We start from the raw sequence: 56,022 nt of genomic DNA, 5'->3' as shown, positions 1-56,022 counted from the left end.
ATATTTGCAAATGACAGTCAAGAAATTAGACATTAAACCTTTAAATTTACAACAATAATGACGCACTTACCTTTATGTTGCGCTTTAACTTCAAACAGAACTACTACGTCTTTCTTGAAGTTTATGGAGCTAAAGGCACACTGGGATAAAAGGCCAATTTGACTATTGTCTTTTAAATCACTAGATCTAATCAAATCACGTTATATAAAAAAAACAATAACGGAAATAATGAAATCTAATCAAATCACGTTATATAAAAAAATAACTTCAATTAATATATCAAAAGTGTCACTGGCAAAACCTTGTTATCTTCAATTATTAGTCTTAATTCCTCTAGACTTTACCAATGGAGGAAGTACTATCTTTCACTAAAGTAAAAGTAATAATATCATAATGAAGACATGTTAAATTGCGTATACTTTTACTTATTTACTTATAGGTAGTATTTTAAATAAGCCAGCAAAATGTAGGCTACTAAACGTGAAACTACTCATTATGTAAAATGGCTTTATATAAAGTGTTATAATTACATAAATTATTGGAATATTTCTTTATGTTGTAACGTCAGGCAGAACGAGCTTTAACACTACGCGGGCGTTGTTGCTTGCGTCGCGACAGCTATTTACCCTGGACATCAGTTTACTGTATCTCAAAGATTTGCTTTTTATCTTAATTTTCTGTGAACATGTTTAGCTAAAAAGATTGCCACTCCAGTTTAGCGTTTATTGTTGTTTCTGCAGTTAAAAACACAAAGTAAACAATTCTGGCTATACTTTCGTTATTTTATTTCTTTTTTATTTATTGATCACTACTACACATTGTAGAACATAAAGCAGAACTTAGCACAGTCAAAATATATTCAATATTCAAACCTCTTTCAGCAGCTGCTGTCAGGGCCAAGAGGAGTGCAGTCCAGCGGTGTAAATTATTTTACAGATGTCGTCAGGCCGATGGACAGGTCGACCCATTTTCGATGTCAATTAATGTTAAATCATTCAACTGTGCTCTCGTATTTCGGCCTGGAGTCATCCCACTGGTGTAATTCACATTTTGGGAGTAGGATCACTCTTCCACTCTTTACTGTAGATTCAATTTATGATACTCACTTGAATAAAAGTTTCGCGCTAAAAGCAGTTAGTCAGTCAGTAGGTCTGCCTGCTGATCGCTGATTTAGCTAAAAGTACTTGCTCGTCAACGATGTCAACATACGTAATGCTGAATGATTTTATGAAATACATACAAATTATAAAATTAAAATGCTTTTAGTTGTTTTGTCCACCAGCACAATCAAATTAAAAACCCGCCGCATCTGGCTGGCGAGGCGCCTGACCAGTTGTGACGTATCTCGTAACTATAGTAATGAGTGGAGCACCAATCATAACGTGCGCTTTTTAAATAAATTATCTAAATAGCATTTATGTCATATCTCGTATCTCAAATAAATGTTATATATATCAAGTAGGATATATATATATATATATATATATATATATATATATATATATAATTAAGATTATTTCGATTTGACTACACACTCAAAAAAATATAAATAATATTATCAATGTGTGTGTGTGTGTATGTGTGTGTGTGTGTGTGTGTGTGTGTGTGTGTGTGTGTGTGTGTGTGTGTGTGTGTGTGTGTGTGTGTGTGTGTGTGTGTGTGTGTGTGTGTGTGTGTGTGTGTGTGTGTGTGTGTGTGTGTGTGTGCTTTGCTCATAAAAGAGAAATTTGTGCTTTAAGATTATTTCGATTTGACTCCATGTAAAAAAAATATATATTTTATTGACAAACTTCAAGTAACAACAGATGAGAGCATGAGAAAAAGACAATTACATCAAATATAAGTACAGTAAGATAAAAAACACAGGAAGTAACTTAAATTACATATCGCTCAACAACATATTATCATGCATTTTTTGTATTTTTTGCACATAATTTGACTGTATGAACTTTGGGAGAGATGTGTTTTGCTCATAAATGAGAAATTCTTGCTTTAAGATTATTTCGATTTGACTATACACTATACTATACAAAAAAAATATAAATAAGTATAATATTATCAATATTTATTCTACTCACTCCATAATGTCAAAATGTATTGTTGAATTATTTTTTTTTTGCGCTCAACTCCAGTCCAGTGGGAGGCGGAAATGCGCATTTACATTGGTCTTCCCAGCAGCCACCATTAAACACCAGCAGAAGAAGAAACATCCTGCAGAGTCAGACTGGTGTACGATTAAAAAGCTGGATGTTTATCGCATTATCTTCAATAAATGACATTGAAATATTGTTTCAATATTTTCACATGTCAACAGCATCATTGTACTTAAACTATTCATCGACTGAGCGGTAAGAGAGACACCTGAATTATTGAGTTGCGGAAACACCTGTCGCCAGCTCATAATAACATCGGCAATAATAATAATAGCAAGCAACAATAATAATATGCATTTTATTGAATATATCTTTGATGTTACAGTATTACAGATGATTTACACCGCGGGTTTTATCAACACTGTTGTATTTCAGTTGGAGAGTTCAGCGTCTGAATGAATGAAGAGAGTTTGATTATCAGCTCTTCATTGAACACTAACTATCACAGCTGATAATGTTCACAGACATGGACTATGAGCTGGAAGAGGACAAACTGTGAGTATTCATTAAAAACCTGGAGCACATTAATATTGTTATATGATGTCACATCCTGTGAGGTTTCTATAAGAGTGTCATTGCATTGCATGTCATTAAATAGTGCAATTGCAGTTGAAAGAAAGAAGAGGAAAAACTCTTACAAGCAGAGCATTTGACAATAAGATTATTCAACAGATCGAGTGTACACAATGTAGATGGAGTATTTAACACACGTGTGTGTTGTTGTGTTGTGTCCAGTGGGATTCCTACAGTTCCTGGAACAGTGACTCTGAAGAAAGACTCACAGAACCTGATTGGGATCAGTATTGGGGGCGGCGCTCAGTTCTGCCCGTGTCTCTACATCGTACAGGTCAGACACATTAATAACAGGTCACACGTTCGCTCTCACTCGTCCTCTGACTGTGTTCGATGAGTATATGCATGTGTTTTTGGAGATACTCGATCAATCGCACGAGGTCCTCATCTAAATAATGTCCTTTACATCTGTTTTCTTGTCAAAGTGCAACGGAAAGCTTTATTTCAGGGCTGGGTATCGTCACAAATTATATGATTCAATTGATTCAAGTGGATAACAGGTATACAGGAAAATAATGTGTCGCAACCTAATCCTGTAAACTTCACAGACAACTCTATACATTACTATAATATAAAACTGATATATACAAACATTTAAATTGCTAATAATAACTTAAATATAATCATAATCAAATACTTAATGGTGGCTGTCATGAACACTATGATGGATTTGTTCAAATACATACAGCTAAAGAAAATATAATGAATATGCAATACATCAAAATGCTGCTCTTGTCTATAACTGTTGAATTTATGTCTTTCCTGAGGTAAATGTGTGACTAATTGTTCAGTTTTACTGATGTCTTTCCACGGCTAAAACTGTTTGCGCGAGTACATGAGACCGGATTCACTTCAGCTATTGTTCTGTATCCTTCGGCATCTCTTCCGTGCTGTAACTAGTAAAGTAGAAGAGATGATCGGACCGGTTCACGTGCCGCTTGAGCTGAGGGATCGATTCACGCCATGTTAAAGAGACATTTTGTGATGAAACTGACATAATGCGATCAAAAGTATCAAACCTTATTGTGATTATTGAATGGCAGGAGGTGCAAATATAGTTTTATTGACGAATCAGCTGAAAACACCACAGACTAAAAGATCGATTTTTTTTAGTTTAGATTAAAGAATATATCGGTTCATCAAAATGAGAATCAAGAAATCAATATTTTCTACTTAACTTTTATATTAAAATCTCTATTTCTGGGGAGGATTGCCACACTCGTTTATGCCTTTAATGAATTTGCAGGTGTGGTTTATGAGTTATGATATGTGTGTGTAGGTGTTTGATAACACCCCGGCCGCTCTGGACGGGACTCTGGCCGCGGGAGACGAGATCACCGGAGTCAACGGCAAGCCTGTGAAAGGGAAGACTAAAGTGGAGGTGGCCAAGATGATCCAGACAGTGCAGGTGCGTTTACAAACAACTCTATTCACAATATCAAAGGAGATTTATGGATTATCATAATGTTTCAAAGTCACATTGAGCCGTTTAGAGCTGGACGATAGCATAGTTAACGTTTGGAGACGATATAAACCATCAATCATCAGTCATTATTAGGGTTGGGTATCGTTTGAATTTGAACGATTCTGATTCCGATTCCTTGTTTCGATTCCGGTTCCTAACGATTCTCGATTCCGATTCTTTTAAGAGGCAGGGTCAAAAAAGTTTAGCTAAACTTGCTAACCAACGGTCTTTCTGAAGGAAATACTCCTTCTGTCACAAATACTCCTTTTGTCACAAATTTTGCATTTTGCCGAGATTTCGTTATTTTTAGAAAAGTGAAGCCACACTTTGGACCGCCGACGTAAGCTACTCATGTTCGACTCGTGCGGTTATGCCAACACTTCCGGTAGACGCTTCTTCGTTGGTGTTGTTCAGCGGTTTCTTCTTCCGCTCGGCGGACTGTGAATATCGAAACTAGGAATCGAAATTTTAACTTTTGAACGATTCCGGGAAAAACGAAAAGTTAGTCCCGATTCCAATCGATACTCGATTCTCGATACCCAACCCTAGTCTTTATCATCTACAGCCCTCACACCAGAACGGCTCTTATTTGATGATTTGAAATGATTATTGATATCTTGAGTTATTCATACATGATCAGTTCACTCATTCAGTCTTTGGAAATCTCTTCGGGTTTTGCCGTAATACCGTTAAAATTTCACTGAAACGTCATTTCCAAAGTGTAATGTTTAACACATGTTCAGTATTAGATTTCCTGCTCATTTGTTGTTAATTGAGCACATTTATATTTTATGTGTGAAAATCTGTCATGTTTTACAGTTTTAATAGTGGATTTTTTTTTTATATGAATTGTTGTTTTATGAAATCCTGTCATTTGACTTGAAATTAAACTGCAGAGCATTACAAGAACCACGAGTGTTATTATCCATAGCCTGACATAACATTGACCCGAATATCATCAAACGAAATCCTCGGATGTGCTGATCGTCTGTGTGTGTTTTGTCCTTGTGAATGTGTTTGTTCTGCAGGGTGAAGTCGTGATCCAGTATAATAAACTGCAGGCCGACCCCAAGCAGGGCAAATCTCTGGACATCGGTAAACACTCACAGCAATACATATACATCGTGTTTGAATGGAGGGAGACGTACGGTTGTTTCTCTCATAGAGTCTGTGAAATCCCTTTGATCTTTCCCAGAATTCCATTCTATTTTTTCCCAGAATTATGTGTTCCGTTTAGATTTTTCGAATTGCATTTTAATATATCACTCATTCAAAGGCATGTCTAATCAATTGAATTCGTAAGACATTAACAATGTTTTAATAGTGTTGAAAAAATAATATATATTTCTCTCATCGTTTCTTCGGGTTAAAATGAACTTTCAGGCAGTTTGTAGTGAAGATATTTGAGTTTCTGTGTGTGTTTTGACTCTCTCTCTCTCTCTCTCTTTCTCTCTCTCTGTGTGTGTGTCAGTGCTGAAGAAGGTGAAGCATCGTCTGGTGGAAAACATGAGTTCAGGAACCGCAGACGCTCTGGGACTCAGCAGAGCCATTCTGTGCAACGGTCAGACACACACACTCTCTCTCTCTCACACACACACACACACTCTCTCTCACACACACACACACACACTCTTTTCACATTATTTATTAGTTATTTCAGATTATAGTATTTTTTTTTTTTTTTTTTGCTTGGTTTGTTTGGGAACTCCATCATTGAGAGGATGGTCAGGTTTGTGTGTTTAGAAATAATCTGTGAAGTGTGTGTGTGTGTTTCAGACGGTCTGGTGAAGAGGCTGGAGGAGCTGGAGAAAACAGCTGAACTTTACAAAGGTCCCTCATTCACACTCATCCTGCATTAAACCAGTGACTGAGAGAGTTTCCTACAGGATTAACCTGAGTGTGTGTGTGTGTTTAGGGTTGATGGAGCACACGAAGAGACTCCTGAGAGCTTTCTATGAGCTCTCACACACTCACAGAGGTCAGATATCACACACACTCTCACACACACAGCAGTTTACAGTGACAGAGAGACCAGTTTCTATCAAAATCTGTGTTTTTAGTGATCAAAAAGTGACTTTAGTGATATTGCCAAAGGCAAAAACAATGAAACTCGATGCAAATGAACAGTATCACAAGCTGATAAGAGACAGATGATATGAAGATCGTTCTGCTTAACTCTTTCCCCGCCAAACACGGAATTTTCCGTGTTTAATGAAAAAACGCATCTGCGCCAAACACGGAATTTTCCGGGTATCCGTGTTTTAGGTGGTATACGGTAAGGAAGACCTGCGCGCATGTCCTGAATGATTGCGCAACTCTTTGTTTAGAGAAACAGATTGCAATCGTCTCAAACAGTGGAGTAGTGAGAATGTATCAGACAGACAATGCAGATGTATATGGCTGAAGTACTGGAGGTTAATGGACTCGGAGTCCGATCACTCTTTATTTGATAATTCTGAATCTGATCGGGACGAAGTAGTCAGTGAGAGAGATGCACATGTTCATGCTAGCCATGGACGTGCCGCAGATAGATCGTATAATATTATGACACTATATTATGTATGTGTGTGTGCAGGCATTTATGTGTGGCTGTCTAAATATGAAGGTGTAATTGTCAAATTATTTCTCTCTTTTTGCACATTTACCACATTGTAATATGTATTTGTGTGTGTGTGTGTGTGTCTAGGCCTGTTTATTGTAATTCCAATTATTCATAGGTAGAACACAGAGAGGCAGAGGCAGAAGTTTTATTGCAAAAGTTACATTTCCCTTACATCCTGGGAAATTTGATATATTTTACATTTATTTTATGTTTTTAATTTATTTTGGAAAGTTTTATATATGAAGGAAACAACATCTGAATGTATTCTGCTTTTAAATGCACTTGTTTGATAAAAACACCTTTTTCTCAGTTTTTTGTCCAAAATGTTGTGTTTTTGACAAAACCTACCTCTGTTCAAGAGGCAATAAAAAAAGAACAGATGAAGATAAAATAAAAACGTTTTTTTTTGCCTAAAAGCAGAGGCTCAGATCTTTATTTTTATATATATCATCTTCATATATTCATGGAAGAAAATATTCAGCGGGGGCATTCAAATTTAGCGAAAATCGTCAAAAACCCTGGCGGTGGCTGGCAACTTTTTTTTAAAACGCTGGCGGGGAAAGAGTTAAATTAAGAGTTTGCATGATGACCATCAATTGCATGAATTGCAACATTTTCCATTAAACTTGTTTATAATGTGATGTATATACACAGTTGCTGTTTATATACACTTTCCTGCAGAACGTTCATTTTATAGACAAGAAAAGTGGTTTGCTGTTAAATAATGCAACTACCACGTTAATAAACTACGTTAATTTTGTCCATAATGTTGCATTTTAGTTCCACTCTAAGGCCGTTTGTCCACCAAAGCGTTTTTCCACTCGCATTGCGTCTGTTTTCACTTGTTTTCAATGGGAGCGCCACGTTTTTTAAACGCCATGAGCGTAACGAGGCGCTGAGGGTTTTTTTCACGCTCGAGCGCCCGGCGTTTTTCAATGGTCGCCGAGAGTTGAAAAATTTTCAACTTTGGATAAAACGCAGCGCTCATCACTGTCACTTTTTACTCAGCCGTCCAATCACAGTGGGGGAGGGGCGGGACTAAACCACTCTGACCAACTGTCACAACATTCAAACTGTGTTGCAGATATTCTGTATCATAGCAACGAAACGTCTCAACGGAAAAAACGCTGCGCTGCCAAAACGCTCTCAAGCGCCCAAAGCACGGCGTCTTAAGCAGAGCGTCTAACGTTTTCAGCTGGATAAAAACGCTTTGGTGGACACACGGCCTAACACTTTCTCCAGCAGAACGTTCATTTTATAGAAAGGAAAACTGGTTTGCTGTAAAAATAGTCTGGTAATGCATTCAATTTGTGATCAGATATTCAAAAGATGGTCTCTAGAAACACAACGCACCAGTAACTTTAGGTCTGTCTGGCAGTAATATGACCGAAAAACGCCCCACAATCTCCATCCTAATCTCTATTCATGATTCTAATGTTTGGTTTTGTGTCCCTCAGCGTTTGGTGACGTGTTTTCCGTCATCGGCGTCCGTGAGCCTCAGGCCGCCGCCAGCGAAGCCTTCGTGAAGTTCGCCGAAGCTCATCGAAACATGGAGAAGTTCGGCATCCAGCTGCTGAAGACCATCAAACCCGTGAGAGCTCAGACATGAAACGACTTCATATTTAGGGTTGGGAATCGAAAATCGATTCAGAAATCAGATACTTAAATTTCTATTCCTCTTATCGATTCCTTTCTGTGCATTTTAATATGACTTTAAACCATTGAAGCGCGAGTTTTCTGTGCTGAACACACGTGTTGCCGTATATCGTGCAGCTCTTAAAGTGACAGTAGCCTAATATTCCTGCTGCCGTCTCTTTAATAACACTAAACTAATCTAACAAAAGACAGAGAAAATTCACTGGCTGTTTTTGACTGAATAACTTCTGTAACTGTATTTAGTTTGTACTTTACAGTTTCTGTACCTGAAAATCGCAGAACGCCGTTTATTACAATCTTTGTTTAGTTGTTTTTATTTATTGTCTGATGATAATGTTTGAAAATTATATTAGCTTGGGGTTTTTTTTGTGAAGTTCCTTGTCTGACTGTTCTTCGGCCTGTTGATATTCAGTTACTGTGAAATGTTTTGCAATAAGACTTAAAATAAATATGAATTATATTTACATATTTTTTTTACCCATTGGAATCGAAATTAGGAATCGGCAAGTAGAAATAGTCGTTAAAATTCAAACGATAACCAATTCATATTCTTAAAAAGACATTGACTGTAGTACAGATGAATGTAGCGTAACTGTAACTTACATAAATAAAATATATGGTATTTGTTTAATAGAAATGATTAAATCAGATGTATGTCATTAATAATGTCGTCTGTCTATCAGATGCTGCATGATCTGAACACGTATCTCCACAAAGCCATCCCAGACACCAAACTCACCATCCGCAAATACCTGGACGTCAAGTTTGAGTATTTGGTATGAAACCATCCAGAGGATTCATTCCTCATTATTAATGGAGAAATGAGATTTTGTTGGTGTTTTATGGTGATTATTGACGTGTGTTTGTGTTTCAGTCGTACTGTCTGAAGGTGAAGGAGATGGATGATGAAGAGTACAGCTGTATCGTAGGTTCACTCTCTTTATTTACCAAAACTCTCTATACTCTCTCTATACAAAACTCATGGGAAACCATCCTGAGATTGTCTAACGCTTAGTAAATCTTTACTGTTAAAACCCGTTTACTGAATATAACCTGATATGGAGTTCAATTTCATGTTGAACTTTGACACTGACACAGTCACACTGAACAGAAATATATATATATATATATATATATATATATATATATGAAGAGTTCAGATGCAAAATGGTCTAAGTACCATTTGAAATTTTCTTCTAGAATGATCATTTTTATCAAGCTTGTATATTTTAGTTAATTACTTTTACTTAAATGGGGATGAAGATTACCTATGAATTGTCATTTAAGTGAAATTACTACATTTTAAATAATTAATAAATTATTTTTTTTTTCTGTGCTATTGCTAACTGATGCCAAAGTGCATTATTTAAAGAAGATGATGCACACATTTTGTTTTATTACTGATAAATTGTAACAAAAATGTTTTATATAAAAACATTACCATACATACATGCATACACACTTATTTTAAATATTGTTTTTTAGCTTTATGTAATATGGCATTTTTTCTGTATTATTGTTGTTAAATGAAAGCTGGATTTTGCCAGTGTGCCCGATTATATTAAATAATATGATTGATTATACATCATTTTATTTCTGTTAATATATATATATATATATATATATATATATATATATATGTATATTATCTTATTACTATTAAATATTACAAAATTTGAACCAATAACGAGATTGTGACTAAGCTATAAATGTTTGCAAAGTCCCTTATTGAACCCTGTGTGTGTGTGTTTCAGGCATTGGGCGACCCGCTGTACCGCGTCAGCACCGGAAACTACGAGTACCGCTTGGTCCTGCGCTGTCGACAGGAAGCTCGCGCACGCTTCGCTAAGATGCGCAAGGATGTTTTGGAGAAAATCGAACTCCTGGACCAGAAACACGGTGCGTTGAGTAGCTCGATACCAGGGCTGCACCATTAATCGCAATTTACATGTAATCGCACTTAAAGGATTAGTTCACTTTTGAAAAAACTTTTGCTGATAATTTACTCACCCTCATGTCATCCAAGATGTCCATGTCTTTCTTTCCTCAGTCGAAAAGAAATTAAGGTTTTTGATGAAAACATTCCAGGATTTTTCTCCATATAATGGACTTCAATGGGAACCAAACGGTTCAAGGTCCAAAAGACAGTTAATAACAGTTTCAGATGCAGCTTCAAATGTCTTTAAACGACACCAGACGATGAATAAGGGTCTTATCATGTGAAACGATCGGTTATTTCAAAACTTATTCCAAAAATGTAACTTTTCTAAGGACAAATGCTAGCCTTGCTATATTCTCTGAGGCGTGTTTGTAAGGTCACGTAATACGTAATTACGTTCAAAAGGTCACGGGCGACGTAGCCGAAAGTACAGAGTCAGTGTTTACAAGTTGAACGCATAGGTTGAACGTGCAAACTAACTCAAACGCCGTTTACAAAAAAAGGAATTAAAAGGTAAAACAACAATGTCGGACGATTTTGATTCTGTACTTCGTGACCTTTTGAACGTAATTACGTATTACGTGATGTTACAAACGCGCCTCACAGAATAGAGCAAGGCTAGCATTTGTCCTTAGAAAAGTTACATTTTTGGAATAAGTTTTGAAATAACCGATCGTTTCGCATGATAAGACCCTTATTCATCGTCTGGTGTCGTCATTTGAAGCTGCATCTGAAACTGTTATTAACTGTCTTTTCGACCTTGAACCGTCTGGTTCCCATTGAAGTCCATTATATGGAGAAAAATCCTGGAATATTTTCATCAAAAACCTAAATTTCTTTTCGACTGAGGAAAGAAAGACATGGACATCTTGGATGACATGAGGGTGAGTAAATTATCAGCAAAAGTTTTTTCAAAAGTGAACTAATCCTTTAAACCCATTTGGCTTATCACGATTTTGAAATCTCAAAGGCTGCGATTATTTGTCATGCGCAGCTTGTCAGTGATGACCGGCTCCGTCTGAAAGCACTGAGTTTGAGTCGCTTGTAACGTGCATTTGAAAAAGCAACACTTTTCCAAACATGAGAAGCATTCTATGAACCTCTTGTCCGACAAAAGACAACATGCTTTTACTCCAAACTCACTTCATAAGGACAGTTGAACTCATCCTTCTGAGAGATGATGTGCTTCTCACACAGAATAAGGCAGTCGTGTGTTTATTAGTCATGTTTAATCAAAGCGTTTCAATCTTCTGTTCACACGCCCTCTGCCGTTCAGATGTGTGTGTGACAAACTGTGCATCGCTGTGCGATTAATCGTCCGGCCCTACTCGATGCGCATCAGAACACGGCGCAGGATCTGTTTGGCTGCGGTTTAACCCTTATGTCCCCCTTCAGTGCAGGACATCGTGTTCCAGCTGCAGCGTTTCGTCTCGGGTATGTCCCGCTACTACGACGACTGCTACGGCGTGCTGAAAGAGGCCGACGTGTTCCCCATCGAGGTGGATCTGTCCCGGACCACCATCAACTACGGCGGACAGAGCCTCTCCTACGAGGATGAGGACGAGGAAGAGGAGGAGACCAGCAGAGGAGGAGAGGAAGACGAGCGGCAGAAGGAGAACGGGGCTGAGAAACTCGTCGACGACGAATGAATGAAGGATCTCACTGTGAGATGATGTAAGTTCAATGAAAGATGAATAAATAAAACATTATATATTACATATTTATATATGATCTTAATGTTACGTTTCTTTAATGATGAACTACTTTCATTCAAAACACTGTTCGGACAGAAACGGAATCACTGAAGCGCCTGGGTGCCATGTTACTTACTTTTAGAATAGAATGTTACGTTTGGTTACTATGGTGGCGGAATTTAAAATTTCAAACATTCTTTTTTTTTTATCTTTGCACTCTTTTGATTCGAAACATTTCAAATGAACGGGACCTAAAGTTTAGTTGTCCGATGTGTTTTTTTTTTGTTTTTTTTGCACAACTTGTGTGAGTTTCTCTTGCTATTTTTGCCTCTGAAACACTGGATGAATGTCTTAAAGCTTCAATGATCTGAACATTTTTTTTGTTTGTCTTTTTTTGTTTGCTTTGAGTGTTTGGGGTTTATTTAGTTAAATTCAACTCTGTAACTGTGGTTTATGTATGTTCTAGATATATTTAAATCTATTGAAGGTAAGAAAAGCAATTATTTAAACCAGTTTGATGAATAAAATGCTTGTCAAACCTGTTGTGTGCGAGTAAAAACACACATCATACTTCTTGTATGGGCTTTCTCATTAAACGCCTGAGTTTCTGGAATATTCATGGTGCTTTCCATCTCCTTTCCTCTGAATGATTCACATTGTCGTGATGGGCGAAAGCTAACCCTAACTGCACTAAATCTCTTAAAATGTTGTCTGAATCAAAGGTTTTACAATTAAAACTTAAAATATTAGTTATTTAACAGGCCTTCCTAAAACTGTAAGATTAACTTAGTCTTTGATCTGTGATGTAAATGTACTTTAATGCAGTTTAGATTTAAACTGCAATGAAAGAAAGCTGCTAATATTTAAAACACATCTTAGACCTTTTTGAACCAGTTTAATTCCAATGTTTTCCTAGTTGTTTTTTTTTTCTTTGTTTTTTTTTTTCTTTATGCAGTTAAAAGGTTTTAACCAGTGATTTAAATTGATCAGCAGTTCGGCTGATTTGGACTTCTTTCAACAGGTAGTATCTAATCTAACCCTCTATATCTCTGATAACAACCGTTTTACCTCTACTTGTAAACAACCACAACTAAAAGTTAAGTTTAATCATTATAAAAACAAAATGTTTACAGACTGTTAGCGTCATCTCAACTTACCAAAAGTGTAACGTTACATCAAACTGTTTATTTTTTAACATCTCATTGTTAGTTTAATAACATGTAATCTATTATACCGAGAAATGAAGTCCTCTAAACACCATAGTTATGCTTTATTAATTATTAACGATTTTACTAGCGACTTCGCTTCCGCATCGACCGTCAGCACAGGGCACGTGACACCTGGCTGTTGTCCGATTGGACGCCTTTATAAACGTCTCCGCCTTCGTGCATGTATCATCCGCCCCAGTGGCCTAATGGATAAGGCACTGGCCTCCTAAGCCAGGGATTGTGGGTTCGAGTCCCATCTGGGGTGAATCCTATTTTAATTTTTTCGACCTTCAGCGTTGTGTCAGTCGCTTCTTAGTTTAACGTAGTTTTATATTATCTCGTCTGACTATCGCGTTTAGATTTATTAATGTTGTTTTGTCATAGGGAAGCTGTTTACTGACGCAATTCCCACTTTATTTTCAGTTTCTGGGCTGCGACTGACTGAACATGGACACAAACAGCATTTGTGTTTTAATTCTCGCTTGTTTTGCAGCAACAGCGAGAAGCGACAGTAAGTAACTCTCATATTTAACCTTGACTTCCATAAAGATCGTGTTCCACGACATTGTGTTTTATATTATATATGACCATGTGTTTATATATGCGACTAACGTTATGTAAATCTCTTTAAAACACACGTGCTTTTGTTTCGCTCATAAGAGTTCAAGTCAAGTGTGTTTTAAGTGAGTTAAAGAGGAATTGGCTGAAACTGCAGGTTTGTCTGTTACACTGATCATGAACACACTGGAGAATCACATGATCTTATAAAACTCAATCTGAAATCTGAGATATATTTCTCCTGTTACTTTATGGTTACTTAAAACGTACCATTGCATTAACCTGGGCTTGAGAGAATATGAGAAACAAAAGCTTAACTTAGTGGTTAAGTTTGCAAATGTCTGCGTGTATCAAATTAAGCTAACAATATAAGCTTTACAAAGATATCTAACAAAATAAATAAATACATTTCTGTCTTTGAATTTATAACTTTAAAAATGGTTTTCTGGTGTAGAACGTACAATTTATATTTAAGATTGATACCCACCTATCTACAGAATAAAAAATAAATAAAAAATAAAATGTTTTAGGCAAATTATCCCTAATTATTGGAACTTAATAAAGTCAGACTGAAACATTTTTTGAGTGTTTTATTATTTTATATTCACTCATTGAATATAGATTTATATTCTTAGTTAATAGGGTGTCTCATCTAATTGTTCATCTCATATCCTGAAATAAAGTTCCTCCTTATGGTTAAAAACGGCATAAACTGTTTTTAAGGAAGTAGTAGACGCCCACGTGACTGAGAATCATGAAGAATCAGAACCGTATTTTGTTGCTATGTATATAAGTATGTGTATGATGGCATATATACACTCCCATCATGGCCATATTCCAGCATGACAAAGTCACAATTTATCCTTCTCTTGAGAAATAATGGTTGTAAGTAGTTGTGAGAAGAATCACACATGAAGTCCAGAGCTTAAACTCACTGAAAGTCTTTGGGATGTGCTGGAGGAGACTTTACAGAGTGCTGGACTCTTGCATTCACAATACAACATCTTAACCAAAAACTGATGCACCTCTTGATGGAAATAAATGTTGTGTTGTTATTTCACTCATATTAACGTTATACTGTTGTGTGTGTGTGTGTGATGCAGAGCTGCTGAAGGCCACGGCGTACTGGGATTCGACCCATAAGGCTGTTGTGCTGAAGCAAGGCATTCTAGACCCGCAGGGCGACGCTTACGGCTACTATAACGACACGCTGTGGTCGACGGGATGGGGTGTGCTGGAGATCCGGGCCGGATACGGGCAGACGCCGGAGCCCGACACCGTCACCATGTTCACGGCCGGATACCTGGAGGGTTTCCTCACCGCGCCGTACGTGTCTGAAACACTTCAAGCTTCATAATAATAATAATGCATTTTATTTAAGGCGCCTGTCAAAACACTCAAGGTCCCCATTCATCATGGAGCAGCAACAATAACGAACATGACAACTTAGAAATAAAATAAAAAGCTAAAACTAGACTAAACCGCCTAAAACTTCCTGCTTCGTTTAGATGAGTCGAAGCAAATCGCTTCCTAATTTAAAAACAAAAACCGCATTAGTTGCAGCTGTTTCTCTGAAGTGCACTTATGTTTCTTTCACTAAAAAAAGTCATAATTTAAGTTTTTCATAATCATTTTCACCCTCTCTCTGACTACTATTATTAAAACAAACAGTTTCTGCTCCAATAACATTAAGCCAGTATGTGTAAATATGTGACTTTATATGTAAATGAGCTCTTGGGTGAATGGCAAACTGTTTTGAAATGAGTAGAAATGATTGTATTTAAGTAACTGATTGAAACTTTTTAGAGTTAGATTTGGGTTCATGTTTAAGTCAGCACTTACCTATAGTTCGTTAACGGGTTTCTCAGCCATTATCATTAACTAAAAAGGTTTGTTCGTTAAAATACTGCTTATATAAAATCTAAAAATGAAATAGGAAAAACTTTTAAAGGAAAATTAGTTGCCATGCCAAAAGTGTTGTCATGCATAATAACTGAATAAAAGTTAAGAATAAAAAAATAAATAAATTGTATATATATATATATATATATATATATATATATATATATATATATATATATATATATATATATATATTACTAAAATGCATAACAAAATTACTACAAATTAAACTAAAATTAACATTTTCAAATATAATACAGCTAATTCAAAATAATAATAATTATAACAATAAACTCAATCAAACATTTGCAGAAAACTTTAAACAAGTACTTTTTTTTTCTGGAAGCACTAAAATTTCTAAATAAATAAAGTGTAACTTGAAAATAAATTAATTAAAGCTTAATATAATTAAACCCAAAACAAAAAACTGACAAAAAATAAATAAATAAAACAAATACAAACTCTATGGACATTTTAGAAAAATCATGAAAAAATGACCGCACACTAGACTACTAAAATGACTAAATTGACATTTTGACATAAAATAAGTAAATTGACATTTTAATATTATAACTATATACAGTAATATACTAGTGTTCCCAACAAGACTTCTTTCACAGTATGTTTTAATTGAAAATATGAATATTGATTTTTTTTTTTGTGTGTGTGTGTGTGTGTGTGTGTGTTTATTTTAGCTAAAATATAGTACTTGTAGTTTTAGTGAGATTAATGGGAATGACACTGTTGTGTTTTAGGCAGATCTTGGATCATTACACCAACATGTACCCTCAGCTGATCCAGAATCCCAAAACCCTGGTGGCCGTGAAGCGCTTCATGGCGTGAGTGCCGCTCTGCCCTGTGTGTTTCTGCCTGTGTGTTCTCCGTACGGGATGTGTGTTGACTCTGTCTGTTGTGTTGCAGCAAGCAGGACGAGTGGACTCGGCGTCAGGTGACCCGTAACACCACTGATCCTCTGTGGATCCACACAGGCCTGATTCTGGCACAGCTGGACGGGCTGCAGGCCGGAGTGACTGACTGGGCCAAACAACAGGGCAGGAAGGTGAGAGACCAGCTGACCCTCTCACACGGGACTCGGAAGATAACAGCTTTTAGTTTTAGTTTCGTTTCCTCTCTTTTTTCCATCTCTTTAAAATTACTTTTCATCATTGTTTTTGTAAGTAAGAGATGGAAAAAATAATAGTAAGCAAGAATAGTAGTACATTTGAAAAAACACAAAAATAATTAAAGTTAGAAAATGAAGGGAAAAAAACGGGAAAGAGTTTTAATAAAACAACAAACTTTAGATGTTTGTCATTTTTCCAAGTAACAAATTGGAAAAATACATAAACTAGTGCTTAAAACAAATCAGAACTTTTTTGTTTTTAGATGTTTATTTATTTTTTAGATTAGATTAGACTTTTTAGATGTTCATTTCTCACTTAAATGACAAACATCTAAAGTTTTTTTTAATTAAATCTCTTTCATGTTTTTTTTCCTGAACTAACTTTATTTTTGTGTTTTAAGTTCCATTTCCTGTATTTTTTTTTCTATTTTCTTAGTTGCATATAGTTCAAACATCTAAAGTTTTTATTTTTGTGTCTTAGCTCTATTTCCTGTATTTTTCTGATTTCTTACTTCAGAAAATGACAAACATCTAAACAACTTTTATTTTTGTTTTATTAAACCTCTGTTTCCTGTTTTTTTCTATTACTTAAACATGGCAAACATTTCAATTTACATAAAAATAAAACAGATTTATTTAACTGAAGTTTTATTAGTACTAGTCAGTGCTTGAAATGTATTTTTTTCCTATTTCTCACTTAATTGACAAACATTTAAAATATTTTTAATTTTGTGTGCTATTTCCCCAATTTATTACCTGCATGACTTAAATAAACTTTTTAGATGTTTGTCATTTTCTAAAGAAATAAGAAAACTACAGGAAATAGCTTAACTCAAAAATAAAAGCGTTTTACCTGTTTGTGTTTTAAGCTCTATTTTCTGTTTTTTTTTCTTATTTCTTTAGAAAATGACACAAACATCTAAAGTTTTTATTTGTTTTATTTGCTACATTTCCTGTATTTTCCCTTTTCTTACTTTAGAAAATTGCAAACATGTAAAAATAGTTTTACTTTTGTTTTATTAAAGCTTGTTTCTTGTATATTTTTCTATTACTTAAAAATGAAAACAATTTCATTTTAAATATAAATAAAAGAGTTATATTCATCTGAAGGTTTATTACTGCTAGTCATTGCTTGTTTCTAATGTTTTGCTGGTTCTCTCTTCTATCAGAGACATTTACATGTGTGTGTCTCTCTCTGTAGCCTCTGTCCCAGTTCTCCATCCAGTTCCTGAATGCGGTGGGGGATCTGCTGGACCTGATCCCGGCGCTGGTGCCCGGCGAAGCGCCCCTCGTGAGTCAGTATAAAGCTCCTCCGATGGGCCACTGCTCCGCGCTCATAAAGGTGACGTCAGTGGAGGTCAGAAAGGACATCGGAAGCTGGCTGATGTGATGTTTTTTTCACACTCGCCGTGTGTGTGTGTGTGTGTTTCAGATGCTGCCCGGCTACGAGAACCTGTTGTTCGCTCACTCCAGCTGGTACACGTACGCCGCCACCATGCGCATCTACAAACACTGGGACTTCAAGCTGAGCGAACCACACACAGCCACTGGGAAACTGTCCTTCAGCAGCTACCCTGGTATAGACTGCTCATCTGATCATTTGGTCATTGGCTCATCTGATCATCGTCTCATTTGGTCATCGGTTCATTTGATCATTGGCTCATTTGATCATTAACTCGATCATTAGTTTATTGGTCCATTTGGTTCATTGGTCCATTGGTCCGTTGGCGATTTGTCTTAATGTTTAAAAATGTTTTGCACCCTCAGATTCCAGATTTTCAAATAGTTGTATCCTAACAAACCATACATCAATGGAAAGATATTTATTTATTTACCTTTAGCTTTCAGATGATGCATAAATCTCAGTTTCAAAAAATTTACCCTTGTGACTGGTTTTGTGGGTTCAGGGTCACATTTGTCCATTGGTCCATTTGGTCCACTTGTTCATTCGTCCATTGGTCCATTTGGTCCACTTGTTCATTCGTCCATTGGTCTATTTGGTTAACTTGTTCATTGGTCCATTTGGTCCACTTGTTCATTCGTCCATTGGTCCAAGTTGGTCCACTTTTTCATTTGTCCATTTGGTCCACTTGTTTATTTGTCAATTTGGTCCACTTGTTCATTGGTCCATTTGTCCATTGGTCCATTTGGTCCACTTATTCATTTGTCCATTGGTCTATTTGGTCCACTTTTTCATTTATCCACTTGTTCATTTGGTCCACTTGTTCATTTGTTCATTGGTCCATTTGGTCCATTGGTCTATTTGGTCCACTTGTTCATTTGGTCCATTGGTCTATTTGGTCCACTTGTTCATTTGTTCATTGGTCCATTTGGTCCATTTGTTCATTTGGTCCACTTGTTCATTTGTCCTTTGGTCCACTTTTTCATTTGTCCAATTGGTCCACTTGTTCATTTGGTCCATTGGTCTATTTGGTCCACTTGTTCATTTGTTCATTGGTCCATTTGTTCATTTGGTCCACTTGTTCATTTGTCCATTTGGTCCACTTTTTCATTTGGTCCACTTGTTCATTTGTCCATTTGGTCCACTTTTTCATTTGTCCATTTGGTCCACTTGTTCATTTGTCCGTTGGTCCAATTGTTCATTTATTCATTGGTCCATTTGGTCCACTTGTTCATTTTGGTCCACTTTGGTCTATTTTTTTCATTGGTTCAACAATTTATTGACTTTGTTTGTTGGAGAAGGCAAAAAGTAGAGTGGGCAATGTATATAGTTTCCAGTGTTTTATACTTTCCAGTGTTTATATTTTATTTATTATTTATAATGTACCATTTTTACAAAGTAGTAGCAGTGTGTGGTGTTTGTGAACAATGTTCACAAACATTGTCTGTGTGTTCAGGGTTCCTGGTGTCTCTGGATGATTTCTATCTGCTGGGCAGCGGTTTGATGATGACCCAGACCACGAATAACGTCTTCAACACCTCGCTGTACTCCTACATCACTCCTGCCAGTCTGTTCTCCTGGCAGAGGGTTCGACTGGCACACGTACTGGCGCAGACCGGAGAGCAGTGGGCGCAGACCTTCTCCAGATACAACTCCGGTCCGAAACATATAATTATACACACACATATATGTCAAATTGATGTTCTTAGAGTGGTTAACTTTTTTAAACACTGTTCCTGAACATTATAACCGCAGTGTTTATCTGTGCACGTCACGTTTTATGGACAACAGCTCGTTTACTGTAGCTTTTGTAAGATGGTTCACTTCTCTTTAAGATAATTAACCAATTACTGTTTGTATTACCTTAGTTTTCCAACAAATATCACGAGTAAATGGCGGATAACATCGAATCTATAATGTATATGAAAAGTACAAAAAATATTCTACTCTGAAACGTCCTGTGAAATCTGTTCTGCATGTTGCTCTTGTTCGTCAACATTGTCATGGTCTGAATCGGGTTCGTATTGGTTTGAAATTGACGCCATCCTTAATGATTACACTCGAAGAACTCAGTTATTAACGGCCAGGACATTTCCTGGAAGCACTGCCAATCCAGCTAACAAACCACAGCACATTTCATCTTTCGGAACGAGTGGCTTCATCGAAAACGACTTTCAATCAAACTGGAAAGAGAGGAGCTGTAATGTAAAATACGTGAAAAATAATGCATTTTTGAACAGTCAAGCATGAAAACACATTCTAGTACACCCCAAAAACTAAATCTATATATCTATTTGCTACTCCATAAATCATATATATATATATATATTTTTTTTTTTTTTTTATTTTTTTTTTTTTTTACTGCTTTGTTACCTATGCCCATGGTCAGGTTATCATTTTTACTGTTTAACTCTTTAACCCAAGTGTCATGTTGCAGTTCCTAATAAAGCTACTGGTCAGCTGATGTTTTTGGCTTCAGTGAGTGTTCAGTCTGGACTCTGTCACTGGTGTAAAGTGAATCAGCGCTCTGATCCAGTGCTGCATCTCTCCTTCAGGCACGTATAATAACCAGTACATGGTTGTGGACGCCAGTAAAGTGATCCTGGGCAGCCGTCTGGATGACGGGGCGCTGACTGTGGTCGAGCAGATCCCGGGACTGGTGGAGTATTCGGACCAGACGCAGACGCTGCGCAGAGGTCAGACTCACACAGGCTTCAGTTTCATTGCTCTCTGTTTATTAAATTATTTACATGTTGTATTAAACTTGTGTGTGTGTGTGTCCTGCAGGTTACTGGCCGTCCTACAACGTGCCGTTCCACCGTAAGGTCTATGACCTGAGCGGGTACGTGCAGATGTGGAAGGATTATGGCGAGGACTTTTCCTATGACCTTTGCCCTCGTGCCAAGATTTTCCGCCGCGACCAGTCTTCAGTGAGCGACCTTATGACCCTCAAACACATCATGAGATACAACGGTAACTATAGCAACCACCAAACAACCAATCGGTTACACCACATGAAGTCCAAGTGCTGACTTTGAGTCCTGATGTCACTTATATATATATATATATATATATATATATATATATATATACACTGCTAAAAAAAATAAAGGAAACACTAAAATAACACATCATAGATCTGAATGAATGAAATAAACTTATTAAATACTTTTTTACTTTTTAAGTGTTGTTTAAGTGTTCCCTATATATATATATATATATATATATATATGAAGAGTTCAGATGCAAAAGCCTCTAAATGCCATTTGAAATTTTCTTCTTTAATGATGATTTTTATCAAACTTGTATATTTAAGTTCAGTGATTTCACTTAAATTGCAATGATAATTACCTATTAATTGTTATTTAAGTGAAATTATTGAACTTAAATATACAAGTTTGATAAAAATCATCATTAAAGAAGAAAATTTCAAATGGCATTTAGAGGCTTTTGCATCTGAACTCTTCATATATTTATATGTTTTAGCAACTAGCTCAAATAAAATAATTTTTTTAAATACGTTTAGTTTCTTTTTTGTATTCTCTATTTTCATGGTAGTTTTTGTTAATTTTGCTAAGATTGTGAGTGGTCATTTTAGTAGTTTTACATATATGTTTATATAGTTTTATTAATTTTTATTTTAGTTTTAGTTATTTTGCTACAAGTTAAAAACTAAATGAAAATTACAAATAATGCCTTGGCAACAAGTGAAATAAAATGCATTGATCTTGTAAGTTATATATATATATATATATATATATATATATATGAAGAGTTCAGATGCAAAAGCCTCTAAATACCATTTGAAATTTTCTTCTTTAATGATGATTTTTATCAAGCTTGTATATTTAAGTTCAGTAATTTCACTTAAATAACAATTAATAGGTAATCTTCATTGCCATTTAAGTGAAATCACTGAACTTAAATATACAAGTTTGATAAAAATCATCATTAAAGAAGAAAATTTCAAATGGCACTTAGAGGCTTTTGCATCTGAACTCTTCATATATATATATATATATATATATATATATATATATATATATATATATATATATATATATATATATTCATTGTTAATTTTTATTTTTTATTTATTTTATTTCAAGTATTTCAAAATTTGTAATGTTTTTGTGTTTGTATTAGAGCCAGACCAATATATCGGCAGGCCGATATTATCGGCAGATATTTGGCATTTTCCAAACTATCGGTATCGGCAGTTATAATGGACGATAAATGAATATTTAAAAAATAAAATAAAAACTGAGGCCAGAGGGCACTCTACACCGTCCCTTTTGGTAACACTCGTATATCGCGCCACACATCCTGCAACCTGTGCTGATCCAGCCAGAGTTGGGCAGAGAGAATCAGTTTTCCGCGAGTGAGATCATCGGTGAAGTGTGTTCATGGTGAGTTGGTCACGATACATACATAGCATACACAATAACAATTAAAAGAACATCCCCATCAGTTCTCTTGACTCAAATAAGCGTGACACAATTTGTGACTATAATGTCCAGTTTTGCTGCTGTTAAATCAACCGAGAGTGATGCGGAAATAGCTAGTAATAATTACGTTACGTTGTTACAGTGTAGTTGACTGACTGTCCTTTTTAACTTTTGACAATATGACTAAAGTTTCTTTTTAAAATGCATTATCATATTATTTTAGTTAAAACTCATAAATGACTACAAATAACTAATGTTAGGGAAATCTGTCAATGTTTTGTTGCGCGTTTCTGAAATAAAAAAATAAAAAATATATCGGCCGATATATATCGGAATATCGGATTTTAAAACCAACAAATATTTGTATCGGTATCGGCCTTCAAAATCCTTTATCGGTCGGGCTCTAGTTTGTATACTGATAATAACCCTAGTCATATCTACAAAAATCTAAATAAATAAGCTAATATGTTTTAATCTTAGTATTTTATTGTTAACACAATTGTAAAATACAATTAAAATATAATTTGTTTGGTTTAAGTTTCGATATAAATGCCAAAATATAATAATTTGCAAGAAAAAGTATATTTGTTTAGCATTTAAATAACACACATTAAAAGGCATATATTATAATTAGGGCTGTGCAAAAGTTAATTGCGATTAATCGCATCCAAAATAAAAGTCTGTTTTACATAATATATTTGTGTGTGCTGTATATAATTATTTTGTATATATAAATACCTATGCATGCATGCATATATTTAAGAATTATTTGCTCTTAAATTCTGTATATATATATAAATACATAATCTATATTATATAAATATAAATATTTTATATAGGAATAACACATTTTCTTAAACATATACATGCATGTGTGTGTATTTATATATACAAAATAATTATATACAGCACACACAAATATATATGTAAACACAGACTTTTATTTTGGATGCGATTAATCGCAATTAACTTTTGCACAGCCCTAATTATAATGAAACACCTGTTTGCACAATGAGCTCAGTACCTGTCAATCACTGTCCGATGATGTCATTTTGTCCTCAGATTATAAGAATGACCCGTACTCGCAGGGCGACCCGTGTAAGTCCATCTGCTGTCGCAACGACCTGCGTGAGCATCATGCCAGTCCTGGAGGATGTTACGACACCAAGGTCAGCTGACCCACTCTCATCAGTGTATCAGATTGAGTTCTCTGCTTCACCCAATCAGATTGAGTTCTCTGGTCAGCCTACACATTCTATCAGCCAATCAGATTGGGTTATCTTGTTCTCTGATCAGCTGACCCACTCTATCAGCCAATCAGCTCATGCGTTCCCTGCCTCTCTGATCAGCTGACCCACTCTGTCAGCCAATCAGATTGAGATCTCTTCTTCTCTGGTCAGCTGACCCACTCTCTCAGCCAATCACCTCCTGCGTTCTCTGCCCTTGACTCTCTGTTGTCCTTTGGTCAGGTGACGGATCTGCTCATGGCTCGGGGGTTCGTGGCGGAGGCGCTGAACGGTCCCACCACTGAAGGAGGACTCCCCGTCTTCTCCTGGGACACCTTCAACAGCACGACACACCAGGGTCTTCCTCTCAGCTACAACTTCAGCTTCGTCAGCATGCAGCCGCAGCTCTTCCGCCCCTGAGGATCATGGGAGTTCACTGTTGCTAACACCAATCTGTCCAATCAGCTGTTATTCTGAACGCTAAACTCCTCCGCCCTCTTTTGACAATCAGTCCACGACTTTACGCCTCTTTTGATTGATGGATTGAAGAAGTTAATCGCGATGATTAGTGCACACTGTGTGTTTATGACTATGGAAGCCCATTTAAGCTTTGGTTAATCATAGTTATCACAAAAAAATCAAAATTATGAGAAATATTCATGAGATGAAAAGTCAAAATTGACATACTAAGTCATATTTATGAGTCAAAATGATATTAATTTGCATAAATAGGCATACTAATGACAGATTAATGAGTTTGTGAGTCAACAACGACTTATCATAATTAAGATTTACTGAAGAATAGTTATCACAAGAAAAGTCAAAATTCATGAAAAGTCAACAGTATGATAATTATCGTTATGAGATTAAAAAGTATATTTTTGAGATGATAAATCTAAATTATGACAGACATGATTAGGGATTAAATTGAAATTATGACACTAAATCATATTAAAGAGATGAAAAGTCAAAATTATGACAGTCATATTTATGAGTCAAAAGGATGGCGTAAATAGTTATAATTATGACAAATTATTCAGCTTGTAAGTCAACCATGTCATAATTTCAACAATATGAGGCGTCGTTTTTCGCCTATTTGTGTCATAAATTTACCGAAGTATGGTTGTTTTTCTTTTGACTTGTCGCGTTACTTAGTATGCAATAAATTTGACTTTTTTGTCAGTTTTGACGTTAATTTTGACTATTTTTGTCATAAATATGACTTTAGTGAAGCATGACTGCTTTCTCATGTCAGAAATGTGTCTTTAATGACATGTTTATAGTGAGGAAGGTTTGTTTTGAGTCCTGACGAACAACACGAGCAGAAAAACAAAGTGTGTGTGAGCAATTCTAATGTCTTGTTGACGTGTTTGCCGGTGTGAAGATGTTTTCTCTCAGGGAACTCGTGTCTGTTAGTATTACCGTGTGACTGATCTCCTCATATCTGGATGTTTGTAATCTGATCTGTGCTTTTGTCTTTGATTCAATCAATGAATAAACACAAACCTCATTTCTCAGTGTTGAGTGTTTTTGTTTTTCAGAATTTGAAAGCAACAATGAGAGAGCAGTGAAGGTTTGGCAGATCATGTCACACACAAACACACATTTGCAGTCTTTGCTGCTTGTAGAGGTTACATTTCTGTTTTATTAATTCTACACATTTCTGACTGTCCCAGATGATATTTCTGCTATAATAATGAAGCTGCTCATTTTCCAACGTTTTATTTGAAAATTATTTATATTTCTGTATTTTTTCAGGATTTAGACTCTTTATGACCTGTAGCTTTAACAGTCATTCATGGTTAAGTTTTTTTTTTTTTCTTTATTAAAAAATGTCAATTTGTACCCGATAAAATACTTCAGAGAAACAATTTGCTTTCATTTTAGAAACTTCCATGACTTTAAATTTTCAATGATTTTTAAAGATTTTGATTTCCATGACTTCTTAAAGGGTATATTAATTTCATTGATTCTTAAAGATTTAAATTGTCAAGTTTCTTGATTTCCTTCCTATTTTTAAAAGATATAATCTCATATTAGGACTATTTAATTGTCATTTCACCTGATAATTAAGACTTTTTAATCTCCTACAGTCATTTTGAGGCTCCTGCAAATAAAGACACTCGATCTGACTAATCAAATCCAGACATTAACAAATGAACAGATTTTGACACTTTTTGGAGCCACAGTTTATATAATATTTTTTTTTGTTTAGTAGGCTATGTTCTGAAGAACTGCAGAAAACAACATGCTGTTTAAAAATAAAGTTGAGTTTCCTCTCGTTTCTCTCCGTCTCTCTTCTGCTGGTGTTTTTGTCTCTAGAGACTCGATCAGTGATTCATTCTCTCCGACGTCTCAAATGAAGAAGTGAAACGTCGCTGCGCTTTCCTTCAGCTCTCATGATCTCTCTGTTCTCCTCAGTTTTATATCAGCGGTGATGGAGAAGAGATTGTGTGCTTCTGGTTTGGGCTGGGATTCTCTGCTCAGACAATGCATTTCTCACGAATCTCTGGGACTGACGCCGTCGGGTGAGTAAATCTGCTGCGGTATAATCTTCTTGGCTGCTCAAGTATGTTGAGGTGTGTGTGTGTGTGTGTGTGTGTGTGTGTGTGTGTGTGTGTGTGTGTGTGTGTGTAGCGCTTCCTCCGCCCGTGTTGAGCACCAGAGGTCCAGGTCAGCATCAGTCCTGGCTCGCCATCAGCCCCGTCGTGTGGATATGTGTCGGGCTGCTCGCCAGTGGCTCGGTTCTGCTGCTGCTGCTCTGGTTCATCATCTACAAACGTCACCTCAAGACCTCACAGAACACAGGTACTAAAGTCCCATTCACAACAACTATATCTGACTTCTCCTGCTGATGAACGATAAAAACACTGACGGCGAATCAGAATCCATCCAAATTCAAAGAGAAATAACAGCTGAATTGAACACAGTCGTAGATGAAATCAACTGATGATAAAAGAAGACATTAAATATCTGAAGATCTCAGCAGAGGAGGGTTAAACAACTCCACAACGTCTACAAAAGTTTTTTACTGAGAATTCACAAAGGTGAATTAACTCTGTTTTTCATTTGAAGTCACCATTACGCTGATCAGTGTTATAATCCATTTATTCACTATAGAGACCGATATATAGAGCCAGGCCGATATTATCGGCCGATATCAGGCATTTCCCAAACTATCGGTATCGGCAGTTATATTGGCCGATAAATGAATATTTCAAAAATAAAATAAAAACGGACGACACACGCTTCAACCATGTCATGTTGGAGTTGTATAGTTTGTCCACCAGAGGGCACTCTACACCGTCCCTGTTGGCAACCAGTGTTGTGCAAGTTACTTCCAAACTGTAATACATTAGGTATTACTTGTTACTGTTATTTAAAAGTAATTCATTACCGTACAATATTACTGTCTCAGATTTGTAATGCGTTACATTACTCATGTATTACTTTTGAGTTACTTTCACCAAAATAACTAAGTAGAACTTAACTTTTGGGCTGTAACGATATGCAATATGAAACCGAAATCGCCATTCGCCACACGACTCAGATCCACGAACCTACAGAATCGCGACACACCTCTTCCAACTCCAGCATTATTCTCCTTACCGTCCAGATCCAATGCTGCCTTATCTTTAAATTAGGCTATTAGTATTATTTGAAGTTAACATTTGAAGTTAACCACAAAACTAGTTGAGGATAAATTATTGAAAATTGGGGAAGTCCAGCATTATGGACATGACATTTGCAGTCAAAACTTGAAATAAAAATTCTCAGAAAATACATGTATTGAAACGTATATAGGCTACTTCCTTAAAGGACTCCAGACATTAGACAAATATCAGTCTATGTTTTATTTTTAATATTAGGGAAAAGACACACATTCATGCGTGAAAAAAAATAGGAGGCAAATATATATTTTTTGTAATTCTGTTAATTAGCTACACTGCGCAAATCGGATGAGGAAGGGTTGGCTCTCCAGTCTCCGTAGAACTTAAAATATTCATTTTATTTTAGTTTTCGTGTTCGCATTTATGAGGAAAAAACAATGTTACAGACGCGACCGCTCTGAACTGGCACTAAAAGACTGCTTTAAAACTTTCACACAGTCTGTTGCCTTTAAGAAGTAAAAGCAGACAATACACTGTAATACAACTGTAATACAAGCCTCACTGAACATGTAACGAGTAAAATATTACTGAAAATTGATTAGTAATGCCTTACACTACTGCGTTACAGCAAAAACTAATATGTTACAGTAATGTATTACTTTTGTAATGCATTACTCCCAACACTGTATATAACTACAAATAACTAATGTTAGGGAAATCTGTTAATGTTTTGTTGTGCGTTCCTGAAAGAAATTAAATAAAAAATATCGTCCGATATATCGGAATATCGGATTTTAAAACCATCAAATATTTGTATCGGTATCGGCCTTCAAAATCCTTTATCGGTCGGGCTCTAATTCACTATTAAAGCACAGATCTGAAAATGAAATTTTCTGCTTAAACTTGTAAATCTTGAATACTTGAGCGCAGACTGAATTCTGAATCTCTTTTTAAAGACGAAACCTATCAGATTATTATAAAAAAAAATGTGCTTGTTTGTGTAGTACCAGTTTGTGAACAAGAAGAGGGATCATAAAATTCATGTTTTAATGTAGCCTAGGACCGCACTGAAAAAGATGTAGACAAGACGACAAAAAAATAATAAAACTTTCACAAAAGACCCGGCTTAAAAGTTTACATACCGTTGATTCTTAATGCTCTGTGTTACCTGGATGATTAATGACTGTTATGATTCGTGATGGTTGTAATAGTTAAACACTGTTTTTCCATGATATCACGGATTCGTACACAACTAATACCTAAAGTGCAAACATTCATTGATGATGAAGAAACTCCAGATAATGACAATATTAAGAATCAACTTTTAAACGGGTTTTTTTCATGAAAATTCAATTATTATTTTGCCGTCTTGTTTTTCATTAAGGTTTACATGTACACAATTTTTTTCTTTTTTTACAATTATTAATATTTTGCAGATTCTTCAACTTGAGAAGTCAACTGTATATTTAATGTTGCTTTTTCAAATTACTTTTGGTGAAATAAAGTAATTAGAGAAAGTAATAAAACATCCTTTAAATGTATTGTTTTCAAATCTAATACAATTTAACTACGATTTGAAAAGAATATTCTGAATTGGTAAAAATTGCTTTTGAATTCAGTCAAATACTTATGAGCCAACTTCAAGTTAGCTTTTTCCATTCCATTTCATTACATTTTTCTATGTAAACACGCTATGGACATCTTTAACCTTCTCAAGGTACCAGTCTCGACCAATCAAACCACAAACACCCTTTATACAATTCAGAAGTTCGCTGAACTTCATACTTCACTTAGCACTGACTTTGTGGTTCGACTTGTCGAGACTGTTTTCCAAAGATGGCTCCTGACTGTAGCTATACAAAATGGACTGTCTTTATAAAGTATCTACTTATTAAACTGTCTATACATTTACAAAGTTCTCAATGCTTCGGTTTTTATGTAGGGAACCTCATTATGTTACTGTGTTAGTGTGGGGCTATTTTGAGCCTTGTTAGTGGTATTAACTAGCGATCTTTATTTTTCATTCCTCTTTGCCTTATAGCTACTAGCGTTATACGCTAAACAGTTTTTAGAACCCCTTACATTCGATTATCATGCAAATAAATCTCAGAGAACGGTTGACTAGGTACCGAAGGTTTGTTTTGCGCCGGAGTACGTTGTCCTTTAAAAGAGGTTCAAATAAAAAGAAATGTATAAAAACCAGCCCGTTCTCATCCTTTAGCGTCACATAAAACGCTATATGACAAAACGGCGCTATACTACGCACATGGCACCCTTTATCGTTAATATAACACGCGAACCCAAGACATCATAAATCCTTTAGCGTGAATATGACACGCAGACCCTACCCCACACCTAAACTTAGCCCTCACAGCGCGTGTTATATTATGATAACGGGTGCCATGTGCGTAGTATAGCGCCGTTTTGTCATGCGTTGATAAAAACAAAGGACAAGCAAAAAGCGTGTTTGAAATGCAAAAGCGTGTTGTGTGAACGGCCCAAGAGCTCCAATAAAGGAGTTTCTACCCAACGAAACCTCACGCACACACTCCAGTTAGTTTCTGTTCCTCTCGTGGGGTCAGGAGGGTGGTGAGGGGTCTTTGGGGACTGTCCCATCTCACGTCTTCATCTCTTATACACACACACGCTTGCATCCTTTACCTCAGGACGCAGAACGCAGCTCTTAAACCAGCGGAAGAACCCAACGGCACTCGTGAGCTAAATTTAACCCCTTTTTAGACTCGAGCGGGAGTTCAGTGTGTATATGTGATTATAATGGCGAATATGAGGGACTCACAACTGTAGATTAACCTTTGTCTTAGTCTCGACCTCACCTCAGATGCAGTTCCTGTCAGATCACTCATATTCTCAGTTATGTGTCGCTCCATCATGTCAAGCCTTACATTCCTGCGTTCATTCGAAACCGTTTTAACACGCTCCTCTTGCGCATGAGAATTTGAATTTGAAATCTTTATTTCGAGCATAAAAAGAAAGTATATAAAATAAAGCCATATTTAAAAAACGTAGAAAAAATCAAAACAAATGAGCCCCAAAAATATATATGTATAATTCTTTGCTGTTGACATACTTCTATGTGCGAATAGGAAGAAGTAAAACTTGTATATTCCTACCCCTTAAATTCTTACAGTCATACATTTACAATTTTATATTATTATTATCATGTTGTTCTATACAGATATATAGGCTACAAGCAGCAAAACATAAAAAATAAAAATGACAGAGCAAACAAACAAAGAAAAACAACATAAACAAACTACTTTCACTACAGTGCTTCTTGATACCTCTTGAAAATAATTTTTTTGTACATTTTTTTTAAATAGGAATGGGAATATATGAGAGATGCATTTATAGAAAGTTAGGCCTCAAAACCTTGTCTTTTGTCAATTCCTTAACCCAGCTTCTGGCTTTTTAATAAACGCCTGTATGATCAGAGCACACCGTCATCAGTGAGATCAGGTGTGAAATATGTTGTGTTTTCTGAATCATAATGCACCATGATTCATAAGAACACAACAGTTTTAAACCAGTGAAGCCAGACCTGTCTGAGTGTTATGCAAACCTTTATCCCTCTGAGAAATAACACTGAGAGATGACAAATATCCACTTTTAGTACTTAGTCACCCAAAGCTACTACTAGTGCTGATAGTGATGGAACCTGTAACACTAGAACACCTTAACAACTGCATAGCAACACGCATTAAAAACACTCGGAACACATGACAACACACCCCGAAAACCACTTGGTACACTTTAGAGCTGCATAGCAACACCCCAGCAACCACCCACAACACTTAAGTATTGTAATAGTGAGGACTTCTCTTGGGGAAATCTAGTTAGCCACGGTATAAATCAGCTGTTAGTTCTAACTCGCTCACTAGTCAGTGTTGTTTTTCTGTCCAGCAGGTGAAAAGGACGCTACACCTCACACCCCGACAACCGTAGAACAGGAAGAGGAAGCCCACTGGCTGCATCCCAACGGCCAGATACTGGAAGTGCCAGTCAGCGCAGGGTCCTGTGGGCGGGGCCTGTGCAACGGGTGGGCGGAGCATGGGCTGCCACTTCCTGCAACCGAACTGGGAGACTCCGCCCTCGTCACCGCCAAAACTGGACAACCTGTTGAAGTCTGAGCAACAGAACTCATTCCTACCAGTCCAGCCTTTGATATAATCCAGTTTGTATTCATATTCACGTCAAACTGCAGAACACATTAAATCAAACCTGGATTCAGAGAACTTCACCTGGAAACCGGTTCATCGTCACTTTTTTTTTTTTAAAGATGTATATTTTAATTTGTGTATATTATGGGAGATTTCCAGCACACTGATGAGAGTCATATTTGTTCATAAACATGTATTTGGCTCTGTGACTAATTGCTTATGTTCCTCTATTGTCTGTTAAACGCATAAAATAAGAGGAATGGTTTTTTTTCCCCCTCTGTTCGTTTATTAATAAGCAAGTTTGGTTAATAAAACCATCTGAATAAATCACAGTTTGTTGTCTTATTGTCTATGAGTAAGAAACAATTATGAAGTCATATTGTACATTACATACATCATTCATTTTAAAATCAGCCGTTTCAGAATGATTAAAGGATTAAATAAATCAAAGGGGTTTTTATGAACACTGAAACATGATGAGCAACACTTCATAGATAAATTATGTATTAATTGGTGTTGAATTATGTATTAACAGGTGTGTGTGTTCTCTACAGGTGTGTTGAGGGGTCGGTCGGGTGCAGGTATTCGGAATGGCCGTCGCTGCTGTGTGTGTGTGTATATGTACTATAGGTGTGAGTTTGTGAGTGTGTTATCTACACATATGTTGTGAGGTCGGTCAGGTGCAGGTATTCGGGTTGGTCGTTGTGTGTGTGTGAGAGTAAGTGTGTGTTTTCTCTACAGGTGTGCTGTGGGGTCGGTCAGGTGCAGGTATTCAGGCTGACTGTCGCTGCTGTGAGTGTGAGCGTGTGTGTGTGATCGCCGCTGGCGTGTAGAGAGTGTTTTCCGCAGCTCGTTCCCGGGTTTTTCCAGCGTGGAGACGATCCTCTCGGCCAGATCCTGTTGCAGACGCTGGAAGTTCTCTCTGCAGATCAAAAGACAGAAAGGTTCAACGTGTGTGTGTGTGTTTGTGTGAGAGAGAGAGAGCATCAGTGATGTTAATGTTGACACATTAAAAATAAATCTGACTTTTTCTTCAAGTTTATACATCTAACATGACTCTAATAGAGGAACTCTAATATACATTTTAACTGCAAAAGACAATTATTTTATTGTCTACATTTAGTAAGGGGGTTCCTTGCAAGGGGTTCAAAATATTTGGGGGTCTTTGGCATTAACACGTTTGGGAACCCTGTTATACAGCAGTCCTGGAATCTGATTGGTGGATCACTGTGTCAGTCAGTGGTGAAATGCAAGTAACTCCATGTTTTGTTTACTGAACTGTTGTATAAAAGCAACAACAGTGAATTTTGTCCATATGTCGTTCTGATGATAAATTGTGCATGTGTAAATGTTTTTTCTGTTGTATTCTGGGAGTATTTTATTATTACAGGACAAAAGTGTTGGTGGTCTTACGCTGTTGGTGGTGTCGGCAGGTTGTATTTCTGCCCAGTAACTCCAGTCAACCAGTAAGTCATCTCCTTCCCTTTACCCTGAAACACACACACACACACACACACACACACATTGTGAGTCTCTGCTGTGACTGTGAACTTCTCTTCAACGGTCTACAATTGGACGGAAGCTGAAATAAGAGCCTGCGATTGGACGGAAACTGAAATAAGAACCTACGATTGGACGGAAGCTGAAATAAGAGCCTGCGATTGGACCGAAGCTGAAAGAAGAACCTACGATTGGACGGAAGCTGGAATAAGAGCCTGCGATTGGACGGAAGCTGGAATAAGAACCTGCGATTGGACGGAAGCTGAAATAAGAACCTACGATTGGACGGAAGCTGAAATAAGTGTCTGCGATTGGACCGAAGCTGAAATAAGAGCCTGCGATTGGACGGAAGCTGGAATAAGAGCCTGCGATTGGACGGAAGCTGGAATAAGAGCCTGCGATTGGACGGAAGCTGAATTGAGAACCTACGATTGGACCGAAGCTGAAATAAGAGTCTGCGATTGGACCGAAGCTGAAATAAGAGCCTGCGATTGGACCGAAGCTGAAATAAGAGCCTGCGATTGGACGGAAGCTGGAATAAGAGCCTGCGATTGGACGGAAGCTGAAATAAGAACCTACGATTGGACCGAAGCTGAAATAAGAGTCTGCGATTGGACCGAAGCTGAAATAAGAGCCTGCGATTGGACCGAAGCTGAAATAAGAGCCTGCGATTGGACGGAAGCTGGAATAAGAGCCTGCGATTGGACGGAAGCTGGAATAAGAGCCTGCGATTGGACGGAAGCTGAATTGAGAACCTACGATTGGACCGAAGCTGAAATAAGAGCCTGCGATTGGACTGAAGCTGAAATAAGAGCCTGTGATTGGACGGAAGCTGAAATAAGAGCCTGCGATTGGACGGAAGCTGAAATAAGAGCCTGCGATTGGACGGAAGCTGAAATAAGAACCTACGATTGGACTGAAGCTGAAATAAGCCTGCGATTGGATGGAAGCTGAAATAAGAGCCTGCGATTGGACGGAAGCTGGAATAAGAGCCTGCGATTGGACGGAAGCTGAAATAAGAACCTACGATTGGACCGAAGCTGAAATAAGAGCCTGCGATTGGACGGAAGCTGAAATAAGAGTCTGCGATTGGACGGAAGCTGAAATAAGAGCCTGCGATTGGACGGAAGCTGAAATAAAAGCCTGCGATTGGACAGAAGCTGAAATAAGAGCCTGTGATTGGACAGGAGATGAAATAAAAGCCTGTGATTGGACGGAAGCTGAAATAAGAGCCTGCGATTGGACAGGAGCTAAAATAAGAGCCTGTGATTGGACAGAATCTGAAATAAAGGCCAGAGATTAGACATAAGCTGAAATGAGAACCTGCCATTGGTTAGAAGCTGAAATAAGAGCCTGTGATTGGACAGGAGCTAAAATAAGAGCCCGTGATTGGACAGAATCTGAAATAAAGGCCAGAGATTAGACAGGACCTAAAATAAGAGCCTGCAATTGGACAGAAGCTGAAATAAGAGCCTGCGATTGGATATAAGATGAAATAAGAGCCTGTGATTGGACAGGAGATGAAATAAGAGAACTGTGTTTGGACAGGAGCTAAAATAAGAGCCTATGATTGGACAGAATCTGAAATAAAGGCTAGAGATTAGACATAAGCTGAAATGAGAGCCTGCCATTGGCTAGAAGCTTAAATAAGAACCTGTGATTGGCTGACATCTCTCCTCTCACCTTCAGATGTGTTTCTCCGCGACGCTCGCACTCAAACTGACAGTCGGTCCGGTGCAGGATCTGGATGGTCGACTCGCTCACGTGAATCCTCAGAGCTGGAAAAAACATCAGAGCTGCTTCTCCGAAGAGTGTGTTGTTGTATGTGAGTATATGTGAATGTGTGTGTTTGTGTCTTACGCAGGCCCGTAGACTCCATACGTGACGCCGTGTTGACCGTATCTCCAAACAGACAGTAACGTGGCATCTTATTACCCACCACACCTGCCGCACATGGACCTACACACACACACACGACTAGTAAGAGTAAGTTCGTTATTACACTAATCGTGCAATATCATGTCTATTTACCAAAATGTCTAAGATAAGATTTGCAAATTGGTTTAAAAGAGCAGAAAGATGAATGGTTGAGCTCATCCAAATGGATAAAACTTGATGATTTTTGGCTGATTTATGCATTTTGACCAGTAGGTGTCGCTGCCATAGGATAATACAAGAATGATTTCAGGTAAGTACATCATCTTCCGGTTTGTCTGTACCTGAGTGGATCCCGATACGGATCCACAGAGGGATTTCCGGCAGGTGTCTGAGCTGGAAGGTCCCCAAGAACTCCAGGATGTCCAGAGCCATGAGACAGATGTCCACCGCGTGTCTGTTCCCGTTGCGCTTCGGCAGACCGGACGCCACCATGTACGCGTCACCGATGGTCTCCACCTGAACACCAATATTTAATCACATTCTGCCTTTCATTTCTTTTTTTTTCTTTTTTATTATTATATTAAAACAAAAACTTTTTTAAATCATTCCAATTTGTGAGAAATGTTGAAGGTGTCGGAATAAACTTTGGTCTAACTGTATATTTCTTTAAATAATAATTCATTGAAAGCGTGTGACAGTTCTCTGGGAGCACCTTGTAGACGTCGTGGTGGTCGAGGATGCTGTCGAAGTTCTTGTAGATGTCGTTGAGCATGTCCACCACCTCCATGGGTGTGCTGTGGTGGCAGAGCGTGGTGAAGCACACAATGTCGCTGAAGTAGATGGTGACCTCGTCGTACAGCTCGGGCTCCACGCGCCCCGTCTCCTTCAGAGAGCGCACCACTGGCCTGTGTGAGAGAGCTTTATCGCTTTATCACGTCACATCAGGGTCACTTCTGCTGCTCGCCCAGCTGCTATGTGTTAGCTAGAGAGTCCTAAGTAGCTGTTAGGGCATTGCTATGTGGTTGCTAGGCAGTTGCTAGGGCATGTTAGACAGTTGTTAGGATGACCTGTGTGGTTACTAGCATGTTGCTAGGCAGTTACTACGGCATCACTATATCACTTAAAATGACCCAAACTCTGAATCAACATGCACCAGTGCTGCATTTTTCTAAATGCCATAATCATTTGTAAACAAACAAGTATTGATTGTTTCTGCATTAAATTAGTAATAAATATTTCGCTAACTGTGATTTTGTAGCTTGTTCATAGGTTACTATGGCATCGCTATGTGGTTGATAGGGCATGAGGTTGCTGGGCAGTTTTTAAGACATCATGTGATGGGTGGTTGCTAGGGTGTTGCTAAGCAGTTGCTAGGGCATCACTATGCATTTTCTAGGAGGTGCTAGGTAGGGTTGGGTATCGTTTGAATTTGAACGATTCTGATTCTGATTCCGATTGCTTGTTTCGATTCCGGTTCCTAACGATTCTCGATTCTGATTCTTTTAAGAGGCAGGGTCAAAAAAGTTTAGCTAACCTTGCTAACCAACGGTCTTTCTGAAGGAAATAATCCTTTCTGAAGGAAATACTCCTTCTGTAAAAATAGTCCTTTAGTCACAAATTTTGCATTTTGCCGAGATTTCGTTATTTTTAGAAAAGCGAAGCCACACTTTGGACAGCCGACGTAAGCTACTCATGTTCGACTCGCGTGGTTATGCCAACACTTCCGGTAGACGCTTCTTCGTTGGTGTTGTTCAGCGGTTTCTTCTTCCGCTCGGCGGACTGTGAATATCGAAACTAGGAATCGAAATTTTAACTTTTGAACGATTCCGGGAAAAACGAAAAGTTAGACTCGGTTCCAATCGATACTCGATTCTCGATACCCAACCCTAGTGCTAGGGCATTACTATGCAGTTGCTAGGCAAGTGCGACGACATCACTCTAAGGTTTGTTGCTATTTTTGTTACTAGAAGGGTGCTAGGGTGTTGCTAGGATTGTCTGGGTGAGTGCCATGGTATTGCTAGGAAGTCGCTATGAGGTTGCTGAGCAGTTCTTCGGACATTGATATATTTGTTGCAAGGCAGTTGTAGTACATGCAGGTTGTCATGGGTGATTACTAGGATGTTTTTTAGGCAGTTTCTAGGGCATCGCTATGTGATTGCTCGTCAATGTATATGTCTTGGCTATGCACTTGCCAAGGAATTGCTTTGTGATTGCTGGGGAGTAGCTAGAATATCCTGGGCAATTGGCAATGTGTTGCTAGGATAATCTGGGTGGTTGCAAAAGTGTTGCTAATGCATTGCTATGTGGTTGCTAGGGTGTTGCTAAGCAGTCACTAAGGCATCACTATGACTTTGCTAGGGCATTGCTATGTGGTTGCTATGCAGTTGCTAGGGTGTTCTGGGTGGTTGCTGGGGTGTTGCTAGGCAGTTACTAGAGCATCACTTTGGCTTTGCTAGGGCATTGCTATGTGATTGCTAGGCAGTTGCAAGGGTGTTGCTAAGCAGTTGCTTGGGTGTTCTCAGTGGGATTTAGCTGTACATAAGGTGTGTTGTGTGTGCGTGTGTGTGTGTGTGTGTGTGTGTGTGTCTGACCCCGGCAGCAGCATGAAGTTGAGCTGATCGGCTCGGTCTCTCTCGGCCTTGTACAGGGCCGTTCTCTCCTCCACCAGGTGCTCCAGGTTCCGGGAGTACATCTGCAGCCGGCGAATCAGGTTGTCCATGTAGCTGGCGTTGGCCTGGTTATGAAAGTTACTGCAGAAACACACACCAGCACATCAGCATGTGCTCACGACTCGGATGAAACACGAGCGGCGTCACTCACGCACCTGAAGATCTTCCCCAGAGCGCCCTCGATCCGCTTGAACTCCGGACGTTTCTCTGGATCCTCCTCCCAGCAGCTCTTGATCAGCACGAACAGCTACAAAAATATGTGCTGTTTACATTTAAATATATATTTGTGTATATATATATATATATATATATATATATATATATATATATATATATACATGTATATTTCCCATTTCAATAACATATTTCAAATCAGCAATAAAATTTTACATGAACTATTTTATAAATGTAGTTTTTTTATTTGTCCAGCCAATGCACGAGGGTCAGTCCCAAAAGCGCTGATATACGTCAAAGGAAATCGAAGAACGAACTGATGTGACGTTGTTTCGAACAAAATCAGGCCAAAACAATTTTGCAGTTCATTTGAGAAGTTCGAAACAGTTCCAGTGTGAACTTTCCGGAAAAGTTTGCTCCTGATGGTAAACACCTTCAAAACTCCCATTGGTACATGGTGATGATGTAATAGGTGGGTGTGGCTCTGAGGCTCCGCCTTCTTTGAGGTGTAAATCTTTTTCTGTTATTTTCTTCTGTTCAGTCCGTCGAGGTCAGACACGAGTAAAAACATACTGGAGAGCTGCTATAAAGTAGAAAATGAGCTTGTAATTCTAATCGAAAGCGACACTGACGTTGTTTTTTTTTCATACATCGCTATGAGGAGATGCTTTCTTTACTGCTGTTTTCTCACCGCTGTCATTTTGTTGTGTTTAAATGAATACATTTTTAGCTAACTGATTTTATATATGTACATTTCTGAAATGCATAATAGTTTCCTCTGATTACAGACTCTGTGGACTCTTCCATTTTCTGTAAAGCTGCTTTGAAACGATGTGTATTGTGAAAAGCGCTATACAAAAAAAAAATCAAATTTAATTTAAATAATTTTGTTATTGCGATTTTGTGTTATTAAATATTCATCTAAACGTTGCTGTCCAGTGTGGACAGCATCAGGCAGGTTATTTTTCAAACTGCTTTTTTCCCCTAAGGAAGAACAAAAACAACCTGTTATAGTAACGGGTGCTTCGAACAACAGCCGCAGTGACACGATTGGCTGTTTAATTTGGAAGGCGGGGCTTCCTTTGCTAGAGCTGCAATATTTGTGTGTTTCAGTTTCTCCCATTCTTAGAATGTCTGTGGTAACGGTACCTCAGCTTCAGTTTCTCCAACGGACTCAAAGCTCAGATCCGGTCGGAAGACGTTCGGACCCCGCGGACACTGAACGCGATAGATTTTCTCTAGAAGAGAAAAGACGAATAGCACAAACAGATAAAAAATAGTGAGAAACAGTGTTTTATAGATCAGATGAGCTCATCAAATGTTTCTTTATGAAAAGTTTTTGCAAGCCGAACCCCTTTCACCTAAAATTAAATTTTTTAAGTTTAACAATTTATTAGTTTAAATGATTTTACATTTTATTAGTTTATTATATGTGAACTATTTAAAATATGTTAATAAAAATAAATATACTTAATTCTCTTTACTCACCTTAATATAAATGTAAAATATTATATCTATGTGTATATTTATGTATATAAACAAAATTTTTATTTATTTTAATTATTATTATTATAAGCTTTTTTAACTAGAACAACGCGATGGTCATGGGTTCGATTCCCAAGGAACAAACTTCGTAAGACGCTTTCGTAAGTAAGACGCTTTGCACAATATGTATTCTCCACATGTGTCAGATAATCGACCCGTCTCTGGTGTGTGTTTGTACCTGCCATGTCGCAGCAGCAGCTGGTGTAAAAAGGGCTCTTCCTCAGGATGATCTCCTGCGAGATGATTGCGAAACTGTAGACGTCGCCCTTCTGAGAGATTCCCTGAACACGCATGTGCTCCGGCGCCGTCCACAGGTCTGTCACAGAGAAGCACTTTAGTTATTTTCCTGACAAGTTTCCAATGATTTATAGAGACTCTGAATGTGAAACTGACACTCCACAAACTGTCTGAACAGCAGCTTTTTGTTAAAGAGCCCATATTCTGCCCTTTTACAAAGTCGTGATGATGTTTTTAGCTCTACTAGAACAGGTTTTCCTGATTATTTTCCTCATTCTCAATTGTTGCGGCTCCTCTCTTCCCAGTCTGTCAGTAATGTTCTGTTTAGTTCCCATCTCTATGAAGCCCCTCCTTCTGAAAAGCACACTGTGCTCTGACTGGTCGGCTGGATTAGTGTGCTCAAGTGCTTCAAGCGTGTTTGGGAAATGTCCCGCCCCTAATTACCATAACCTAATTAACATACCATTATAATGAAGAATATTGTGGCGTGTTTGTTCCCGGAAGAAACTCAAGACTAAAATGGAGGCGTTTCAGGAGTTCAGAAAAACTGATGTAGAGCTTTTTCATGCTTAAACAGCAACATTACTCACTAAAGAAATATGAACATGTGAAAAAAGCAGAATAGGTCCTCTCTAATGTGGGTGTCTATTGTTGTATGCTTGTGTATTATGTCAGTAGAGGATCAGGAAGTGATGTCGCAGACCTTTCCTGGGCGTGAGGATGGTGTTGCAGCCGAAGTCGGTGATCTTCACCACCATGCGATTGTCCACCACACAATTGGTGGATTTCAGACGGCCATGAACGCTGACGTTACTGGAGTGCAGGTACGACATGCCCTGACACACACACACACACACACACACACGTGATGATGTCAGCAGGGCAATGGTCAAAACAGAAGCACAGAAATAATGACGGAAGTCCAAACTTTGTTTATGCATCTTATAATCATTATTATCTTTCTGAAAATTAAAAATAATGTTTCCTTATACTTTGAGACACTCACACTGATTTGTACTCTAAATAGCACACATATATACACTCAACTAAAGGATTATTAGGAACACCATACTAAGACTGTGCTTGACCCCCTTTTGCCATCAGAACTGCCTTAATTCTACGTGGCATTGATTCAACAAGGGGCTGAAAGCATTCTTAGCATTTTAGTACAGTGAACTCATTGTCATGTTCAAAAAACTAATTTAAAATGATTCGAGCTTTGTGATATGGTGCATTATCCTGCTGGAAGTAGCCATCAGAGGATGGGGACATGGTGGCCATAAAGGGATGGACATGGTCAGAAACAATGCTCAGGTAGGCAATGCCCAATTGTCACTAAGGGGCCTAAAGTGTGCCAAGAAAACATCCCCCACACCATTACACCACCACCACCAGCCTGCACAGTGGTAACAAGGCATGATGGATCCATGTTCTCATTCTGTTTACGCCAAATTCTGACTCTACCATCTGAATGTCTCAACAGAAATCGAGACTCATCAGACCAGGCAACATTTTTCCAGTCTTTAACTGTCCAATTTTGGAAAGCTCTTGTGGAGATGAGTGGTGGTGTCTTCTGATATTGTAGCCCATCCGCCTCAAGGTTGTGCGTGTTGTGGCTTCACAAATGCTTTGCTGCATACCTCGGTTGTAACGAGTGGTTATTTCAGTCAAAGTTGCTCTTCTATCAGCTTGAATCAGTCGGCCCATTCTCCTCTGACCTCTAGCATCAACAAGGCATTTTCGCCCACAGGACTGCCCCCTACTGGATGTTTTTCCCTTTTCACACCATTCTTTGTAAACCCTAGAAATGGTTGTGTGTGAAAATCCCAGTAACTGAGCAGATTGTGAAATACTCAGACCGTCCCGTCTGGCACCAACAATCATGCCACACTCAAAATTGCTTAAATCACCTTTCTTTCCCATTCTGACATTCAGTTTGGAGTTCAGGAGATTGTCTTGACCAGGACCACACCCCTAAACGCATTGAAGCAACTGCCATGTGATTGGTTGATTAGATCATTGCATTAATGAGAAATTGAACAGGTGTTCCTAATAATAATCCTTTAGGTGAGTGAATATATGAGTGTGTGTATGTATATACTGTATATATACAGGGTCTAAAATGAACACTTGCCGGCAACATTTTTATTAATTCTAATGAAACATGATCGTGGACAAACGTAATTTTAAAGAAGACATGGAAGGGAGATCATTTTGTTTCTCGAAATTAATAGAATAGAAAAAAATAAATGAATGAAAAAAATAAAAAATAAAACAAAAATAGGAAATGTTCTCGTTATTTTACGATAATAACTCTGCCATGAACATGTGAGTGTGTTCTTAAACTATTGAAACAAATTAAATAAGTTGATTTTTTTTAATGTTTTTTTTTAAATAAATTTTAGTTCATGTTTATTTTATTTTAGGTAATGAAAATGTCTTTTACTTTTTTGTTTTATATACAGTACACACACACACACATTCAGAGATCTGCACTCGTGTCATTCATGACGTGAGGAGGTTTATGTTTCCATCAAGATCCATCATAAAACCATCAACGAGTGTAAAGTACATTTTAATAGACAGAGCAGTAAAAAACAGCGTCTACTGTGTGTGTACACGATGAAACACTCTCTCTCTCTCTCTCTCTCTCTCTCACACACACACACAGACTCACCTTTGCGATATCGTACATGACGGAGATCTTGAACTCCAGATCCATAAAGCTCTCGTCGGGATACGAGATCTTATCGTTGAGCACACACTGAAGGAACAAACACACACACACAAGAGTCATGTGATGATGATGATGATGGGATTGCTTGTCCTGTGATTTATGAGTGTGAGACGCTTTTACCCGCAGTGATCCTCTCTCGCAGAACTCAAACACCCCAAACACGCCACAGTCGAACTTCACCGTCCCGTAGAACTTGGTCAGGTTATAATAGTCAATGCGCAACAGCTGACCGAGAGGGAGAGAACACACACAATAACAGGTCATCTCACATTCATGACACATTTCGCCTTCACAGACAATTAAAAAAATAAGAAAATATATTTTACAGATATTTAAAAAAAAATATATTTGAAGGTTTCATTGTTACAGTGTAATTATTTAGTAATATTAAGCAACTCCATAGGGTTAGGGTAAGATTAGGTTGAGGGTTAGTTGCATGTAATTATGCATAATTTACTGTTATTACTATGGTAAGTAACATATGTGACTAAATAAAGTGTTACCAAAGAAACTTATAAAAATGACAAGAACACAACATAATCACTAAAACTTAAACTAGAACAGAAATTTTTAAAATAAAATTTAATTCAATATATTAAAAAAAGATTACTCATTACTCAATTTTTAATCATTACACATTAATCTAGTGAAGTAATTTATTTTTATATGAACTAGCATTTATTTTTATAAGTAATGATCATTTTAAAGAAATTCAATATATTAAACAAAGAAATTACATTCTGAATCAAACTAAGCTTGTTTTTAACACAATTAACATTTTGTTTGCATTGTGCTGTAACTTTCACAACACTTTCAGGATGTTTTTATTTTCTCTAATTCTAGATTCTTGTGACAGTCATTTATTTTTATTTAAATCAGCATACATTTAAATCAATGCAAACAATTTGTGTCATGCTGAATACATACTAAATAAATGATATATCTATTTTTTGCATTACAGTATTGAGAATTTGTATTTAATTTTACATTTTATGTTAAAGCTAAAATGAAAAATTTGACATGTTTCAGGAGATGAATAGGTTTTTACAGCGTTGAGCTCGATTCGCTGATCCTCAGAGAAGTTTCCGTCGGTGTTTCTCAGCTCCTTCAGAATGACGGGCTACAGAAACACACAGACACACATGTAAACATTCATAACACACACAACACACACACACACACACACACGTGACGGGACGCACAGACCTTTTTGTCGTATCGACCTTTGTGTTGTATCTCGACGCTGTTGTCACCCTTCTTATCCTCATCGATCTACAACACACAAACACACACACAGAGACAGCGTCACACACTCAGAGGAAGACAGATCCTCACACACGTAATGACAGACAGAAAGTTTTACTTTCAGACTGAAGTGGTTTCTCTCTTCGTCGTCCAGTGGAGTGATGACCGACGGGTTAATGTGAGACCATTTCTTCTGATTGATTCTCACTCGCCTGTTCTGCCTGAAATCACAAACATATGACACATTTCTCTATAAATAAACAAATAAACAAAAGAGCTGTCACATGCTGTCTGAACATCTAGCCCTGATAGCATAGATTTACATCTGGAAGACGTATTATCCCAGATAGCACAAGTCTATTTGATGTGATGTTTACATCTGGAAGACGTATTTTTAAGAGTGTTTGCTTATCTGCAATACGTCTATAGGACGTTTCCTGTCAGATGTCAAATAGATGCGTAGAAGATGTCAGTTTAAAGGGTTAGTTCACCCAAAAATGAAAATTCTGTCAGTATTTACTCACCCTCATGTTGTTCCAACCCCGTAAGACCTTCGTTCATCTTCGGAACACAAATTAAGATATTTAAGATATTAAGATCGCTCCTGCATACTAGTCCATAGGCTTCTTGAGGGACTGGCTCTTGCTGGCCCCGAAAAGTCATTAAAGACATCGTTAAAATAGTCCAAGTGACTACAGGGGCTCAATCTTAAGTTTATCAAACGACGAGAACACTTTTGTGCGCAAAAAAACAACAAAAATAACGACTTTATTTCAACTATTCACGTCCTTCTCCATGAGCCTGTAAGTCAGTTAACGTAGTGTGATTGCGTAGAGCTACGTCACCAGTGTTGGGAGTAACGCATTACAAAAGTAATACATTACTGTAACATATTAGTTTTTGCTGTAACGCAGTAGTGTAAGGCATTACTAATCAATTTTCAGTAATATTTTACTCGTTACATGTTCAGTGAGGCTTGTATTACAGTTGTATTACAGTGTATTGTCTGCTTTTACTTCTTAAAGGCAACAGACTGTGTGAAAGTTTTAAAGCAGTCTTTTAGTGCCAGTTCAGAGCGGTCGCGTCTGTAACATTGTTTTTTCCTCATAAATGCGAACACGAAAACTAAAATAAAATGAATATTTTAAGTTCTATGGAGACTGGAGAGCCAACCCTTCCTCATCCGATTTGCGCAGTGTAGCTAATTAACAGAATTACAAAAAATATATATTTGCCTCCTATTTTTTTTCACGCATGAATGTGTGTCTTTTCCCTAATATTAAAAATAAAACATAGACTGATATTTGTCTAATGTCTGGAGTCCTTTAAGGAAGTAGCCTATATACGTTTCAATACATGTATTTTCTGAGAATTTTTATTTCAAGTTTTGACTGCAAATGTCATGTCCATAATGCTGGACTTCCCCAATTTTCAATAATTTATCCTCAACTAGTTTTGTGGTTAACTTCAAATGTTAACTTCAAATAATACTAATAGCCTAATTTAAAGATAAAGCAGCATTGGATCTGGACGGTAAGGAGAATAATGCTGGAGTTGGAAGAGGTGTGTCGCGATTCTGTAGGTTCGTGGATCTGAGTCGTGTGGCGAATGGCGATTTCGGTTTCATATTGCATATCGTTACAGCCCAAAAGTTAAGTTCTACTTAGTTATTTTGGTGAAAGTAACTCAAAAGTAATACATGAGTAATGTAACGCATTACAAATCTGAGACAGTAATATTGTAAGGTAATGAATTACTTTTAAATAACAGTAACAAGTAATACCTAATGTATTACAGTTTGGAAGTAACTTGCACAACACTGTACGTCACACGTAGGCTCACTATTGGCCGACGCTGGTCATGTGTGTGTGATGCGTGTGACGTACAATAACAGAAGCTTACGCTATTAAACTAGTAACCTGACTCGCGCAGAGGGAGAAATAAACGAATTGTTGAAATAAAGTAGTTATTTTTGTTGTTTTTTTGCGCACAAAAGTGTTCTCGTCGTTTGATAAACTTAAGATTGAGCCCCTGTAGTCACTTGGACTATTTTAACGATGTCTTTAATGACTTTTCGGGGACAGCAAGAGCCAGTCCCTCAAGAAGCCTATGGACTGTATGCAGGAGCGATCTTAATATCTTAAATATCTTAATTTGTGTTCCGAAGATGAACGAAGGTCTTACGGGGTTGGAACAACATGAGGGTGAGTAAATACTGACAGAATTTTCATTTTTGGGTGAACTAACCCTTTAACATGCATTCTAAATCATTACATCTTAAAGACATCTTCTAAACATCTATTTGACATCTGACAGGAAACGTCCTATAGACGTATTGCAGACGAGAAAACACTCTTAAAAATATGTCTTCCAGATGTAAACGTCACATCAAATAGACTATCTGGGATTTAGAGTGTACAATACATCTATTGGACGTTTCCTGTCAGATGTCAAATAGACGTTTAAAAGATGTCTTTAAGATGTAATGATTTAGAATGCATGTTAAACTGATGTTAGAAAACAGCAGATGGTTTCAGAAAAAAGTCAGAATCGTACGATTGAAAAGTAGCAAAATTCGTTGTACCTGTACAAGATGAAAGCGATGGCCGTGGCGATCACCACACTGAGCCCGAGGACGATCATGATGATGTTCTGAGTCTCCATACCTGAGAAACAGATCCTAGCGTGATGTCATCTGTCACATGACCCTTTATAAACTAATGCAAGCCGGTTACCGAGAGCGGGTTTGTCACTGGGCAGCCGTGATCCGTCCCAATGCAGTTCAGGATTCGAGTGATTCAACCGCGTGACGTTCAGGGACGTGTTGAAGACAAAGAGTGTCCTATACTGAAGACACCAGAAATATATTTATTAGTAGGAGGGTTTACAAAAAAAAATATTTGTTTGAAATAATTTTTAGTTTTAAATACATTTTTATGATTTGATTTATAATAAGTTTTACATCAACTCAAACTCATATGGGAAAATTATACATATAGAATTTATTATATAGTTAAATAAATCATTATTAAATCGTAAAATTAAATATTTTTAAATATATATATATATATATATATATATGCAAATTGTACATTTCTTTCATAAATGAGAAAACGCATAAAATGAAAAAGGTGAACAATGATAGTTGTGACAAAGAGGTAAACAATGCGAAATCCATTTTATTTTTGTAACGTGAAACGGAATTTCCAGGCTTTCAGTGTTTTCACTGTTATATGGTAGGGGGCGCTATTACGCATCTTCTGACAGAGCACTGAATCTCCTTATCAAAACACAGACGAAGAATGAAAAGATGCTTTTATCGTTTATGTACGTTGAAGTAGAAAATACACTTCTCAGCTTTTGGTTTAAACTGTTGATTTGGGGGCAACGCAACCTTGACGTTACCGAACAATGGGACACCACAGGGAACACTGGGCTTAAATGATATGGGGAACTAATGAGATAAAAAGCAGAACAGGTGAACAGAATCATTGATCAGACACATTGGGGAACTGGGTCATATGTCAGGCACAGGGAAAACAGATTCAAAACACATAGAACAGAACATGACCCTGACAGTACGCCCCCTCTGGAAAGGTGGGCCATACAAGGTCCAACTGAAGAGGTAGACTGGGGGCTAAGGAAGAAAACATTGAAGAGGAAAGGAACAAAATCAGTCAGGGGAGTAGAGGGAAGGAGGGAGGATCAATGGTGAGTCAGGAGCAGTTGCGGCCATACTGGGACCAATGCCACAGTCAGCAAGATGATCCAAGGTAGGGATGCAGGAGGTAGGAGCCATGGTGGAGGCCTGGGAGCAGGGAATCTGCGAGACCCGGACATAGAGCCAATGTGACACTGCAGGTCTGGAGGTCCAAGGCGGAACTGACAGCTCTTGGTACTGAGGCAGAGGCAGGGACCCCGAAGATCGCATTGGAGCCGGAGGACCGATGACAGCAGCGGAGCAGGAGGGAAGGGGAGTCACAGGGTTGGAAGGCAGTGGCGCAGACAGAAGCCAGGAGTCCTGTGTTGGAACCAGGGGGGTACCAGACCAAGGTGGAGACGAGGGGACGAAGGAGCCTGGTGGGATGATGGGCCACGGTAGAGCTGAGGGAGCATTGAGGCAAGGTGGAGCCGTTGGGTCGGAGGACCGGGGTGGAGTCCGGGGCTCTGTGGCTGGAGGCGGAGCAGGGACTGTATGACCTGAGGTAAATCCACTGTACTGCAGGGGACTGACTGGGATCATCTGAGGAAAGGCTGGTGCACAGGATGGTTTTGGTAGAGGAGGAGGGAGAGGGAGGTTGGGCAGGAACTCTGGAAACACAGGAAGTTCTAGAAAGATGGGCAGAACCAGCGGGGACACAGGAGATTCAAAGCTGGGACGAACCAGCAGGTAAATAGTAAACACGGGGCTGGGCAGAACCAGCCGGGGAGGGAGATTCAAGGCTGGGCGGAACCAGCAGGGAAACAGTAAATACAGGGCTGGCCCGAACCAGCAGGAAAGGAGATTTAAAGCTGGGCAGAACCAGTAGGCCATTGAATTGAAAATAAAAATGAAAAAGCCTCATAATAAACTGTTCTATTTTCACGACTCCAGACCACTCACCTTGTTTGACCTGGATGTGTAAACCACAGACAGATTGAAGTCTCTGTCTCCACTGGCGTCTAATTCATAGTGTCCACCCACACCTGAACACACACACACACATCAATATCACATCATATCAATTTACAAAAAACTGAGTGCTGATTCAGTGTGGTGTTGTTTTTTCAGCTCTTACCATCAAACGTCATGTTCCTGAAGGGAATGATGTCACTGCTCTCACCATACGATTGTTTCTTCATTGCCAGCAGATTGTCTCTCATCATTTTACCGAAGAGAACCACGGCATCATGGTAAGCCACCACATAATCGTTCAGTGCCTGCAGGACGGAAGGAAACTGGCCCGTCATGAGAGACACGTCACCAGTAAGAATGTTCAGGGTAACATTGACATTGAAAGCATGCATGAAGAAAGAGTGTCATCACCCTGACAACTTTGGCAAACTATTTTCAACGTTGTGCTCAGATACTAGTTTTCTGCACAGTATCGGCCGGTTTGTTTCAGAACCCTAAAGAAATTTGTGCCTGTGATGGTGTGTATTTTTTTACTCCTTAATAGTAGTCGATATATAAAATATACAGTGGGGAGAACAAGTAATTGATACACTGCCAACTTTGCAGGTTTTCCCACTTACAAAGCATGTAGAAGTCTGTCATTTTTATCATAGGTACTATCCCACTGTGAGTGACGGAATCTAAAACAAAATCCAGAAAAATCACATTGTTAAATTTTTTTTTATTTGCATTTTATTGCATGCGCTGGCTTGAGCAGGGGGACCTTGTGTGCGCTGCAGGATCCTTGACGGCGTAGTGTGTTATAAATGGTTTTCTTTGAGACTATGGTCCCAGCTCTCTTCAGGTCATTGACCAGGTCATGCCGTGTAGTTCTGGGCTGATCTCTCACCTTCCCTGTGATCATTGACGCCTCACGAGGTGAGATCTGATCTTGCATGGAACCCCAGACCAAGGGAGATTGACCATCATCTTGAACTTCTCCCATTTTCTAATGATTGCGCCAACTGTGGTGATGGGGTGGTGAGGGCGCAGTGGATAAGACAAATGCCTTTGGTGTGAGAGACCCGGGTTCGACTCCACTGTGAGACACCAGTGTGTCCCTGAGCAAGACGCGTAACCCCTAGTTGCTCCAGAGGCGTGCAACCTCTGACAATAAAAGCGTCAGCTAAATTAATAAATGTAAATGTAAACTGTTGTTGCCTTCTCACCAAGCTGCTTGCCTATTGTCCTGTTGCCCATTCCAGCCTTGTGCAGGTCTACAATTTTATCTGATGTTCTTCGACAGCTCTCTGTTCTTGGCCATTGTGGAGAGGTTGGAGTTGGTTTGGTTGAGTGTGTGGATGTAACAGATGCTAGGGGCTGCAGTCTTTAGCCTCCTTGTTAGAGCACCCGACTCTCATGCCAGAGACCAGGGTTCGAGGCCCGCTCGGAGCGGGTCGAGTAGGACCCGGGTGGAGGGGTTATATGGACAGGTGTCTTTTATACAGGTAACGGGTTCAAACAGGTGCAGTTGTTTAACGTAATGAGAGTGAACGGGAGGGCTTCTTGGTCTGTTAGAGCCGGAATTCTTACTGGTTGGTAGGTGATCAAATATTTATGTCATGCAATAAAATGCAAATGAATTACTTAAAAATCATACAATGTGATTTTCTGGATTTTTGTTTTAGATTCCGTCACTCCCACTTGAAGAGTACCTATGATAAAAAATGACATGCTTTGTAAGTGGGAAAACCTGCTAAATCAGCAGTGTATCAAAAACTTGTTCTCCACACTGTATATACTGTAAATACAGTATGTTCATTTCCACATACAGTTAATTATTTGCTTTCTCTGTTTCCTGAAGCCTTAACATGAACTTGACGGAAAGACAATGAACGAGAGAAAGATGGACTGAGAGAAGTGTGACGATGGCGCTCTACCGTTCCGTTGGACTTCCAGGCCGTGTGGTTGGAGTAGCTCCTGAAGCTGTGCATGGTGACCACCAGCACGTCCTTCATGTGATCGAAGCTGGACACGTTGGTGTGATAACCCTCACTGAAAGACACGCCACAGTCACTGCGAGCGACAGTCATGTGATCTGAGACGGGATTATGGGAATCACAGACTCACTTGTACAGGTCGATCAGGACGAAAACCACATCTGGAGAACTTTTGGAGGTGTGCTTAATGTGGAGAATGTCGTCTGGAGTCCCACACACGACAAAAACTGCAAAACAAAACATGGACGCAAAGATTTTACTCCTGTAACAGATAAAACAGGAATGTTTATAAATATGTACTTTGATGATTGATGGATGGATGGATGGATGGGTGTGTGGATGGATGGATTGATGGATGGAAGGAAGGAAGGATGGCTGGCTGGCTGGCTGGCTGTATGGATGGATGCATGGATGGATGGATGGATGGATGGATGCATGCATGCATGGATGGATGGGCAAGTAAATAGATAAATAAATAGGTAGGTTGGTAGATGGGTAAGTTTGTAGATGGTAAGGACATAAATAAATGGGTTATTATGGATAGATGGGTAAGTATATAGATGGGTAAGTAGATAGTTGGGTGGATAGATGGGTAAGTTGATATTTAGATGGGTAAGTTGATATTTAGATGGGTAAGTAGATAGTTGGGTAGATAGATGGGTAAGTAGATATATAGATGGGTAGGTAGATTGTTGGGTAGGTAGATGGGTAAGTAGATAGATGGGTAAGCAGATAGATGGCTAAGTAGATAAATGGGTAGGTAGATGAATGGATGGATGGGGGGATGGGTTAGCGGGTGCTAGACAGACAGACAGACAGACAGATAGGTCATGTGATGTTAACTCACTGTTGCTGTGTCGGTCTTTAGCTTTCAGGTATATATTCAGTTCATCTGGAGTCGACAGCATTGCTCTGGATATGTTGGTGGCGAAGTAAGCGGATCCCGCCTCCAGAGCATTGATGTACCTGATGGACGGACCAACAGACATCTCAGTGTTTGTGTGTGTTTGTGTTTGTTGTCATTTGTGTGTGTTATTGAGCATACCAGAAGCACTCCTCTGTGTTGTTGGGTTTTTTATAGATGTACGCTGTTTTCCACTTTGGTTTCAGGTTGGGGAAGTACGCTTCCCAGAAGTAGACAAAGAACTGGGAGATTTTGCGAGCCGGAGGAAGCAGCCGAGTGAGTTTCTCCTTGTTGTCGCAGGACAGACCGAAACTCCCAGCGGAGATGATGGGGATAGTCAGCGTCAGACCCACATTCTGACTGACAGACAAGATGAGTCATTCATTTGGTGCCATAATGGTTAATATACAGCTCAATACATAATTAGCTATATAGAAAAGTTCAATTGAGGTTTTGGGTTAAGGCACAGTCACGCCAAGAAGTATAACGATGATTAGGGTCTTCACTAACAGATAATGCTCTGTTTTTTAACCCATCTGACTTTAAAGTGTGCGATGAATTCTGATTGGCCGTCAGCGTTTGTATTGTATATCAGCTGAACAAACGTTGATTCTCTGTGTCTTCGTCGTTATGTTGATGTGGACTTGCTATTCTCTTAAAGTTAACCATTAAACTCTTAAAACATGTTTATATTTCTTGGTGGTAACAGGCCTTTAGTAAGTGAAACTACAGCTCGCCTACTTCCCAAGAATCACATACTCTATGTAATATTGGGGATAACAGTTACAAATTAGTCATTGACAAATCCAGTTTGAGTTGAACTTACTCCACCAGCTGAAAAGTGGCGTAAGTGCAGGACGGACCCAACATCACACATCCGAGTTCACTGCTGTTCTAACGGACAAAACGAACAGGAAAACGTGTTACATTTAACCGCTGGGTTTTATCCACACTGGTTTAAATCTCCAGCATAATGTTTAAGCGTGCCCGAGGACAGGCGGGGTTAATAACCCTGAACGCCCTTCAAACGTCCTCCGAGCAGACGCCACTGAAGCAGAACTCACATGCAGGGACTTGAGGATCTCCACGGCTTCACACGTACTGCTGCCACAACCCCTGCGCCGGTAATGAGTCGTGTTGAACCCGCTGAACAGAACCGTGATCTGGAAGTCCAGGCCTACCAGAACAAAATCACCACCACGTTTCAGTCGTCAACTTTATTCAACATCAGCTCAACCTCTGATGTTTGTTTCCTTCTCATTCGTAATGACTTCATGCCTCTGTTAACAGGGCTGTGTTGGTTTTAATGGGCACTCAACTAGTCCACTCTTACACATAAACATTCTTTATTGGCATTGATGTTTCCATTACGAACATCCATGGAACTTTTACATTCCAAAAAGGAGATAAGGAACTCCCGCACACTATCATTACTTGCACTTTTCAATCAAGTTTATTCGCACACAACGTTTCGGTCACACGACCTTCGTCAGGAGTATGCATTCCAAAAAGGATCATTAAAATGTTCTTTACACTGTTTGTTTCTACGAACTGTTGACTAAAAGGTTTTTTTTGTTTTGTTTTTTGGAACATTTATTTTTAAGAGAGTAGGTTTGGAGAAGCTGTCAAATTTATTTTAACTAAATATACCCAATAAGTTATTATATTGACAAATGTATGAGCAATTTTTGCCATCAGTTCTATGAGGTCAGTATTGGAAGCAGGTCATATCAAGGCTGAACTTCTTTATTGGTATTTATGGTTCCATTATGGTTCAATTTTTCCATTCCAAAAATGACAATGTTCTTTAAACTTAGAGAAAAAATGGTTCTTTTTTAGAACTGTTCACTAAAAGGTTTTTTTGGAACATAAATGGTTTTTCTTCGGTATTGCTGTGGAAAAACTCCTTTTAAATCCTTTTTTTAAGAGTGAAGGTTGAGAGAAGCTGTCGAGTTATTCTTGACTAAATATGCCCCATATATATAAGGTATCATATTGACAAAAATATAAAATATTATTAATATTAGCAAATATTTTAATCATCAGTTTCATGAAGTGGGTATTGGAAGTATTGGTTGCATAAGTATTTAATTTTTTTTTTTTTTAAATAATATTTTTGAATAAAGACAATACACTTTATTTTACAGTATGTGTACTTACAGTGAACTTACCCAAGAAATTACTGGTAATAAAACTGCATGGATTAAGGTTAGGTTAAGGGTATACACTCAGTTATTGTAAATGCTATAATAAGTATATAGTGTACATGCAGAACAGGACTGTACAATAAATCACTACCATGTATGTTTAATGCTAGTATATTTTGTAAAGCATGTTTTACAGGTGAATCTCGAAAAATTAGAATATCCTGCAAAAGTTAATTTATTTCAGTAATTCAACTTAAAATGTGAAACTATTAAATCATATAGACTCATTACATGCAAAGTGAGACATTTTAAGCCTTTATTTGTAATAATGTTGATGATTATGACTTATAGCTTATGAAAACCCCAAATTCAAAATTAGAATATTGTGAAAGGTTTTCATAAGCTGAAAATTATAACAAATAGAGGCTTGAAATACCTCACTTTGCATGTAATGAGTCTATAGAATATAATAATTTCACCTTTTAGGTTGAATTACTGAAATAAATGAACTTTTGCACCATATTCAAACTATTCGAGTTTCACCTGTAAATCAATATTCAGAGCAGATGCATGATGTTGACTATTGTTCCTGTTTTTTTCTACTTATCTAGTTCATTTTGGTTCAACTTACCCTGTGACGTTGGTTAACAGATCCCAAACCTGGTCTACTGAATCACTTTTCAAGACCTCATATATCAATGGTCTTGTGTTTTCTTCCACTAGTTTCACTTACTAACCTGAAGTATAGTTAGGTGTGTTATTACTGTCTTCGCCTATAGAAAGACCTCTATTCTATATCAAATGGAAAATGTAATAAATTGATTAATCTTGTAATTCATGTGTAGTTTTCAGGACATTCTTTGAATATACGGCTTCCTCACCCGCGTCCTGGTTTTGTTTGTTCTCCGCTTCGACAGCCATTTCCACCATGTCCTTCACGAACTTCAGGCTCCAGGGCGAATCTTCATCCTCCAGCAGAACCACGTTTAAAGTGACGGAGGAGTTTCTGCAGCTCAACACGTCGAACCCAGAGACGCAGAGCACAGAGCCGAACCAGAGCAAGAAAAAACCCAACATCCCGTCCGCAGTGAGTGCCAGTGTCCTTCAGAAGAGGCCTGTCATTCCTCAAGCCCGTAATTCCCGATCATTTCCATCAGAAAGGTGGTCCACATGATGTCTCTGAGAAGACATCATAAACCGACTGCAGCGAGAGTGTTCTGCATTTGTGTTTTTACAAGAACATAAAGAGGAAATGCGCGCTCAGGTGTGTCTCTGCGCGTTAATGAACAACCTGATCTGAGGGAAAAACCTTCATCGATCTAGTTTCTGCTTTATGTGTGATCAGAGATGACGTACTGACCAATGAACCTCAATAAGGTCCAGCAGCCTTCTTTGAATTCAATCCAAACATCTCAGAAAAACTCCCATATACTTCAAGCCCCCTGGTTTCAAACAGCCATCAAATATGCAGGGTTGTTTTAACCCAAATTTGGGTCAAATATGGACTAACCCAGCTGTTAACCCAAAACCAAACGGTTGGGTTAAAACAACCCTGCATTTTTTTAGAGAGTGTCAAATATATGTTTATTTCTGCAGCTCACAGAATGTGCTGGAAGGTCTGAGCGCTTCGTAACTGTTCTGGGGGACCTTGGAGGGGCCAAAGGTCCTTCGGAGCTGTAAAGCATAAAAACCAAGTGTGGCAGATATAGATTGTGTGTTATAAACGCTGACAGATTGCGGCCTGTAAATCTGCTCATAAAAAATCTCTTTTCAGAATCAGGAATGAGTGTTTACAGTCGGATCCCAGGTCAAGTTAGGTTGAGATGAAGTTCCCCTGAAGAGTTGGAGAACCTCTCAAGTTCAGTTAAAGGTGATTCTTCAATTAGAGACACTTTTACTGAAATCATGACATGATAATTTTTAACTGTCTTTCATCTGTAAAACGAATGAAATATAGATTTTATGAATATGATGGGGGATTGATGCTGTGTGTGATTATTTTAACTTATTTTCGAGTTAGATTAGCTATGGTAAATTTGATTCGTTTTCATTCAAAACAAAAAAGTTTCCCTATACTGAAGAATTGCTGCTTCAAACCCTTTGACTGATATTTAAAAAAAAAAAAAAAAACATGTTTTTTTTAGATTACAATCAAAATTAAGGTTTCCATGATAGGCTACTTTCAAAACCATTAAAAAATAGAAAACCCTCCCTTAATTTTTAACGTTCGCATAGGGGGCATTTTAAAAATATTTTGAATGTTCAGAGAACATTCAGAAATAGCTAAATAACATTCTTAGAACTTTTTTTGTTAGCTGGGTAACTTCATTATGCCAACGAAAAGCAGATTTATTTTAGTAGCCTTGAAAACATGTCTTTTGATTGTAAATCAATAAGTAAAAAATCTAGTCTAGATTAATTTCTGGACGTTACTGACCTAAATTCATCAACTAAATACAGAATATGTGCGCTCAGCTGGAATCATTTAGCCTGTTGGTTTTCACACACACACACACACACACACACACACACACACACACACACACACACACACACACACACACACACACACACACACACACACACTCACCTCTCTCTCTCTCTCTCTCTCTCTCTCTCTCTCTCTCTCTCTCTCTCTCTCTCTCTCTCTCTCT

General features: G+C 38.1%; 4 protein-coding genes and 1 non-coding gene across 8 annotated transcripts; 4 read left to right on the top strand and 1 right to left on the bottom strand.

The window, feature by feature from the left end:
* The first annotated feature begins 2,170 nt into the window (after positions 1 to 2,170).
* On the top strand, positions 2,171 to 12,695 carry pick1 (protein interacting with prkca 1). The gene is made up of 13 exons (XM_089128139.1): positions 2,171 to 2,348; positions 2,529 to 2,648; positions 2,889 to 3,000; positions 4,006 to 4,134; positions 5,220 to 5,286; positions 5,663 to 5,752; positions 5,968 to 6,021; positions 6,107 to 6,169; positions 8,251 to 8,384; positions 9,133 to 9,225; positions 9,324 to 9,374; positions 10,204 to 10,348; positions 11,784 to 12,695. The coding sequence occupies exons 2-13, from the start codon at positions 2,608 to 2,610 to the stop codon at positions 12,035 to 12,037; spliced, it is 1,233 nt and encodes a 410-aa protein (XP_088984265.1). The 5' UTR covers positions 2,171 to 2,348; positions 2,529 to 2,607; the 3' UTR covers positions 12,038 to 12,695.
* A 734-nt stretch (positions 12,696 to 13,429) lies between these two features.
* On the top strand, positions 13,430 to 25,466 carry plbd1a (phospholipase B domain containing 1a). 2 transcript variants are annotated; one of them, XM_089128136.1, is made up of 12 exons: positions 13,430 to 13,552; positions 13,714 to 13,801; positions 14,952 to 15,174; positions 16,506 to 16,589; positions 16,672 to 16,810; positions 18,075 to 18,215; positions 18,306 to 18,450; positions 19,732 to 19,932; positions 20,831 to 20,971; positions 21,063 to 21,248; positions 23,786 to 23,892; positions 24,193 to 25,466. In XM_089128136.1, the coding sequence occupies exons 2-12, from the start codon at positions 13,738 to 13,740 to the stop codon at positions 24,367 to 24,369; spliced, it is 1,608 nt and encodes a 535-aa protein (XP_088984262.1). In that variant the 5' UTR covers positions 13,430 to 13,552; positions 13,714 to 13,737; the 3' UTR covers positions 24,370 to 25,466. The 2 variants fall into 2 exon arrangements, with proteins under 2 accessions (XP_088984262.1, XP_088984263.1); XM_089128137.1 differs by having other exon boundaries at positions 13,485 to 13,590.
* Positions 13,483 to 13,555, top strand: trnar-ccu (transfer RNA arginine (anticodon CCU)). The gene has a single exon. It is a non-coding gene; the product is annotated as a tRNA-Arg (tRNA).
* Positions 25,467 to 25,592: 126 nt separating the features above from the next.
* Positions 25,593 to 32,285, top strand: LOC120490202 (uncharacterized). 3 transcript variants are annotated; one of them, XM_039687643.2, is made up of 4 exons: positions 25,593 to 26,215; positions 26,371 to 26,477; positions 26,587 to 26,757; positions 31,482 to 32,285. In XM_039687643.2, the coding sequence occupies exons 2-4, from the start codon at positions 26,387 to 26,389 to the stop codon at positions 31,706 to 31,708; spliced, it is 489 nt and encodes a 162-aa protein (XP_039543577.2). In that variant the 5' UTR covers positions 25,593 to 26,215; positions 26,371 to 26,386; the 3' UTR covers positions 31,709 to 32,285. The 3 variants fall into 3 exon arrangements, with proteins under 3 accessions (XP_039543577.2, XP_088984268.1, XP_039543575.2); XM_089128142.1 differs by having other exon boundaries at positions 25,593 to 26,477; positions 31,485 to 32,285; XM_039687641.2 differs by having other exon boundaries at positions 25,593 to 26,477.
* A 97-nt stretch (positions 32,286 to 32,382) lies between these two features.
* gucy2ca (guanylate cyclase 2Ca) lies at positions 32,383 to 54,603 on the bottom strand. Its single transcript, XM_039687597.2, has 27 exons — positions 54,250 to 54,603; positions 52,286 to 52,398; positions 52,048 to 52,115; positions 51,363 to 51,581; positions 51,165 to 51,283; positions 50,448 to 50,544; positions 50,258 to 50,372; positions 48,502 to 48,643; positions 48,327 to 48,409; positions 46,459 to 46,570; positions 46,308 to 46,389; positions 43,842 to 43,944; positions 43,685 to 43,750; positions 43,527 to 43,598; positions 42,599 to 42,703; positions 42,419 to 42,505; positions 40,445 to 40,577; positions 39,683 to 39,820; positions 39,109 to 39,197; positions 37,941 to 38,032; positions 37,708 to 37,866; positions 35,829 to 36,021; positions 35,458 to 35,632; positions 35,099 to 35,197; positions 34,922 to 35,016; positions 33,152 to 33,228; positions 32,383 to 32,660 (listed from the first exon to the last, which is right to left on the bottom strand). Exons 1-27 carry the CDS (start codon positions 54,443 to 54,445, stop codon positions 32,474 to 32,476), a joined length of 3,216 nt encoding a protein of 1,071 aa, XP_039543531.2. The 5' UTR covers positions 54,446 to 54,603; the 3' UTR covers positions 32,383 to 32,473.
* Positions 54,604 to 56,022: the final 1,419 nt, after the last annotated feature.

The sequence above is a fragment of the Pimephales promelas genome, chromosome 3, assembly GCF_988280905.1.
Source record: "Pimephales promelas chromosome 3, fPimPro1.hap1.1, whole genome shotgun sequence".
Classification (NCBI taxonomy): domain Eukaryota; kingdom Metazoa; phylum Chordata; class Actinopteri; order Cypriniformes; family Leuciscidae; genus Pimephales; species Pimephales promelas.
This window is presented reverse-complemented; position numbering and strand designations above follow the sequence as displayed.

Bases quoted from the DNA above. Each gene is read 5' to 3' on its own strand.
- plbd1a (XM_089128136.1), top strand. From the start codon at position 13,738: ATGGACACAAACAGCATTTGTGTTTTAATTCTCGCTTGTTTTGCAGCA. The intron at 20,972-21,062 runs GTCAGACTCACA...TGTGTCCTGCAG, and splicing joins GACGCAGACGCTGCGCAGAG to GTTACTGGCCGTCCTACAAC. The intron at 21,249-23,785 runs GTAACTATAGCA...TTTTGTCCTCAG, and splicing joins ACACATCATGAGATACAACG to ATTATAAGAATGACCCGTAC.
- pick1 (XM_089128139.1), top strand. From the start codon at position 2,608: ATGTTCACAGACATGGACTATGAGCTGGAAGAGGACAAACT. The intron at 2,649-2,888 runs GTGAGTATTCAT...TGTTGTGTCCAG, and splicing joins GAGCTGGAAGAGGACAAACT to TGGGATTCCTACAGTTCCTG. The intron at 10,349-11,783 runs GTGCGTTGAGTA...GTCCCCCTTCAG, and splicing joins ACTCCTGGACCAGAAACACG to TGCAGGACATCGTGTTCCAG.
- gucy2ca (XM_039687597.2), bottom strand. From the start codon at position 54,445: ATGTTGGGTTTTTTCTTGCTCTGGTTCGGCTCTGTGCTCTGCGTCTCT. The intron at 43,945-46,307 runs GTACAACGAATT...TTGTGATTTCAG, and splicing joins ATCGCTTTCATCTTGTACAG to GCAGAACAGGCGAGTGAGAA. The intron at 35,633-35,828 runs GTGCTCCCAGAG...ATTGGTGTTCAG, and splicing joins ACCACCACGACGTCTACAAG to GTGGAGACCATCGGTGACGC.
- LOC120490202 (XM_039687643.2), top strand. From the start codon at position 26,387: ATGGAGAAGAGATTGTGTGCTTCTGGTTTGGGCTGGGATTCTCTGCTC. The intron at 26,478-26,586 runs GTGAGTAAATCT...GTGTGTGTGTAG, and splicing joins TCTGGGACTGACGCCGTCGG to CGCTTCCTCCGCCCGTGTTG. The intron at 26,758-31,481 runs GTACTAAAGTCC...TTTTCTGTCCAG, and splicing joins CAAGACCTCACAGAACACAG to CAGGTGAAAAGGACGCTACA.